Raw genomic sequence first — 51,580 nt, 5'->3', positions numbered from 1 at the left:
GTGACAAGAAGCACAATAAAAAAAAAAACAAAAATAATAAACCTGTTAATTAATTCTAAGAATGCTCATTAACAATCCTAACTTTATACCAATGGCCTGACCATTTTTTTCTGAATCACGTTACCCTGTCTCGACAGTCTTTGTCCCTTCAAGAGACAGATGTCATTTAGGTAGCGTTTGTTTTGAGATACTGAGTCACGAAGAGATTGAGATTCAGTATCATGTTTGTTAGTTCAGAGACTGGTACTAAAATTTTTGTCTCTATCTCTAAAATTTTAGTATTTCAGTACCACCAAAAAATAGGGACACAGGGAACTGAAACTTTTAGAGATGGAGACTGAAACTTTAATAACATTTTATACCTAAAATACTTTTATTTCAATTAATTAATTCTAATTTTACCTTTGTGCAAATTAAATTAGAGTTTTATTTCTGTTTTAATTTCTGTCTCCTATTTTGCACCAAACAGAATACTGAGATTTATTTCAATTTTTGTCTCTTAGTCTTTGTCTCTCAGTCTCAGTCTTTCCGTCTCTGTCTCTCCACCAAATACTACCATAAGAACTCATCTAACAAAATATATATATATATATATATATATATATATATATATATATATATATATAAAGTTTTACGTGTTTCATTTACTTTATTAAAATAGTAGTCTATCACATATGAATAGGTAGACAGTTTAAATTTTGTCTAATAGTATATAGCGCAATTCCTAAAACATTTCTAGTTTAATAATGAAATGACTGAAATAATAATGAACATGACCAAGCTAAAATGCAGGCGATTTCAGCTAAGGACGTAATAACTAATTTGAAGCTGATTGGATGTTTTTTTAATAGTCATGATAGACTATTAACAATGAGTGGTAGTTGACTAGTAAATTGGATTTGGATTTAGTATTTTTTTTTGTAGTTGGTTACATGGTAAAATAGGTTGTATGAGTCCCAACAAGGTGTATATATGTTGGAATAAATTATTTTATTAATTCAAATCATCTATACTAATTACAAAAAATTATATATATCATAGTGCCAAAACGTATACTACAAAAAAAGGCTATATTGTAAGAGTTTATTAACGGAAGTTTTAAAAAAATCCTACAAATTTAATTTTTAAAACAAAAAGTTATCTTTTATTTTGTTAAGAGTTTTATTAACAGCAGTTTTTATTTTGAATACTAGGATTTTTGAAACTCCCCCAAAACTAAATCAATTCCCCAAACAATTTGGCAATGCAAAAAGCTCTTTCTTTCCGCAAAATCCATTTTCCCACCTTGCTAACACCCTTTTCTGCTCCCACTCTCCTGATATAGTAACTGCTTCATTCTCCATTGTTCACATTTCTTTCATTGATTGCTGCTGCTATTCGCGATTGTGCCATTTGCAACTCCCGTTCGTAATCCTACTGCAATTAGCGTTCCAATTGCTGCTGTTGTTGGCGTTCCGGTTCCTGCTACTATTCGTGTTTGCGTTGTGTTGCTACTGATGTTCGTGTTTCACTGCTGCTGATGTTCACATTCTTAGTTGCAGTTGTTCTTCCATAAAAAAAGGTATGTATATGAACTAATTAGGGTTTATAAACTATTTATCCCCTTTCTGATTAGTGCTTTGTATGACAATATCATGAATTTACGGCTCTAAATTTAAGTTTAATTGTGTTTCTATAATCTTTAATTCCATTTCAGTGGGTAATTGATATTCCAATTTTTTTGTCTTCTATGTAATGGACACATTATTATTATTATTATTATTATCATAGTGCATTGCTGATTTTTTTTTCGGCTTTTGATTGTTGAAAAGGAACGAAAAAAGAAATCTACAAGCATCTTAATCAATTTTCCAGATCGAGCTCCTTAACGAGATTTCTTCAAATTTTGCCATTTCACATTTTTCCATTTGGCTTTTATTTTCATATTATTGATACTAACACAAAATCAGTTACCACTATTGGTTGAAAATTGTTTCTTATGGTTACCGTTTTATGAATTTTGGATTTTTTCTTAGTAATGACTATTGGTTTTTCTTATAGTTTATTCCTGTTTCTTTTTTTTTTCTGAATTTTGATGTATTATATGTTGCAGGTCATCATTGACAAATATACAAGGGCAGACATTCCTACATTGGACAAGAAAAAGTAAGCTCTACCTATATGGTTGATTTGTTTTTTAAGATTATTTGTGTACAACAATAATGATCGGAAGAAATAAAACCTGTGCACTTTGAATAGCTAATTAATTACTAGCTAGTTTCAAATTTTGAAAAACAGCTATAGAATATATTGCTGGTAATGTATACTTTTTCAAAAGGTGCTTCTTCTGCATCACTTTCATAATATATATATAATCCAAATTAGAGGGAGTTTACTAAGGAGAACCAGCTGCCTGAGCCAATAACTATTAATGATACTATAACTATTAATAAGGACGTAACTAGTTTTTCTTTGCAACTTTATTAACATATAAGGACGTAACTTGATTGATACTATAACTATTCATAATACTAGAACAGGGTAAAATTAATATATATATATATATATATATATATATATATATATATATATATATAATTGGAATTCTTATAATGTGATTAGTAATGAAAATTGGTACTGTAATAATTGGGCATAGCTTTAAAAAAAAACTTAGTAGAATATAATCAAATACATATGGCTTTTATGTTCTTATTTTTTTGCATCCACTTTACTGGTATTTAACTAATTGAAGTTGACAAGAGTGGTTGAAGGGTCTTGATAATTTAGTTAATTCAATCTATTTGAAATCAAAGTATTTGAAAGCACTGTATATAGAAGCATTGTTTAGTTTCATGCATGACTTGGTGTCCTGTTTCAAGATAACTGTGTTTGGTTTGTATCCTATGTTCTGGTCTAGTTGTTTTGTATCACAATATTATGATTTTTTGTTACCAAATTTATTTTTAATTTCATTAGTTTTGATATAGTAACTTTTGCAATTTTCAATCTCTTTCTGAATACAAGCAGGGACATTAATTAATTAAAAGCATAAACTATTTTAGTAACTTAGTTTGGTTATCTTGCCATAGCTGTTGTCAGTTCTTGCTGAATCAATTATTGTGACTGAACAATAAATACCAGAGTTGGTTATTCCTTACCATAGAAAACATAAAATATATTCACTACCTTTCCTACCCAACTCACTTGTCTTCTCACTTCTCACACTACCATCACCAAAATACAACTTTGCTATTTTCTCATTTTGATTAATTAATTAATTAAATGAGGAGAACCATAATTGCTAGCATTTCAATTTTAGTTAATACTTATATTAACTTGTTGCTATCACTTAATTAAGACACAATGACATTGAAAAAGCCTTGAACATCATTCAAGAGAAATAGAAAATAGTTTCAGTCACAAATAGCATAATCTATTTATATGAATATGATGCTAAACTACCAAAATTCTTTTAGAGATATGGATTTTCTTCCATCAACTTCTTGCTTCAGATTGTGTCCCTCAGCTTCACCATTAATACACTGTAAATTCAATAAAAGAACCCTTCCTTTAGCAGGACTAACACATGATAAACAATCTCTAATAATTGTGATTGGCACATTGCCCTCATTTTCTTCCTCCTCATCATCATAATCATCTTGTCTCTGAGCTCCATATAGAAATTCAGTTGACTTTTCCTCATTACATTGATCAGAACTACCCTGAATGTTTATAGTAACAATGTGCCTCTTCTTACACCTAGAACTATCCTTGTTGAAGCAAATACTTCCCCACTAAACTATCTCAGCGATAGATCTCCTCCCTATATCTTTTTAAACTAAAACTCTTCTTCAGCAACATCTTCACAAGCATAACTCCACTTATAGCTATTATGCCCGTGTAGTACTAGAAGGTCTTCTTTTTTCTTCCTTTTATTTTAGATTTGGTTTTGAACCATAGGATATAATTCATGCATTATGCTCATACTTCCTTTTTGATATACAAGGTCATTAGTAGTTTTTTTTTTCTTATAAGGTAGAAAGATAAAGCTCAATTGTATGCATTTTTTTAGGGTCTTTCGTAGTTTATCTAATTTGTTTTTTGTTTAGTTTATTATTTGCATGAAGTTAAGAGTAATAGTATCAAGTTTCTTAGAAATTGGCTTTTGTTCCTGTTGGTGCATTTCTGAATTATCATCAGATGCTGCTGCATTTTTTTTTGTTATTGTTCTGCATATAGCATTCAACAGCAGAAACTGTATGTATGTATACAGGTCAAGAAATTAAAGTTAGGTGTAACTGCAACTTGATTAAAAGAACAGTATTTCTAATTGTACTGAGAAATTAACCACTGAATTGTGGTAGGAGAAAACTGGGCGTAACAAATCCTCTTTTGAAAAACTTTTAATTGTATAAACGTTTTGTTCTATGAAGTAATAGTAACTTCTTTCTTCTTTAATTTGGTCCACAAGGTTGGCTTATTCATATATAGCCGCTAGCAAGGCTTATTCATATATAGCCGCTAGCAAGTGAAATTTATAAGAGTTGATATAAAATTAATTTAGTGGCTTAGATTAACTTTATGGGTTTCAATTTCAAAGCTTACGTTTCATCATATCCATATAAGATGAAAATAACACATGATAATATTATGTGCTTTTATGGACTAAGCTAATTAATATAGCCATATATATAGGTCTGATATGATAAAATTTTAAATTAATTTTCAATTATAGCTTATCAAAAGTCATAACAATTATGTTAGATAACGAGTAGTTTCTAATATTAATTATTGGCTCTTGTTTTGTGTGTAGACAACTCCTAAAATTGAAGACACACATATTGATTGATTGCTGCTGCTAATCGTGGTTGTGCCCCTACTACTCGTGTTCGTGTTTCTACCGCTGTTCGTGTTCGCGTTCGGGTTCGGATTTGTGTTGCTGCTACTGTTCGCGTTCCATTGCTACTGCTATTGGCGTTCATAGTTGCTGCTGTGCTTCTATGCAAAGGTAACAACTTAATAGCATATAATTGAGCTTAGTAATTTGTTAGTGTTATTGAATTTTTTCAATTTGATATTTAGCTTCTTGAAAGATGAAACTATATTTAGTGATTCCAAGTTCATTTGAAACAGAGAATGCTTCATGCTTCATTAACTTCGACCTTCCTCAGTTCTTAATTAAAATCTTATGAGAAAATTTGAAGCAAATCTAATCTTCAGGAATTAAAAGCTTTCAATTTTAAAAAATTATTTTTTTTCTTTTTTCCTCCTCTAGACCTATCATGATGTTCTAGACTGGTAGCAGTGATTTTTCTTACTATTCTTATACCAATAGATGAATTTTGCCATGACCTGTGAGGTAGAATTCGGTGTTGCAGATTTGATTTGTGGGAATAGATTAGGAAAAATTAGATGATAAATTCCTTTATAGAATAAAAAATGTAAAGAGTTAAATTGTGAATATAAAAAAAAAAAGATAGTCAATTTTAAATTATTTTGACAAGTCCATATGATAGAACTCTTCTTAAAAGCTGCATAGAATACCTTGCCATCTATATATACGAGTCAATGCCACAACCACTTACAATTATAATTATTAGCGGTAAGAATCATATTATAATGCCCTACTAATTATCAACAAAATATTAGTTACATGCTTAAGACGCAGTCTTTTTTATTTAACTAATAAGCATATTGTATAGATAATAATAGCAACCATTGATATTGATTTTCTCCTGTGATGCCTAAGATGTAACTATTGTCTCGCTGTCACATCTTTGTATTTAAATTGAGTTCAACCTCTCTTTGATAGTTGAAGTTAAAATAAAGAGAACATTTTTATTTGTGATAATTGTGCCTTTTGTTGCATTTTGTTATTTAAAATTAAAGTTTTCATTTGCTGATGTTCATACTAAACTATTTTTATCATTTTTTTAAAATTGTTTTTGCAGTATCTAAGTAGTTGATTTGGCATACCTGTTGCTCCTATTTCACTAATACATTCGGATCTAATCCAAACTATTCAGTTGATTCCTTTTACAAGGTAATTCTCTGCCTCAATAAAGTAGTTACATGTTCTTTATTCTGAATAAAATAGTTATAGTTTTGAAATTCTATGTATATCATTTTTGGGATTTTATTTTTGAAATATCTATCCTCCTTTTTATGTTCTAGTGATTTTTTTCTTTTTCTAGTTTTCAATTTATTTAGTTGATTGGCAATGACTGAGCTTCAAAAATATTTTTGAACAGCAAAAACTTTAACATAAAAAATATATAATAATATTCACATGAAAACAAAATGTATAAAATATAACTCATTTTACATATAAAATAATTATTCAAATCCTTAAATGTGATATAAAAAACTATATTTGTTTAGATTTTAGTTTAGAAGATTAAAACTTAAATAGTTGTAATCTGTTAAAATTTTCTATCACTCTACACCAATAAAATGACACCAATACTTAAAGAATAATTTAGTATTTCTGTGTAAAAAGTTAAAAAAAAATCAATGTGACATAAAATAGTATAAAAAAAATTAACAACTTATTATAATGATTACGATGACAAGATTTAATGTATTAATTACGTTACAGAAATAAATTACTTATTCCTTCTTTATGTTACAACTTTTTATACTTTTTGGTTGAATAAATTAGTTACAAATGGATAGAACTTGGATTGAAAAACCTCGAACAACAAAGGAATACATGGATGGCATAATTGGATTTCTTGATTTTGCTTTTGCGAGAGCGGCCGTTTCGGATAGAATATGTTGTCCATGTCCACGATGTGCATTTGGAAAATGGCATAAAAGAGACACAGTTCAGGATCACCTACTTTTAAAGCCATTTCCCAGAAACTATGTGATCTGGAATCGTCATGGTGAGATACAACCTGTTGAGCCAAGTAGTACAGAAGTGCAAGCGCCACCATCTCAAAAGAATCCGCTAAATACATTACTGCATGATGTATTCGGCCACCATGGGGATGAAGGTATAATGGGATTGAATGATGCAGTTATACCCGATGGAGATGAAGACATCGCAGATGGAAGATTACATGAGGGCTCCTTTGATGATGGTAGTGAGTTCAATGAATTTTTAAAAGACGGAAATGAAAAGTTGCACGAGGGCGGTAAATACACAAAGTTGGAGTTTATAATCAAATTGTATCACATAAAGGTCTTGTGTAGAATAAGCGATAAGGCCATGACTATGATATTGACTTTGTTGAGAGATACTTTTGATGGAATACAGCTGCCTTCTAGTTTTTATAAGGCCAAGCAAGTAATTTGCAAACTCGGCCTAGAATATACTAAGATTGATGCTTGCCCAAATGACTGTATGTTATATCTAGATGACACTCCAGATAACATACAAGATACATGCAAGTATTGCGGTATATCTAGATGGATCTCATAGAAATTAAAAATTAATTGAAAAGTTGTCTCAGTCTTATTCAATTAAAATCTTTTATATCCTTAATAGGACGGTTGAATTGTAGCTCTTCTGATGAAAAAAGAATTATTGAAGTCACTATTTATATTTGAGCATGACACTCGTTAAATCCTAAAACCCAAATAAAAGTAGTATCTAAACCCCATAAAAATAATATTTAGTTTCATTCTCATTTAAATCCAAATAAAAAATAATTGTGAACTTTTCAATTTAGCATTTATAAATTATAACAATAAATTAATTCACTGTTATATAAGTTATTTAATTTAAAATAGCATAATTTATGATTATAATTATAATTGTTCATAAACAAATGAAAAGATTAAGTAATTTCCTAAGAGTATGCAAGAAAATAATTAAATAATGTTTATAATGGCAAAGCCACAAAGGTGTCCAGATAGATATTTGGATGATCAGATAGGAAAAAAAAAGTATGGATAATAACGGATTCAGAAAATTTTGATAATAGGGCGAAATATATATAACATTATAATAATTTTTATAATAAAAGTATTACATTTACATAAAAAATTAATTATCAAATTATCTATTATAAATTTATTTATAAATATATATATTATTTAACTTATTTTTAATATGTATTTTGTATATCAAATTTATATTTTAAGATTTATTATGTACAAGTGATTATTTAATGTATACGTAGCATAATTATTATTATAATTATATTTTGTTATTATAAAATATGATTGGGTTTCAAAATATCTAATTACAATTAAAATACTAAAATAGAAATTTAAATAATAACATATAATTTAAAATTTAATTTTTTATATTTCATATTTTAAAATCCTCACAATATAATTAAAATGTCTTTTTTTTGTATGTCGTTAAACAATCATTTAAAACTAAACTTTCATACAAATTAGCTCTTAATGATATTCACAATTAAAAAGTTCATTCAATTAGTGTAGTTATTATGAAAAAAATTAAAACTAATTTTAAAAGAAGAAACACAAATAATGGATAGATAATATTTTTTCGAGTCGATTTCTAAAAAAGAACACCAATCTTATTTAAATTTAAAAATTGATCATTATAATGGACATCTAATATGAAATTCTCAAATTGTCTATCAAATATCGAAAGCTGAATAAAAATTTATTGTAGAGTCAAATTTAATAATTTAATGAAAAAAATAAATATTATTATTATATACTACTCAATAAAATTTCAAATTGTAGTGGGACTCTTGCCCCCACACCCACATGAGTGAATCCGTTCCTGGGTATGGATGTAATGAAAATAATTTTATAGAAAAAAAAGAATGAAATTAGCGAGACACTAAAACGTGGTTGAATGCTCGTTGGAGTGGAGAATAAAAATAATGTATATTAAATTTTAACGTTTGTGATATTTGCGGTTTGCGACGTTGTGAAGGAGGATAGTTAAAGAGGACGCTGTTTACTGTTTTTCTCCCTTGGACACTTGTATTTTTCTGTTTATGTGAAGAGGCATCAGACAATGCATCGGGGTTGTGGTAGGTGCGGTAGGGTAGACGTTGATGCTGCAAAGCTGGGAAGAGAAGGCTAGGTTCGTGGCTGGCAATTGAAGATTCACTGTAACGAAATTCCACCCACAGCTAAGCCGCACGGGATTGAGCTGCTTAGCCAACTTGTTCGTGGCCGTACACCAAAGGCACGCAGCAACACGTTGGAGTTACCTTTTTCGGATAACGGACTAATTGGTCACCCCCTCATCGTGCTCTACATATTCACATGATTGTGTCAAAATTAAGGTTTAAATTTGAGCCTTCCTTATTTTTAAATCAATATCTGGATACTTCATAATTTCTGAATACAGATGTACTAGTCAAGTACACTGGTACATGTGAAAGCTTTTCATATATATATAGAGAGATAAACGTCTCTATATAATCTATACTAAAAAATTAGCTTTAATTAATTTTTTAAATTTGCCGATAAGTTATATTTCAAATGGCATAGTCTCCTCATACTCATCTAAGAAGTCGTGCGTTCGAGTCTCCTATCTTTCCAATAAAAAAAATTTCTTAAGTTTTAGTAACCAAAGCATAGCATCTAACTTCGGAAAATCAACCATGACCGTAGAATCCTAGCATAGAATTTACCATAATCATACATATAGCATAGGTTCTTGCATTGTAACGACAGGACACCAAAACGTACAAAAGGAGCCGGAATATTTTTAGCTGTGGAAGCAGTTAGCAAAGTCCGACATAGCTATCATCTTATTGGTTATTATTAGCACTCATTGACTTATAAAAGTCATATAATTTCATATTCCAAAGTTCACACCATGCATTCACACACATTCAGTATTTCCCTTTATAAATCAACATCCTAAGACTAGTAGTGTTTGCAAGTGGAAATAAAACCCTTCTACTTATTCTCACATTGATCAATTCTTAAAATTTGTTCATATTCTTCAATATGGCAATTGATGAGGTGGTTCTGCTTGATTTTTGGTCGAGCCCTTTTGGTTTGAGGGCAAGGATTACACTTGCTGAAAAGGGTATTAAGTATGAGTACAAAGAAGAAGACCTGAGGAATAAGAGCACTCTTCTCCTTGAGATGAACCCGGTTCACAAGAAAATACCGGTTCTCATCCACAATGGGAAATCTATTTGTGAGTCTCTTAATATTGTTCAATATATTGATGAAGTGTGGAGTGATAGATCTCCTTTGTTGCCTTCTGATCCCTATCAAAGAGCTCAGGCTAGATTTTGGGCTGACTATGTTGACAAGAAGGTACTTTTTTTTTCATTATATTTGTTGCACTATGGCTAATTCGTAAATACTTTTATAAGTAAAAAGTATTGTATTCTTGGTTAATTAAACAAATTTTAGCTCTTTATTTATTATATTATTATTGGCTCGGATTTAGAGTTTGAAATTTAGAATTTAAAATTTAAGGTTTATCATTTAGGATTTAATATTTAAACTTTAGGATTTAAATTTAAATTTCAAAATTTAAAATTTTAATTTTAAGATTTAAATTTTAAAATTTAAAGAGTACTACGGTCTTTTTTTTTTCTAAACGGATTAACATTCTACACTATATATATAATATAATGATGATTTATCATCATTATTCATTTTGATTTTTGGTACTCATCATATTCAAATATCTAGACTAATTCAATTTAAATAAAAATTTGACTGAACTAAAATATCTGGCAATGACTAATTAAATCTTATTTTGTAAAAATTGCATTTAATTTGGATAATATTAAATAGGTAGAAACTTACATATAGTTATCCTGTGAAATTGATAGTTGAGAATTGTTAGATGATAATTTAGTCAAATCTATTGAATCATCTAACGACTTTCAACTTTACATGATTACAACTGCATGTGAGTGTTCGTCTATTAAATAATATATTGTTTTTATTTGTATGTTTATAATTATTTTTGTAATGATTTTAATCTTGCGTGATTGATCCATGATCTATCACTATGTAATTTGCAAATATCCTATCTATGTGAAAATAGGCAAAAAGTGTGTTAATACATATCATTTGCAATTTTTCTGTCATACAGATCTCTCGCATTTATATGATGTAATATATCAAGTGTGTTAATCCTCACAATGTCAAATAGGTTTTCCCTGCTCAGAAGAAGTTAGCTTTTGCGACAAAAGAAGAAAAAGAATCTGCAGAGAAAGAATTCTTGGATGCCCTTAAATTGTTGGAGGAGCAATTGGGTGACAAGGATTATTTTGGAGGAGACAAGTTTGATTTTGTGGACATAGCATTTGCTCCATACTATAGTTTTTTCAAAATTTACGAGATTGTTGGGAACTTCAAAATGGAAGAAAAGTTCCCTAAGATTTGTGCTTGGGCGAAGAGGTGCATGCAAAAGGAAAGTGTTTCCATGTCTCTCCCTGACTCGCAAAAGGTCCTTGAGTTTTTTATGGAGATGAGGAAGAACTTCTTAGGAACAGAGTAGGTTTGAGGACCTAATGGTCATAAAACAAGTTTGCTTGCTTCACTTTTCAATTGTTTCTGTAATAACAACCCATAAAAGGTAAATAAAAGTTTATCTAATAAAATGGCACTTAGATGGTTGGAGCCCTGGTTTAAGTGGCACATCATGTGTTTCCCAAACAACTATATTTGAGTTTGAACTTAGCTGAAGTCAGAACTGGAAAATAATCCATGTAGTATGTGTGTGTATAATGTGAGTGTGTTGTGTTGTATTTAAGAATTCATAATAACTTCTATTATAATAATACTATTTTTATAGATGTTTTTTTTTCTGTTATAATTTTACATAGATACGTAAAGGATTACCATGTGTTCATAACACGCAGCAGAAGAAAAATAAGGTAATTCTAAAGATCTATTTTGTGTTTAAACTTTATTCCAATAAACAATATATAATATAGATCACATCTAAATACTTTTAGACGCTTTAATAAAAAACTTTATTCTCCTTCAATGGTACGAAGGCGCTATGCGTATCCACACCGAGACCAACCTTTGCTGTCAACTCCTTGATCAATGGACATCTGATCTAAATTAAGAAACCTCTTGCAACTCTTTGAACGCCATAAAATTCTTCTCCAAAAATCAGGCTCACATACGTTTATGTGTATAGAAGTAAAGGAATAAAACCCTTGTGTTTTACTCTCACACATTTCCTCTACTCTTGATACACATATATATAGTATGCGATTTGTTACTAATTTTAAATTTAATTCTCAATTCAAATTTAAACCATATCTTAAAATTCTAAATCTGAATCCTTCAAATTTATGAATCATATCATAATTTAATTTGAAACAAAATCAGTTAGGATCTCATCCAAATTTAGAAATAGAATAACTAATTATTCTCAAATCTCATTTAATATTCTCAATTATCATACTATTATTATATTCTTGGTGCTAGTAAAAAATATAATAATATTTCATTTGAATTAATATAATTATGTATTTGATCAAATCAAAATAATAATTAAATAATTCTATAGCAAAGATTAGAACACTCGTTAGTGTGTGACCCCATAGGTTCAATACTAAGCGGGTAGTAAATTAGTCGTACTAAATTTACTAATCAAGGTTGGCGTCAAGTAACACTCTGCAATGATCCGATAGTATGAAGTAACATATTTTTACTAAGAACCTTAGAAGAACAAAGTATAATTCCTTCCATCTTTCTAGCTCTTAGTTAACCTTTAGAGTAAGGTTTAATTGTGAAACTCTAACTTGTTACCATTATTATAATGAACTGAATGATTTAAGAAACTCATTTCTTCATTCATTAAATCTCATAGACCAAGGTTTTATTCATCTCAGTCATTATAATCATAGAGTTCAAATTCTTTACCAAGAGTTGACGGATTTCTTATTGACTAATCATTAATTCTACAAGTATTTAAATTATACCCAATATCCATTCAACTAGCACTCTAGGGTATTAGGTGTCCGGAATCAAAGTATAATAAATACATTGTTAATTACTATGATAGTCACAGGACAAAGGAAACTCTATTACTATGTTCATCTTGAGAATATCCTATTGACAAATATGCGGTAATTATAACCATTAGGAATTCTCAAAGTGAGTCAGTTCAATGGTCATATATCTATATGCACCATATATATATAATTTAATAAATGAGATCTATTAATCTTCATCCAATGAAGATCATTATATATATATTGGTCTTTCCGGATTATTAATGTCCTTTTTAATAATCCTATGACCAAGAACAATTTAGATTAAATTATAAAAGATTTATCTCTCAATATTATGATCATTATCACAATGATAAATCTCTAAATTTAATCAAGGACCTTATTATATTAACATTTTAATATAATAACAATAACAAATTATTTGACACATGATTGATTGGATTGTGGTCATACTCCTTATTCCCAACAATCTCCCACTTGTACGAGAGCCAATCATGATAGATTGGATCTTGGACATATTATTATCTCAATAATCTCCCACTTGCACTAGAGCCAATCAATCATGTATATAATTTTTCAATGCACATTTGTGTTTGTCAAAATACCTTTGCTCTTGAGCATGTTTGTTTGACCTTTTGTAAAATACACCTAATGTATAATAAATATCACGTTTTCTCAAAACATGAAATCTCCCACTATAATAGTGCATAATTTTATTTTAAGGACAATCCTTATTAAACTTGATTATAAAAAATCTAAGTAACCATTAGATCTATCTTTATAGAATTGTATCATGATACAAACAGGCTACTTTTCAAAAAGTTAGTTTGACAATCAAACCTTTTATACTTTCAGGAGAAAGTATATCCTCTATTGAGTGGTATACAATTCTAATAAAAGTAATTGCACTCTCACTCTTTCTTTAAGATGTAATTCCTTTTTTAAAAGAGTTTAACCGCTTATCACAAATACTTTATCTTAAGAAGGGTGATAGAAATAATACTCATTATTTCTTTAGGGTAACCAATAAATCTCATTTATCAGACCTAATTTTCATTCTATTGTTGTGCAATCTCTTAACACATATAAGACATCTCCAAATTTTAATGTTTTTGAGTTTAGGCTTATGCCATTTCCATATCTCATATAAGTAAAAATATTGATTTAGTGAAAAATTTATTAATTTAGCAACATTTCTAAAATGTAGTCCGAATATTTAACAAACAATGATACTCAACTAAATCAAATTTCATATTTTTTAAACATTATAAGGTACATAAAGTACTAATATTTGTGCATTAAGAGAATCTTATTCTCTATTCAATAGAATATCAATTAGATAATTAGAGATTTTACTTTAAACTTTTATAATAAAAATACTCAATATCTTTATTATTGGTCAAACCAATCCTTAAAGAGCAATTTTGATACGCATTCTCAATACTCATATTGAGCTTTTCCAAAAAGACCACAAACCTTACTCATATTAGGGCCAATTATAAATTGTTTGTAACAAAATAAATCTCTAAAATTGCTTGTAAGAACAATTCTCGCTAAAGCCATTTGGCTAATGGCATTCCAACTTCTAAAGTTGTTTAATTCAAAATATATTGCCCAATACTCCCACTAGTTTAAATAAAATCTTTGATAGTCATACTATCTTACTTTGGGCACCATACATTTTCTCAAGATGTTCAATAATAAATAATAGGTATATGCTTTTAAAATTAGAACTCATGGTTGTTAAAACAACCTATATTATAGTAAAATAATATTTTAGATACTTCACAAGTGTTGACTATTCCATCACCAATTTTATTGGACAATATTTTTTCAATAGGATTATCATGTCCATGAAACCCTTTTATACATAAAAATAATTCTCAATGTATAGCCACTTTATTACTTTTAAGTATGCCATACGAAAGATGGACATATTTAAAAATTTAAAATATGAAAATAAATCAAGAAATCTATATTTCTAGCAAAATTATTTAGAATCGTGCATGAGTACCTTGGTTGTCAAGTATTTCAAATAAACATGATTAAATTGTATCACATACAATTATAATCCCAAATAATTATCTAGTTGTTAGACAATTATTTAACTGAATTATATTTTATACTCCTAGGTTGTCTAGGTTCAAGTATAAAATTAATTCTTCTTATATATCATCATATGCATAAATAAATTCTATCTTTGAGTACAAGTCTCCTGATTGTCAGGTTGCTCCTTGTAAATAAGAGATAAATTTATTTTTGGTAAACTCCTAACTTTTAGGATTCATCTCCATTGTTAGAGAATTTTTTTTATTAGTACTCATAGATAAAATTTTATACTCTCAGGTTGTCTAGGCAAATATAAAATTAAATTCCTAATACATCAAATGTATGTACTGATTATTATCTTGAAAATAAAATTCCTGGTTGTCAGGCCGCTCTTTATAAGCAAGAACATTAGAAAAACTAATTTCTAAAATTATAGTGTTCAAAACACATCAATCAAACCAAAGTTTGATTTTTCATGTACTAACATTTAGCCATAAAAAATTATCAAATCAAATTTGACCTTTATATATACACTTATATATATATATATATATATATATATATATAAACAAACAAGAGATACTTTACATCTTATTCCTTTTATTGTGATCAAAATCACAATAAAATTTAATAAATAAATAAAATCAAACAAAATATTTGATTATAAATATAACTTTTATATTAAAAAAGATAATTTAATCATAATTAAATAATTAAAATAAATTAACTATTAATTTATTAAAAAAAACCATCTCAATGAAAATAAATACATCATATGCTTAAAAACAATTTGAATTAATCCTATTAATTCACAAACTTTAAAAAAATAGGAATAAAAATTTAAACACAAAAAAGACCAAAGCTCTACTACCACTGAAGAATTACCATGTGTTCATAACACGCAGCGAAAGAAAAATAAGGTAATCCTAAAGATCTATTTTGTGCTTAAACTTTATTCCAATAAACAATATATAATATAGATCAGATCTAAATACCTTTAGACGTTTTAGTAAAAAACTTTATTCTCCTTCGATGGTAGGAAGGCGGCTATGCGTATCCACACCGAGACCAACCTTTGCTGTCAACTCCTTGACCAATGGATATCTGATCTAAATTGAGAAACCTCTTGCAACTCTTTGCACGCCATAAAATTCTTCTCCAAGAATCAGGCTCACATACATTTATGTGTATAGAGGTAAAGAAATAAAACCCTTGTGTTTTACTCTCACACATTTTCTCTACTCTTGATACACACATATATAGTATGAGATTTGTTACTAATTTTAAATTTGATTCTCAATTTAAATTTAAACCATATCTTGAAATTCTAAATCTGAATCCTTCAAATTTATGAATCATATCATAATTTAATTTGAAACAAAATCAGTTAGGATCTCATCCAAATTTAGAAATAGAATAACTAATTATTTTTAAATCTCATTTAATATTCTCAATTATCATACTATTATTATATTCTTGGTGCTACGAAAAAATATAATAATATTTTATTTGAATTAATATAATTATGTATTTGATCATATCAAAATAATAATTAAATAATTCTATAGCAAAGATTAGAACGCTTGTTAGTGTGTAACCCCATAGGTTCAATACTAAGCGGGTAGTAAATTAGTCGTACGGGATATGTCACAAGCATCAGGAATCTTAGGAATGAGGCAGATGTTAGTTGTAAAACCCAGTTAATTAACGGCTAATTAACTCATAAATGAGAATTTATTCTTGAAAGCCCTAAATGTGATTTTTATGGCTAAATGTGATAGAGGAGATTGAGACGAGAATTTTGGTACTAATTTTATAGAATTCGGACCAAGATTGGACCGAACGGTCCAAATCGGGCCAACCGAACCCAAAGTGGGCCCTTGGCCCAACTAAACTAAACCAAAACCCTAGTTTTCATCACTCTCTCTCCTCATTACACACACACACACACGCTGAAATTGGAGGCACAAGAGGGAAGAACACTCTCTCAAGTTCTCTCCCTTGGTTGATCTTCAAACCACCATAACTTTTGATCTAGAGCTCCGATTGCCGCATCGTTTGCGGCCACGCGTTCACCGCGGAGAGCTCTACAAAACCCATACAATTAATCTTGAGGTAATCCACGTTTTGCTCTTCAAATTTTTAGCTTTGATTTCGAGTTTCATAAGCAAAAATGTTGAGATTTTGGACTCTTTGATGTTATAGGACCCAACTCTCTTGAAGAAGAAGGTTAATCTTATCTCCTTGGACCTTGGGTGTGGTAAGATTCTCAACCCTAGTGTAATTTGTGGTTCTATGATGTTTGGATTTTGAGATGTTGTGTATGGGTGTGATGATTGTGGCTTAGGTTGTGTATATGTGAATTTTTGGAGCTTGATTGGTGATATTGAAAAGCTTAAAAAGGGTTTGGTGGTGAAAAATCTGTTCTTGGAGGTGTTGAGGCCTTGAGAGCTTGAGGAAAAAGTGGTTTGGAAGTGTTCCGGTTGAGCTTGGGAAATCAGCTAAGGTATGGTTTCGGTTTCCCGTATCTAATATGTAATGTGGTAGGAAATACTTAGGCTAGAGGCCCTAAGATAGGCATTGAATTTTTGATGTTGTTGGATGGTTGAAATATATGATGTGGTCATATATGTGATGATGATTATTGATGCCTTGATGGTATGATGTATGAGAAATATGCATGTTGTGATATATGCTTGATGATTGGTTATGGTTGAATTGTGGATTGAACCATGTTGATGGTGAGCATGATATTGATTGTGTACAATGATGATTTATTGGAATTGGTGTTGTTGAAAATTGGCATGAGGAAGAGTATATGATATGTCAATGTGTTTGGGTTTGAGCCACTTGGGTGAAGTGGGTTAAAATGATGGATAGTGATTTTGTAAATTGTGGTAAAGTGTCAATGTGTGAGTTGAGGAGGTTTGATGTTGAATTTGATATATTTTGATTGATTTCAAAGAAAAGGGATGAAATTAGCATGTTTTGATTGATTTTGAAAAGAGTTGAAAATGACTTGTTTTGAAAATGGCACTTTGTGGTCTTGTATGAAAATATGGTTTTTGGACATACTTTGACGGGACATAACTTGGACTACGGATCTCTGTTTTTGTGCCAAATCTGTTTAGAAATGAAATTGGATCCGGGATGTCCATGCCGTTCGAAGAACGGGTGAAAAATAATTTAAAATGAGGAAGTTATGTCCGTTGGAAGATTGGGGGTTGAATTTGTGAATTTTGCAGCTTTTAACTTAGAAAATTTTTAGCAGAATGACCCCCGCGCGTAGGCGCACTTGGCGCGTACGCGCCGTTCTTCCAGAAAGCGCCATCCACGCGTGCGCGTGATGTGCGCGGGCGCGCCGATGAGCTGCACGCAATGCCCAGCCATTTTCCAGAGGGTTGTGCCTGAACTGTGCCAGTTCTGTGCCTGGGGCACGAGAGTACCCACGCGTTCGCGTGGTTGACGCGTGCGCGTCGATTGGCTAATTTTCAATCCACGCGTTAGCGTGCATGACGCATACGCGTCGATGAGTTTTGTGGCCATCCACGCGTGCGCGTACGCGTGGCCCTGTTTTCATCCCAAAGTTGATTTTTGAGTTTTAAAAGCCAAATCTCATACTTCTAAGCCTCCGATCTCACCACTTATGTCTTAAATCATTATGATATGTCTAGCTATGAGAAGAAAGGCTAGTGAATGTGGTAACTTGCGAGTGAAGCAAGGGAAAAATGAATGATCAATGAGGATCAAGCATGATTATGTGAGAGGCGGAGGATGGTGGTGGAAGTGCTTGTTATGCCATGGGCCGAAAGGCCGTAATTGTTAATGAAACGGCTGGTTATGGATTTAAACGTGAGCCGAGTGGCTGGTTATGGATTTAACCGTGAGCCGGATGGCTAGATTATTGCCATGTTACGGCGGAGCCATGATTATGGCCAAGTATAATGCATATATATGCTGTTGAATGAATTGTGAATGTTGCACTTCCATTATCGGAGATGAGAGTTTCCCTGGGAGAAAGCAGTGGCTAGCCACCACGTGCTCCAGGTTGGGACTTGAAGCTCTTTTGACCCTATGTCGTCAGGGTGGCCGGGCACTGTGAAAGCCCCGGATGAGCTCACCCCCATAAATATTCACCAGTGAGGGTGATGGATATGGATCATGATTATGATCAAGTTTATATTGAGTATAACTCGAGTTGGGGAGACACGACAGAGGGACAGTCCAATGGTTAGCTACCAGGACTTGTCGGGTTGGCTATATAACCGACAGATGATATCATCAGCCACTAGGGACAGGCATTCATCATATACATACTATATGAATTGTTTGAGATTGCCTATTTGACTGCATATTACTTGCTAATTGTCTAAATGCCTTAATTGTTCCTATTTGTATATTTCTTGTTTGATATAACTGTGTTTGCTATAATATACTCCTGCTGGTAGATGGGAGGTCTGAAGGAATTGGAAGGGGAAGTATTAGTTAGACTGAAGAACCTTTAGTCAGTCGCCACATATGGTTTAGCTTGTTTATAAGCTTTGATATTATCTAGAGGAAGTTCTAGGATTGCCTTTGGCTTTCCTCTATTATTATGTATTATATATGTGGAAGCTGTTACCATGCTGGGGACCTCTGGTTCTTACCCATGCGGATTTTGTGGTTTTCAGATGCAGGACGTGAGGTTTTTCGCTGAGGCCTGCTGGAGACTTCTGGATTAGCGAAGATCACTTGTTCTTGGGGACTCTGTTTTAGTTTATATGTTTTGCTTAGATACTTTTATCTCCATTAAATAATACAAACTGTGATGACTCCTCTTATGGGAGATTTTGGAGAATAGGTTTCTGTATTTGTGTCCCTTTGGGTTTCCTTTGGGGTTTTCCTTATTTTATCATATGTATATATTGCTATGCTCGGACTGGTTATCTTCGCAGCCAGAGTTTGAGTCTTGATATTCCTGTTTTTGACACTCTTTTGTATATATATATAATCTCGCGTTGGTTTATCCTTGTTCGTTACGTTATCGATCGGAGTGTTGCGCTTTTGAGTTGCGATTTTTTTTGTTTATCCCTTTTTCTATAAAGGCTCCTAGTTATAATCAATCATTCATACTACTATACGTACTAAATTTTTATTTTAGAAGTCGTAATACCTTGCCATCTCTGAATTATGACTTAAGCATAAGACTCTGTATGGTGGGGTGTTACATTAGTGTGGTTGAAACTCCTTAAAATGCGCCCTCCTCGAAAGAAACTTCTAACTGCCTTGAATACATCCTTGCCCACAGTATCCTAGTAAAATTAAAAGAATTTAGCTGTTATCGCATCTTTCTCTGGAGCACTCTGCGCATGTACATTTAAGGTAGCTTTCTTTACTTCCTCAAAAGAGACCAGATGTTGTAACCTACAGTTCATGCTAGCTGTAACCTTAGCTCAAATTCTAAGAAAAAAGTCCTAGGATCCGCCTGATTGGTGAAAGTAAAGATGCCCTTGAAATACTCCTCTGTCACCCCTGCGATGGCTGCATTAGAAGTAGCCCACTCTCTATTCTCAGCCTTGAGTCTCTAAATCTTATTCCTCCTAGATCTAGCCTTACATTTTCGATGGAAGAAGCTAGTATTTTTGTCTTCTTCTTTTAGCCATTTAATTCTATATTTATCCTTCCAATAGAGTTCTTCATTCAAGTAGGTCCTCTCTAATTTTTGCTCAAGTTCCATGATTTCAGGACCTCCCATTAAATCTGATGCCCTCATTTCTTCTAGCTACCCTGTAATTTCATTAATCTATTTTTTAGAGTTTGAAAGACTACTCCTTTTCCATGACCAGTCGATGGTCGAACGAGTTTGAGCTTTTAAGCTAGTCGAAACATGGGGGAGACTTCAATTTCTGTGTTCCAAACCTCACTAATCAAAATTTGGACTGAATCCTCCTCAAACCATCGGGTCTGGAATTGAAATCTTTTTTTTGAACGTTCAGTTGGTGGATTAGTGTCAAAAAGGACAGAGGCATGGTCTAAACCCGTCTCGGACAATCTAAGAACTGCTGGATTAGGGAACAGTTACAGCCATGTTTCTCCCACTAAGATTCTATCCAATCGTTCTTGAATCAATTCTCCTGCTCTCCGCCTATTACTCCAAGTGAAAGGTCTACCAATCATTCCCAAGTCAAGTAAAGCATTATCACCAATAAAATAATTAAAATCTACTATAGAAGACTGTGATTTAAGACTACTTCTACTTTTTTCACTTTGATCAACAATAGTATTAAAGTATACATGAGTTATCTTGTTGTTGTTGTAAGATTGTTGACACCTCTTGAAATTGTCTTGAACAGATCTATTCATGGCTGCTGAAAGGAACACTAACAAGATTTCATTCCACATTAATGGATGTGTCTCTCACTAAAGCCACGATGAAAAAATCTGAACTATCAATTATTTGCACTACCACATTGTTCCTCCAAGCTAGTGCTAAGCCTCCGGCGCTACCCATCGGATCAATAATCTTTCAATTTGTAAAACCACATGACCTTAACTTCATTTTCACTTGTCTAGATTAGTTTTCACTTGTCGAGATTGGTTTTTAGTTTCATATAGAAAAATAATCTTGGGAGAGTGGGATTGTGACATCCCTTTGAGATTGTGAATTGTCAAGAGTCTCTACAAACCCTGACAATTCCATGTAATGAGCTTCATATCTCTTCGGGTGCCATTGAACGGTTGGCACCCTCCACCCTCGTTTTAGCAATCATATCATCAACCATATAGATCTTCTTAGCCTCATTTTCATTTTCCTTCCCTTGATTTCTTCTTTTTATTCCTCTGAACAGCTACTTGAATCAGTCCCTTATCTAACAAGTTATTTTCATTTAGAACCCCTGCTGGTCATTCCTTCATTACGTAAGTTCTGTGGGGCAAATCCATCAGTGTTCTTAGTACTGGTAATATCTTGCAGGACTAATGCCTCACTAGTCTTCTCAATTGACTGCCAAACCACTTCTGAAAAATTATCATCCTCTTTATTACCTCCAAATGTCTCCATAGAGTTATTTTTTGTCCCTTTAACACTCAAGTTGAAAAAATTATCTATCAACCAGTTTGGAGTTAGCTTTTTTCTCGGTTGGAGAGTGCTTGAGTTTGAGTTATTGAAGCTGGAGTTATCACCAGTTCCTCCACATTCGATTCTCTTGCCCACTTGATTTGCTTTAACCCACTTGCCAATACGATCCTGTTTAATAGCGCCCGCTAATGAATCCTCCATGAATTTAAAATAGTGTTTGGAATCATGTCCTAAATGAGCACATTAGGTATAGAAAATTTCAATCCTCTCATATCGCAATCCAATTTTCATCCCCTTACCATTCAATTCAGCCATACGAATGCTGTCTTTCACCCTTTTATTACCATCCAGCCAGACTTTGGTCTTGAGAATTCGAGATTCTCTTCCACGAACAGAGAAAAAATCAATGTCTATTACCTCTCTAATTTTCTCCCCAAATCTTTTTTCAACCTGAATAATTTTGAATTGCTCAGACAAATCCGAGAATTGGATCCAGATTGAAAAACAAGTAATACTTTTCTGATCCTGTTTATCCGATTCAACCTATTTTCTCTCATGCAAGATATAATTCTTAAAGAGTCAAAGAAATCTTTTTTCAATTCTAAAAATATCAAATTATTCTTAAAAAAAATTGAAATTGATTAGAACCTCTCTCAATCGATCGGAACTCCTCCATTTACCCCATACTCCAGTTACTCGTGAATTTAGCATGATCATCTCAATTACAGGTTCGGTTATAATATCCATGGAAATTCAACTTACTTGCTGACGCATGGGATTACGTACTAACTCACAAACATGAGCATAGCAAGAATCCAACAAAGTAGGGTTGGTATATACTTGCAGGCAAAACCCTCAAGCTTGGACCATTCCTACACTACAATTTTATTTTTCACCTACTCTTTTGTTTGTTGTTATTCTTTGTATTTCTGTCATCTGCTTTTGTTTGTCTTAATTTTAATTTGTTGCTTCATTTTTCTTTAATACTTTTAACTAAGTGATTTAAACAAAAGAATTAAAAAAGTTCACTACCGTACCCTAATTTCTTGATATATAAAAATTTATTCAATAATTCATAGTATAAAAATACTTTGTCCTAATACAATAAATCTCTTAGAAAAAGAAGTAAAACCAAAACGATTTTTGGCCGTTTTGAATCATGTGGCAGTAAGAAAAGACACAAAGTAGATTATGTCAAATGAAAAAAAAAATGCATAGAAAACATCATCGTCGTCACCAAGGACAATGCTATTTTTTGAAATGCTTATTAAATTTGGAATAGTTTATTTCTATAATAAGCTCCAAAATCAATTTATTTTATTTATATTATATAACAATTAAAATAATATTGTATTATATTAAGATTTTGGCATATAGCATTTCATACTATTGCCAGGTCATCCTAACAGCAAGATTAATAATTTCTTATTCACTCCTATGAAAGATATATATAATTCAATAGAACTTGACAATAAAAAGCACATTAATGATAAACATTAATTTTTATGTTATAACCAATTTATTTTGGATAAATAATTGAATTCGTTCCTAAAAAAAATCCGTTTTTTAATCATTCTCTAAATTTTTTTTAATTAAATTCGTCTTTTAAATATTTAAAATTAATTGTGTTAATTTTTCTGTCATTTTTTTTGTTGACAGTTTCAAAATTTGTTAATGTGTCACGTTAAGTGATACTATAATATATACATAGGAGTTTTAATTGACTATTAGCATGATAAATTTATAAAATTAGATCAAATCAAAACTTAATTTAGAGGAAAACTTGAAGTATTAAAATTTCTTATTTTTGGGTTTATTTAATCTAATTTCATAAACTTATCATGTTAATTTGCCAAGTAAGACTACTAGCTAGGTGTATGTTGTGATATTACTTAATATGTCACATCAACAAATTTTGACGCCGTTAGCAACGGAAGTGACGGAAAGACTAAGATAACTAATTTAAATTCTTTAAAAGACGAGTTTGATTATAAAAATCTTTCGAAAACTAATTTGGAGAATATAAATAACTTTTTGGAGACTAATTTAACTATTTACTCAATTTATTTTATAAACTAAAGTTAACAACACATAAATCTAATTAAAATGATGATTGTTACAAGGGTAATTATCATCTTGATTAAGAGATCGAGGTCATTGTTATATGTTATCTAATACCATATGAGTATATGATATTTCTGATCAAAATTAAAGTAATTGCACACACATAATTGAAATAGTTTCTTTTTATTCTGTGAGTTGAAATATAAGAGGAAATTGAAAAATTTTTAGTGGCAAGTGAGTATATAATTTTATTTATTGATAAAAATTACAATAATTCTTTTATTCCAGAAAAAAAATCAAGAAGTTATATAAAAACGCATGGAATTACTTTACAACTTAGAATTTCAAATTTATCCTAAGAGAACATAAATGTATGTAAAGTCTTTAGAAATGTGTATATTATCTGTTAGTCTGCTACACAAATATTCAAACTTGTAGCTTACAAAATGTGAATTCTTTTTTACATGGGATCATTTTTATTGCATACATACTTTTGCGTAAAGAAAGTCATTAGATTTTTCAAAGTTTGAATTGCTTAGTGCAAAAATTAGTATATTCTTTAATTTTTGGATTTCATAATTAGTTAGAAATTTTTAAAACATTAAACTACTAACACAATTAATATATCAATTAGTTTTAACTTTTAATAAAAATAATTTTAAATTAATACAAAGTAAAAGTAATTTATCAAAGAGAAATGCTAGGGACAGCAACTTTTGTGATTTGTAGCTATCAAATAGCCATCAATGATAGTTTTAATGGTGTGAGATTGGTGTGAGATTTCATCCAATGACTCACTTTTTTTTGCTGGTTACATGCTGGTTAGAATTTAATAAAGTTGCTGCCCCTAGACTTTTTCTTTATGTAAAATAGACTTTACATTAATTTCATAAAAAATTACACTATATCCAGTTGTCTATAAATTGAGTATCCCATCAAAATTCATCATCATCATTGAACAACAATGGCAGAAAATGATGAAGTAATAATGCTGGATTTCTGGCTAAGCCCATATGCGAGGAGGGTCCAAATAGCACTAGAGGAAAAGGGCATCAAGTATGAGATCAAAGAAGAGGACTTGCCTAATAATAAGAGCACCTTACTCCTGCAATTGAATCCTGTTTATAAGAAAGTTCCAGTTCTTATTCACAATGGAAAACCCATTTGTGAGTCACTTGTTGTTCTTGAGTACATTGATGAGGTTTGGAATCATAAGTCTCCTTCGTTGCTTCCTTCTGATCCTTATCACAGAGCTCAAGCTAGATTCTGGGCTGATTATGTCGACAAGAAGGTACCTCTTTTTTTATTTTTATTTTTTTCAATTATGTTATATGTACAACAAAAATATTCATTAATTAACCACTACATAAGCAAGGAATACGTATTTGGGGTTCATGAAAAAAAAAATTTGATTATGTTTTTCTAACGTTCTGGTAGTCGGATTATTTTATTCGACAAATATGTAAAGTATAATAATTAATTTAATAATTAATTTTTGTGTTTAGGAAATATTTTTGTAACTTTTTCCTTATATAAGCTTAACATTATATATGCAGTCAACTAATCATATCCTGATATAAAGGTGGTTAGATTCTACACATTCACTTTCTAACTGTTTTTACTTTAGAAGAATTTGATTCTGCAAATTTAATAGTGATAAACCATTTATTTTGTCATTTTATAACTTTTGTCACTTTAAAAACTTTTTTCCTTATCGAATAACCCTTAGTATGATGAAGCAGATATACGACAATGCTATGAAGTTTTTCAAAACAGAAGGAGAAGAGAAAGATGGAAAGAAAGGGTTGATCGAGGGTCTGAAAGTAATGGAAGAACAAGTTGGAGGAGACAGGACATATTTTGGTGGAGACAACATTGGATTTGTGGATGTGATACTTGTCCCATTGTTCAGTTGGTTCTACGTCTACAAATTCACTAACAACTTGAATTTTGTGAGCCAAGAAAGCTTCCCTAACCTCTTTGCTTGGGCCAAGAAGTGCACTGAGAGAGACAGTGTGTCCAAGTGTATTCCTAAGGAACAAAAGGTCTTTGAGCATTTTCAGCAGAGGAATCTCTTGAATTCTGATCAGTGAAATTCATGTATGCCATGCTTCTTTGTTGTGTGTTTTTTTTTTTGAATAATGGCATATATGACACTTTGGTGTGCTATGCTATTTGTTTGCTGCTTATTTGTGGCCTTTTAGTTAGTTTGTGTTTGAAACAAGAATAAACTATCATTTTTACCCACGAAAATTTTAAAGGCTGACAAATCTATTCACGAACAAAGATAAATTACAGTTGTATCCATGAAAGATGGGTTTCATATGATAAAATTATCCAGAAAAAATCACCTAAAATTTTCAAATTATCCTTTTCCTAACTCTAATCACAACATCCTTCTTCTAAATCTCAACCATCCTTTTACTCTTTTCATGGATTTTATCACTTCTATCACTAACATCACCACCACTGCTACCACCAACCATCAGTCTCACCTTCCTCCTTCTTTACTGTCGCGAAATAGAGAAAATCACAGTGACGCGTACGGATGGATTGGAGTTCGCGCAACGACGTGAGCGCGTGTCTGACGCGCACGCGTGGAGAGGAAAATCGTCAAACGACGCGTACGCGTGACATGCGCGATCTGCAGAAAATTCAGAAAACGCTGGGGGCGATTTCGAATCGCGTTTTGACTCAGTTTTTTGCCCAGAAACACAGAATAAAGCCAGGGAACATGTAGGGACTCAACATATACTTAACAATTCATAATTCACAATTTTAGGATTAGATGTAGTTTTTAGAGAGAGAGAGGCTCTCTCCTCTCTCTTAGGTTTTAGGATTTAGGATTTCTTTTAGGATTAGAATTTCTACTTCTCAATTTCCAGGTTCAATGTTCCTTTAATTTATTTTCTACTTTTACTTATTCTATTACTTTAATTTATGAACCCTTATGTCAGACTTGATTTCTCTTATTTATGTAATTTGAGGTAATTCATATTTATGACTTTAATTTAGCTTTTTACACCCTTTTGGCCTTGGTTGGGTAATTAGTAACACTTGAGTTATCAAACTCAGCTGTTGATTGAAATTGAAATTCTTTGCTGATTAATTTGTACTCCAATAACTCTAGTCTTTCCATAGCAGTTGACTAGGACTTGAGGATCAAATTAATTAGTCCGCTTGACTTTCCTTTATTTAGTAAGGGTTAACCAAAGTGGGAGCAGAATCCAATTCTCATCACACCTGATAAGGATAACTAGGATAGGACTTCAATTTCTTATATCTTGCCAAGAGATTTTATAATTATTAATTTATTTTCCTTGCCATTTAAATAACTTGTTCCTTACTTTAAAAACCCAAAATTATATTGTTTTCTTTAACCAATAACAAATCATACCTCCCTGCAATTCCTTGAGAGACGACCCGAGGTTTAAATACTTCGGTTATAAATTTTATTGAGTTTTGTTACTTGTGACAACCAAAACTTTTGTACGAAAGGATTTTTGTTGGTTTAGAAACTATACTTACAACGCGATTATTTATTTGTGAATTCTTTTCCGATAGAAAGTCCGTTCATCAAAATGGCGCCGTTGTCGGGGAATTACAAACGTGTGCCTTATTATTGGTTATTGTAAATATTTTTCCTTTGCTTGTTTATTTGTTTTTGTTTTTATTTTTTGTTTTTAATTTTTATTAGCTACTATGAATTCTCACCACTGTCGCTATGAGTTTGGTTCTAATTTTGTTGAAAGGAATGGAAGCTATTAGAGGAACATGCATCAAGGTCAAAGCAATCAAAGATGGAAGGAGTCACGAGGATCTGATCAACCCTTTCGGCAACAACACCTTCCAAAGTACCATGGACGACGACCATTCTACAATGCATGCCAAGACAATAGTTATGGTGGACCCCTTAGTGACAACCAACCTCCACCAATTTACCATGGTCAAGAGCCATTTTGAGGTGCGTACCAAGATGATAGATATGGTGGACCCCCTTGTAATTACCAACAAGCCCCACCCTATGATTATGAACCACCTCCACAATATGCCTTTGAACCACCAAACTCACAAGCCTCTTTCCGCCATTCACCTCCATATGACCCTAACCCTTATCCACCACACCAGCCACCATATGAGCCACACCTAGCACAACCACCTCAATATTCACCATCTCCATATCCTTATCAAGAAGAACCACCTCCATATTATGAGCCATCTCTCCCAACAAATGAACCCTCCTATCCACTCCAACCTCTATTGGATAACAACACACTCATCTCTAACATTATTGGTCTCACCTCTACACTCCAAAATCTTATATCCCGCATGAACCGATCCTCTACTTCCAATATTCAACCCTCAATCTCTAGTGCACTTCCTTTTCAACCACATAATGATCTTTTCATCCCATCACCACCCTCTATTGAAGAGCACCCACATCCATCAATCCAAAAGCAAGATTATCCTGGTTATGAGATTGACATAGAACAAGAGAGTAGGGATCATTTTCACGAATTCATACTTCATAAGGAGCTAGAGGAGGCCTTAAAGGTGAAGGTAGTAGAGACTCTTGAAGTCGAAGGAGTGGTTGAAGAATTAGTGAAGGAAGACATCAAGGAGAAGTATGATTTTGTCTTAGAGCAAGAGGAGGCCCAAAATGTGAAGGTAGAAGAGACCTTTGCAGATGAAAGAGTAGTTGAAGGGAGTTGTCATAAAAGGGAGATCATCAATGAGGAGTATGATTTTATACTTAAACAATTGGACAAAGAAGCAATTATTGAAAAGGAAGAAGTGGTTGCAGACTTAGGAGATGCTGAGCCTCCATTGGAAAGTCCATTCATAGAGCCTCCTTCCAAGGTGTTTGATGTTGATGTTGAGGAGGATGTACAACCTCCAAGGCATATCATAGTTGATGACTTTGAAGGGGACGATCAAGAGATGGATTCAATCATTAATGAATTCTTATCTACATTTGAATTCTCTCCCATTGGACTTGATATGGAGTTTAAAGAAGAAGAAGCACAACCTCCCATGCTCTTGGTGAACAATGAAGAAGAAATCAAATTGGAAGAAAGCTACCAAGAGGAAGAGGTTGATATTGAAGAAGCTTGCAAAGAGGTGGAAGATGTCAAAAAAGAGCACAAGGGAGTGGAGCTTGCAAGATCATTAGAAACACCTCCCCAAAGCCATTACTGTCCAATACAACATTCAAGTGGGTAAAATTTTTATCCTTAACCTTTACTTTCTCACTTGAATATGGGCTTCTAGAGACGGATGGTCAATTTAGAGCTCTTTGTGGCATTAAGAGCAAGAGGAAGATGGTTAGTGGTTGGAGTTGTCAAGCAAGGTTCAACATGGTTGTATGCTCCAAGTTGAAATGCAAGGTTTGGTGTAAAACTCAATTGAATAGGTCTAGGAAGCTGTTTGGATGCCTTAGTGAGAATTTTAATTGCGTCCCACCCGGATGGAATCACCATGGTCCACTTGAAGACGGGTGTAGAATCAAGATTTGGGATCTGGGAATATATGAGGATCAATTTTGGGAGATCAAAGCTTGTGAAAAACTCCATCAAAGCTTGAGGAATTTACGTGGTATTGATAGAGCTTATTGGAAGTCCAAGCATTAGTGGAAGTTTCAAGACAAGTTCAAGCACAAGCCACCATGACAAGGAGTTCACCAAATGTCCAACTTAAGGACTTTAACTAAAAGTGCTAGGTGGGAAACAACCCACCATGGTATGATCGTTCTTTTTCAGTTTAGTTTTATTTTATTTTGTTTTCTTCTTAGTTTTATTTCATTCTATTTTTCTTAGTGTTCATTCATAATGTCTGCATCAACATCTGTATTTTGCATTCTGCATACTGCATATTAAAAAAAAGGGGATCGACGCACACGCATCATATGTCTATGCGCCCTTGAACAGAGAGTTACGCGCGGGAGTGGTGCGTGGCGCAGAAACCATGCCACGCGTTCGCGTACCTCACGCGTACGCGTCCCCTGCGAAAAATTCAAACCACGCATACGCGCCATTGACGCGCACGCGTAACTATGTAAAATCGGCGTAAATGATGTTTGGCCAGAAAGTTGTGTTGGTGTGGGGCTGGAACTATGCTGGGAGCACAAGCTCCATCACGCGTACGCGTCCCTGACGCATGCGCGTTGCTTTTCCACAATGGCCATCCACGCGTACGCATCCCCGACGCGTACGCGTCACTTGAACTTTATGCGATCCACGCGTACGCGTGATGTACGCGTACGCGTCACATGCGATGCACGATTGAACCATCTCAGCGCCTGATTATCTTTACCCCAATCCTAATTCTTTTCATTCCTACTTCTTTCATTCTTCTTTCTTTCTTTTCTTCTCCCCCTCTACTCTTTTATCCTTTTAATTTGCTGCATTTATTTATGGTTTTATTATTTTGGTTTCTTTTCTTCTTTCTTTTTCATGCATTCTTATGTTGGTGTTAGAATTCTATTTGGGTCATACCTTACTATACTTGAGCTTGTAGATTTTCTGAGGAGTGATTTGATAATTGCACTTAATTTTGGCACTCATATACATTTGGATTATATTATTTTCATTTCTATTTTCACATTGCACACCAAGTGTTTGTGAAAAAGCTCCTATGGCATTTTGAATCATATTTTGTTTTACTCTTCTACTTTCATGCCTCTTTTTCACAATACTTGGATGCCATATGTATTTGGGATTATCATTAACGATTGTCATCATTACACATGCTCTTTAATTTGGCACATCTGATACTTGATACTTGAGCTATACTTCTCATGCCTATTCCTTGTATGCTTTTACCTCTTGCATCTATTTCATTATGAATTGCCTTTTCGCTCTTAAATGATGTCTTACCTACATGTTGTAGCTACCATGTATTTAAGCTATTATCCTCTTTTTGGCATTTATTATCACTTGGAATCTCTTCCTCCCGATTTTTTGATTCTCTATATTTAATATTCTTCCTTTTCTTTCATCTTTAGACATGGGTACCCAGAAAGAAAAAGAGAAAGCCACTACCAAACCACCAGCAAGGAAAGGAACCAAGAGACCTCCAGCTAAGGCGCCTCCATCTACAAGCGTCAGTGGAAGCTACCCGTCCACTTGCACATCTTAGCATGCACCGAGGACGGTGCAATCTTTAGGTGTGGGGAGGTCGATACCGACTTCCATGGGTTAGTTATTTTCTTCTCAACACCAATGTTTTATTTTCTTTGTTAATTCATTGTTGCATTTGCATGTTTGATTGCATGTTTGTTTGATTTTGTGCATATTTTACCACTTGGTTGAAGTAATATTTACTTTTTCAAGAAACTTTTTAAAGTATTTCACTAATTTGAGTAAAATTTTTTGAAAAACTTGTTTGAAGAAATTTTATTTTGGAACATGGTTTAGAGCTCGAACACACAAAACCTGTGAGATTTTTTAGCCTATTTGATTGGTTATATTTTATCAACCAATATTTTATTTTTAGTGTGTGTTGTTCTCTCTAAAATTATGATTTATATCTTACTTAATTCTATATTTCCATGGTTTAATGTATGCATATACTTATATGATTGAGGCCTTGTTTCACTCAGCTTACATACCCATATGGCCTTAACCATTCATTATCCCTTGCAAACCAATTTGAGCCTATTTTACCCCATTTGCTCTTTGTTTTAGCACATCATTAACTCTAAGTGAAAAACAATAATGTCCTTAATTTGAATCCTTGGTTAGCTTAGACTAGTGAAAGTGTTCATGATTTAAGTGTGGGGAAATTGGGGTTGAAAATATTTGGTTTGAGAATTGGGTGTTGTGTATTCTTGTGAAAATGTGTAAAATAATAATTGAGCATATATTCTTGCATTCAAGAATTTAATCATATGCATTGAAAAAAATTATTAAGAAAAGAAAAATAGAAAAAGAAAAAAAAGAGCAGAAAAATAAAAAGAGGACAAAATGCCCCAAAGTAAATGGCGATAGCAATGTATATGTACTGTACTCAAAACTTGGAATGCATAAATATGTAGCAAACACAGTTAATGGGTAGTTAGGCTTTATATTATGATTACATGGATTGTCTTAAGTTAGGTGAAAAGTTTAAGTTAATTAAGGATTCAGATTTCAGTCCACTTGACCAAATACAATCCTACCTTGACCTTGACCCCATTACAACCCTTAAAAGACCTCTTGATATGTGTATATGTGCATTAAATTTTTGTTGATTGTTAGATGAAGAGCAAGCCATAGAAAGCAAGATTAGTAGAAAATTGAGAGAATCGAACCTCAAACACCTGAGCGATTAGAGTATATACACTTCCAGTGAGGGTTCGATGTTCGGTTCCTTGTTCCATGCTTTCATGAGCTATTTTCTTCTTGCAATTTATTTGTACTTTATTTTGTGATTTGAATTAGTGAAGTCCAGTTCATATTTGTTCTTGAAGGATTTGTTTACTTTTAACTAAGTAGGTAGAAATATTTTGCATGTAGTTGCATTCACATAGATAGGTTACATTTCATAAGTCTTGCTCTTCCCTACTCATTTATTTTATCTCCTTAAGCTAAGCATGAGGACATGCTAATGTTTAAGTGTGGGGAGGTTGATAAACCATTATTTTATGATTTATATTGTGTTTAATTGAGTGGTTTTATCAAGTCTTTACCCACTTATTCATATGATTAGCATGTATTTACGATTCCTTCCCAAAATTGTTCCATGGTTGAAAACTTGCTTCCTAGAGATCTTTTTATTGTGTATTTTAATTCTCCTTTATACCATTCGATGCCGTGATCTGTGTGTTAAGTGTTTCAGGCATCATAGGGCAGGAATGGCTTAGAGAATGGAGATGAAGCTTGCAAAAATGGAAGAAATACAAGAAACCAAGGAGATGACCAGCGAACACCGACGCGGACGCATAGCTCACGCGACCGCGCAAAATAGAGAAAATCACAGCGACGCGTACGTGTGCCTGACGCGTACGCGTGGATTGGAGTTCGCGCAACGACGCGAGCGCGTGCCTGACGCGCACGCGTGGAGAGGAAAATCGTCAAACGATGCGTACGCGTGATCGACGCGTACGCGTGACATGCGCGATCTGCAGAAAATTCAGAAAACACTGGGGTGATTTCGGGCCACGTTTTGACTCAGTTTTCGGCCCAGAAATACAGAATAAAGCCAGGAAACATGCAGAGACTCAACATATACTTAACAATTCATAATTCACAATTTTAGGATTAGATGTAGTTTTTAGAGAGAGAGGCTCTCTCCTCTCTCTTAGGTTTTAGGATTTAGGATTTCTTTTAGGATTAGAATTTCTACTTCTCAATTTCCAGGTTCAACGTTCCTTTAATTTATTTTCTACTTTTACTTATTCTATTACTTTAATTTATGAACCCTTATGTCAGACTTGATTTCTCTTATTTATGCAATTTGAGGTAATTCATATTTATGACTTTAATTTAGCTTTTTACACCCTTTTAGCCTTGGTTGAGTGATTAGTAACACTTGAGTTATCAAACTCAGCTGTTGATTGAAATTGGAATTCTTTGCTAATTAATTTGTACTCCAATAACTCTAGTCTTTCCATAGGAGTTGACTAGGACTTTAGGATCAAATTAATTAGTCCGCTTGACTTTCCTTTATTTAGTAAGGGTTAACCAAAGTGGGAGCAGAATCCAATTCTCATCACACCTGATAAGGATAACTAGGATAGGACTTCAATTTCTTATACCTTACCAAGAGATTTTATAATTATTAATTTATTTTTCTTGTCATTTAAATAACCTGTTCCTTATTTTAAAAACCCAAAATTATACTGTTTTCTTTAACCAATAACAAATCATACCTCCCTGCAATTCCTTGAGAGACGACCCGAGGTTTAAATACTTCGGTTATAAATTTTATTGGGTTTTGTTACTTGTGACAACCAAAACTTTTGTACGAAAGGATTTTTGTTGGTTTAGAAACTATACTTACAACGCGATTATTTATTTGTGAATTCTTTACCGATAGAAAATCCGATCGTCAGGTACTGACGCAGCCAAGCTTCCTTTCCACCCCGTCCCGTTCTCTCTCTCGCTCGTTCTCTAAAACACTCAAACGGCGACCACTTCTCTCTCCAACTTCACTATCCTCTCTTTTTGTGATTTCTGGTTTACGTTCTCTCTTCGCTGTTGCTGCTGCTCTGTAATCTCTTTCCAGCATGGCTGCAATATCTATACTCAAGTCTTACTACTACCTTAAAGATCGACGGTGGAGAGATTGCGATTTTTCAGATGGTGGTAGATTTGGATTTTGACATGGTTAGTTTTGGAAAATCCTAACCCTCTACGTTTTAGGGAAGAAGATGATTGTAAAACAAGATAAAGAAGAAGAAGGTCAAGTGAAACAGATGCTGTTTTGCTGCTGCCATGCTCAATCATAATTGTCATTGGTGTTGTGACAGACTGACAGTGGAAAAGGAGGAAGGTGAGGCTAACAGTTGGTGACAGTAGTGGTGTTAGTGAAAGAGGTGGTGAAATTCATGAAAAGAATAAAGGAAGGGTTGAGATTTGGAAGAAAGATGTCGAGATTAGGGTTAGGAAAAGGATAATTCGGGGTTTTTAAGTGATTTTTCAATGTCTGGTTAATTTTGTCATACGAAACCCATCTTTCATAGATACAATTGTAATTTTCTTTTTTTCACGGATAAATTTATCAACGTTTAAAACCTTTGTGGATAAAAATGATATTTTACTCTTTATATAATTAAGTTGAATCTTTTCTTTTGTTTTGATACAATTTTCAATAATAATTCGTCATTTTGGTTAGAAAATTAAAACATATAAATTTATAATTATAATATGCACAAAACAACACACTATTTTTTGTGCGATATGTAAGTGTTATTTGTCAATTTTCATAAATAAAAATTTGTTCTAAAAAAAGGCACAAAATTGCAAGTTTATAGAAAAGAAAACTTTTTTTGTTAGTCCTTAAAAAAGAAAAATACCATCACTAGAATGTCTACTATGGCCATAAAATGAGTCTATATTCAAATTTCAAACTCCAAACATCAAAGGAACAGGTGATGAGCCACCATATATGCTATACACAAGTGAGTTCATATAGTTCAATATGTAAATAATACTTAACTATTATTACTAGCTATATAACCAATGCAATTTGGAAATTGGGGGACAGATATTGTGGGAAACAAATATTATTAGCTCTATCTACTTTGATACATGAGTTCACCAGAGCTTTCCCTTAGTCCATCAAAAACTTATTCTTGTAATCCAAAACAGACTCATAAACTTCCTTCCCATCTGCAAGAGTTATAGACACACTTTTTCTCTTCATGCATCTATTAGCCCATGAGATGATATTTGGACAAAATGTCTCAAGTTTGAAGTTTCCAAACATCTCATATGTATAAAACCAGCAATAGAAAGGGATGAGAGCAACATCAACAAACCCAAATTGCTCCCCTCCAAAATAAGGCTTGTCTCCGAGAAACTCCTCCAATTGTTTCAAGCTCTCAATGAAGCCCTTCTTAGCCAACTCTTGCTCATCTCCCTTGGAATTAGTCCATATTCTCCTAGAAAAATGATACACCTGCATTAATTTTGGAGAAAATTACATTGCTACATCGTCATTAGGTGATATGGTACACTAACATTTTCTAGAATCTAGATTATATATCATGGCACTTACTAATTTTATATTTTGTAAAAATACAATGCTAAATAATCAACAAAATTTATTATTTTCAGCAATACACTTAATTAAATTTATTTAAAGAGTAAATTCTAAACTTTAAACTCTAAATCCTAAATTTTAATAGTATATTAAAAAAAAGATTGGCTCAAAATATTGCTTAATATTTATAAATCGTATTCATTGTTTAACATTTTTTTTATTTTAACATAGATTTTGTAGCTTCACATATTAATTCAAAAAATGAATGTTATGTATGCACAAAAGAAAGCAGTTTTGGTAGGTAGATAATGATTTTTATAAATAATGTGAACAATTGGCTCTAGAATTGACTCAATAAAGTAAAAAAATACTCCACCTCCAAATTACCTCTTAAACCTTAACATTAGAATAATCATCTGCACACTTAGCAAGTTGAATATTCAACATCCATTGTTTATATTGTTTACTATTCTCATTGTCTACCTATACTTTTCAAAAAAAAATATGAAGAACTAACTAGTCATCAATTTACCTTCTGATCTACAAAATCAGCCCAGAATCTGGCTTGAGCTTTGTCATAGGGATCAAAAGGAAGCAACATTGGAGCATTATTATTGTTGTTGTTCCAAACCATATCAATATACTCAACAATTATGAGGGACTCACATATTGGTTTCCCATTATGTATAAGAACTGGGATTTTCTTTTGAACTGGATTCATTTCTAAGAGCAAGGAGCTCTTGTTGATAAGATCTTCCTCCTTGTACTCATACTTGATTTCTTTCTCTTCCAATGCTATTCTTGCTCTCATGCCAAACATGCTGAACCCTGAGCCTAACAAAACAACATTATTGTTGCTAATGTCCCCCATTGTAAGAAGACTCAACAAGTGAAGTGAGATAGGGACGTAGCAAGAGGACAAAGCCTATATAAACAATTAGATATTTTTTTGAGTTCTTAACTTGGACATAGGATAAGTATGAAAAAAGGTCAACAAGGGCGGCAACCAGATAGAAAAATAGACTATAGTCTAGAATATTATTTTGGTATTTGAGTTACGAAAAATGATATGATAATTAAATTCAACACTATCTTATCTGTACATAAAAAAATTAATAATTAAATTAGTTATTTATATAATATACATATTAAAATACATAATATATATTAAAAATAAATTAAATATACACAAATGTATAATAATTAATTTTGTGACTAATTTTTAGTATATATATTTTTTAATCATATTCAATTAAATTTATACTTTTAAGTCATCCATAAAATAAGAAAAAATTACAAAGCTGTGTTATTCTTTAGTTTCTTTACACCATTTTTATTTTTTTTCGCCCTAAGTTGGATTATATTTTTTTTAATTTGTGTTTATCATTAATTAGTGTGAAATTCTTGGATAGAAATGATTCCATCTCAACATAACACAACACATTCACAACCACTCACTAGAATATCTAACAAGGTATTATTAGCATAGTGATATTGTCGTCTAGATTGGCTCAAACAGATTAGAAAAGCTGAAATGATAATAAGTAAAGCAAGTGAAATATTACAAAGCAAATACTATATAAGCATTTTGTATTCCAATCAAATACAAAATGCATAATTATTGCACTAACACCTTTATTATACAAAATAGAAGTGTGCTTCTATTTTCCAAAGGCATTCTTTATGGCTTGTACAACATAATCATACACCTTCCTATCATCAACAAGTGACTTAGAAACAGTGTCTCTCTGCATGCACCTTTTGGCCCAAGCCATCAATTTAGGACACTCTGCTTCCATTTTGAAATTGCCGTAATTCTCAAAGGTATAAAACCAGCTATAAAATGTGATGAGACAAATATCAAGAAACCCAAAAGTGTCACCCCCATAAAATGCTTTTTCTCCCAAAATATCCTCTAGTTGCTTCAAATTGGAGATCAACTCCTTCTTACATGTTTCATGTTCTTCACCTTCCGAGAGCCATAGTTTCATCCACGTATTATTATACTGCATTGATAAAGATATCCAATATGGAAAAGTCTATTTATCAATTATCATGCAACAAAAAATGTTAAATTCAAATATTAAAAATTAATAAAATTGCAGAAAATAAATGAGCTGTCAATTTTCTTGTACTGCCTGATTTGGAGTGTATAGCAATTTTTTGAAAAAAAAATCTAAGAGATTACAATTAAAAAAAATTGTTTGTTTAGGATCCGAACCTATTTTTAATCTATAATTTTATCAACAATGTGAAGTAGACCTTTTTACCCTAGAAATAAAATTTCAAGACAAGTAGATAATCAAGGAAGAAAAGCAAATCTCTCCTATATCTGAAGAAATTAAAGATGCAGCTCGGTACACAAGCATCTTGTGTTAACGCAGGATTTAAGGAAGCGCCACACCCAAAGGATGTAGTATGTATGAAAGAATACTGAATGATAGACAAGAAAATCATAGTCTTTCTCTTAAATTAATGGAAACCACATACGTCAAAACAAGTGAAAGCAAGTACCTTTTGGTCAATGAAGTCAACCCAAAATCTGGCCTGAGCTCTCTCATAAGGATCCGAGGGTATGATTGGAAATTTGTCATTCCAAACCTCATCAATGTACTGAACTATAATTGCAGATTCACATATTGATCTACCATTATGGATCAGAACTGGAACCTTCTTGTGAATTGGATTCACCTGAAGAAGCAAAGAACTCTTGCTCCAAAGATCTTGCTCCTTGTACTCATAATTGGCACCCTTTTCAGCCAATGCAATCCTAGCCCTCATACCAAACATGCTTGGCCATGTATCCAACAGAACAACCTCGTTCTCCATATTTATTGTAGTTCCTAATTAAGGATCTAACAAAATTCAAGCTAAGGGATATAAGTTGTTCTGTGGCTCCACTCCTACTACTCACTCCAGTTGTTGACTACAAAAAACAGGGACAAAGTTTTATAACAGAAAAGAATGAAATAATGATGAGCGCGGTAGAAAACTTTTGGAATTTCAAAAGTTAGAGCTTGGGCTTACTAAGGAAGGTATAATTTCGACGCACGTGTAAAGTTACAAAGTTATCCATTCACATTCACATTTCGGACTAACTAGAGCGAAACAGATAAATTATTTATACTATATAATATATTTTAATAATTATTATATTAAAAAAATTTAAAAAATATATTATAAATAAATTTTAAATTTGTTTATTTTTAAAAAAGACATAAATTATTTATATTAAAGTTATACAAAATTATATTTTTATTTTTTATTTTTTTATTTACATTAATGGTTACACTTTATTTTTTTTTTTGCGATTTTTTTGTTTGTAAATAATTAAAAAAATAAATGAATGAGAATAAAAAATATATAAAAATGTTATATTAAATTTAAGAAATTTTTTATAATTAGTATAAGAAATTAAGAAATAAAGAGTAATAAAAGTCTTAATATATATAAGTTGTAGAATTTAAATATTTGTAACTGAAATTTTTTATAATTGTTACCTGAATGTATTAGCTATAGCAGATTGGCATACTTAGCTTAGTTAGCATTTATAATTGATAGTTAGTTACTAGTTAGCATATTCAATTAGTCTAAGATATTTATCATGTAAGTTGTTATATAAAGCAGGGTTTGCTAACTGATTCTGTTAGCTTCCATTTTATCCACATCACTTTCTCTCTCTACCAAAACAGATTTCAGAATCTTCTCTCTACCTTCCCTTCCTATTCTTCTTCACCATTCCAACTCTGCAACTCCCCTTTTCCAGCTTCCGTTTTCACATGGTATCATCGCCGGAAGTAATCCCGGGCATCTTCCATATTCTAAGCTTCTTCATCTACCTCCAGATCCAACATCTTTCCCAGACTCACACAGTAAAGACTGATGAGAGCTGTTCATGGAATCTCTAGGGTTTCGGTAACAGTGTTCCGATTAGCGAGTTAGGGAATCATGTCTTGGAATTGCTTTTGTCTTCGTTCTTTCCCTTTCTTTTGCACTCATTCGACAGAATTTGTTCATTAATCGTGATCTGTTTTTTGTACCGAATCACCTCCAATCTTCATCTCTTGGATTCTCCTCACATTCTTGCTTTTTCTCTTCAATGGATTCCACTCACAGTGACGTCAGCTCCACTACAGCTTCCAATGTCGATATTAACACTCTTTCGTAGCTTCTCCTCCAACTCACTCAACTGCAGAATCGCACGAGTTCAGGAACGGTGCATCCTCCTATTGATCAGAACAGTCCATACTTCTTGCACCCAGCTGAAAGTCCTGGTAATCCTTTAATTTCTCTCCGCCTCAATTCTCAAAATTACACCAATTGGTCCCGCTCGATTTCATTGGTGCTCGAGTCCAAGAACAAAATTTCCTTCATTGATGGCTCTCTCCCTCGACCGGAGGTTACCGATCCAATGTATGCGGCTTGGGGCCGTTGCAACACCTATGTCCTCTCTTGGCTACACTTATCTCTCTCACACGATATTCTTCAAAGTGTCATCTGGAGAAAGGTGGCTTCAGATCTGTGGAATGATTTAAAGAAACGCTATTACCAGGGAGATTTGTACTATGTCTCTGAACTGTATGAGGAGCTGTATAATGCAAAACAAGGTGATCTTTCAATTACTTCCTATTTTACCAAGATGCAAGCAATTTGGGAAGAAATTGATAACTTCAGGCCAATTCCCATGTGTCTTACCTGCACTAGCAAGTGTATCTGTGGTTTGGAAGAAATGCGACGGTACCGCAATGAAGACTACATTGCAAGATTTCTGCGTGGCCTCAATGATCAATTTGCAACTGCCAAAACCCAAATTATGCTCTTGAAACCCCTCCCTGACATGGATTATGTGTTTGTAATGCTAACCCAACAAGAATGCCAACTCAGCCCTTCAATTGACACTCCAGATTCACAAATTCTATACGTTGCTAATTCTGGTTACAATTCCACCAGAGGCAGAGGCAGAGGTAGAGGGGGTGTGAATGGTAGAGGAAGAAGTTCAGGCAGTTCTCATAGCATAAAGCATTGCTCCTTTTGTGGCAGAACGGGACACATTGTTGATACATGCTTCAAGAAGCATGGCCTTCCCCCGCATTTGCAGAAACGTGGAAGCATCAATAACACTTTCACTGATGAGAATGATGAAATCAGTGCATTACCTTCAACTGCTGTTAAAAATGGTGAGAATCCAAGTTATAGCTTGACCAATGATCAACGGATTGCTTTAATGTCTATCCTACAACAGTCAACCCAATCTAATCAAACTATCAACCAACTCACTACATCAACTGAGCCAAAAGACTTACAGATCACCAAAGGTACCCTTTTATTAGCTGCATCATTATCTGTCAATCAAAAATTTCTTAGATCAGATACTTGGGTAGTGGACACAGGTGCTACTGATCACGTTTGTTTTTCTCTAAATATTTTTTAATCTTTCAAAAATATTGAACCTGTTACTATGCACATGCCTGATGGCTCTATTGCTACTACTACCATTGCTGGTACAGTGATTTTTAATACAAATTTTTACTTAGAGAATGTTCTTTACATCCCTACTTTTAAATTAAATTTGGTGTCAGCTTCACGAGTTACAAAGGCATTGAACTGTCTATTTTTATTTTCACATACATGGTGCCAGGTTTGGGATCACCATCTATTGAAGATGATTGACACAGCTAAAAGCAACACTGGTTTATATGTACTGGGTCACTCAAATGATCAAACTGTAGCTCACTGCATTGCACAGCATTCATCACAAATACTACATCACACTTGTGAGAACACGGTCTCATCTACACAACAGTCACAACTATGGCACAACAGACTATGACACTTGAATAATTCAGCTTTGCAAACACTGCAAAAAGATTTTTCCTTCATCAAATGTAACAATAATGCTTTAGCTTGTGAACCTTGTCATTTTGCAAAACAGAAGAAAATTCCTTTTCCTATTAGTAGTTCAATAGCTGACTCGCCTTTCGATTTAATACATGTTGATATTTGGGGCCCTCTATCAATTGTGTCTACCTCTGGTTTTAAGTACTTTCTTACTATCATCGATGACAATAGCCGTTTTACTTGGATTAAGTTCATGAAAAATAAATCTGAGGTTTCATTAATTCTGCCCAACTTCATTAAAATGGTTGAAACCCAATTTTCAAAAACTGTCAAATGTGTCAGATCAGATAACGATCCAGAATTCAGCATGCATAATTTCTTAGCTTCTAAAGGTATTTTACAGCAAAAGTCTTGTGTGGAAACCCCTCAACAAAATGGGATAGCTGAGAGGAAGCACCAACACATTCTTATGGTGACTAGAACTCTACTTTTTCAATCAAATGTTCCAAAGATTTTTTGGGATCTAGCAGTGGCACACGCTGTGCATCTCATCAATAGAGTCCCTAGTCCCATTTTACAAAATCTTTCCCCCTTTCAAAAATTACATGGCAAATTACCTGATCTAAACCACATCAAAGTTTTTGGTTGTCTTGCCTTTGCATCCACTTTAACTCAAAATAGGAAGAAGTTAGATGCACGAGCTCAAAAATGTTGTTTTCTCGGCTATAAAGAAGGGATCAAAGGATTTTTTCTCTATGATCTAAAAACAAGGCAAACTTTCCTTTCTAGAAATGTCATATTTTATGAATTTGAGTTTCCATTCAAAACCAACCCTGCATCTTCAGATGTCAACCCTGCTGCTGTCACAACCACATCACATGTCCCATGGATAGACCCTTTTGCATATCATGATCATCTTTCGTTTTACCAACATGTGCATTCAACTCCAATTCTGCATCAGCATCAACCGACTTCCGTCACTGACTCTATTTCTCATAACACTGCAAGCTCAATTCCTAATGCACAAGCCTCATCCTTGTCTCATTCACATACTCACATGGACACTCATGCATCACCTCACCTTGCACCTCTTAGGAAGTCTAGTAGGACTAGGCGAACACCAGCATATCTAAATGACTTTCACTGTGCACATAATACCACTGCTCAACAAGTTATGCCAATTTCAAAATGCAAATATCCAATTTCAGATTCAATGTCTTACTCTTTTCTATCCACTAACCAATTGAATTTTTCTCTTGATGTTTTCACACATAATGAGCCAAAAACCTATGAAGAACCCATCCAAAAAGACTGTTGGAAAGATGCCATTAATGCAGAACTTCTAGCACTTGAGCAAACTAAAACTTGGACTCTCACCCCTTTACCACCAGGGAAGAAAACTATTGGCTGCCGTTGGGTGTTCAAAGTCAAATTCAATCCTGATGGATTAGTAGAGAGGCACAAAGCACGCCTGGTTGCAAAGGGCTATACACAACGATATGGTTTAGACTACATGGACACCTTCAGTCCAGTGGTTAAGATCACTACTGTGCGATTGGTACTTGCTCTCACTGCAATCAAGGGTTGGCACTGCCACCAATTGAACGTAAACACCGCATTCCTTCATGGTGAGTTGAAGGAAACAGTATATATGAAGCCTCCCCCGGGATTACCGCTCTCCTCTCCCAATTTGGTTTGCAAACTTGACAAGTCCCTCTATGGACTCAAGTAAGCTAGTAGGCAGTGGAATCTTAAGCTTTGCTCTGTTCTTCGTGCTCACGGGTACCAACAATCGAAGAATGATTATTCTTTGTTCACAAAACACAAATCCGAGACCTCCTTCACTGTGATACTTGCTTATGTTGATGATCTCATCCTTGCTGGAAATGATCTCGCTGAGATTCAATCCATCAAGACCATCCTTGATCACCAATTCAAGATTAAGGACTTAGGGAATTTGAAATATTTTCTTGGCTTTGAAGTTGCAAGAACTGCCAAAGGATTTGCTCTTTATCAGAGGAAGTATGCTCTAGATCTCTTGGATGAGTGTGGCCTATTAGGCACAAGACCAGCGAGCACGCCAATTGATTATAGTCTCAAGCTTTCTAAGGACTCAGGAACGCTACTCTCTGACGTATCATAATACCGCAGATTGGTTGGCAGATTAGTGTACCTCACTAACACGCGTCCAGATATAAGTTTTGCAGTGGGTAAACTTAGTGAATTTCTCAGCAAACCATCTAATATTCACCTCCAAGCAGCATATCGTGTCCTTCGCTATATCAAAACAGCTCCGGCCTCGGGGCTATTCTTTGCAGCAGATTCTGAGCTTGACATTTCTGGCTTTGCTGACTCAGATTGGGCACAATGTCCCGACACGCGACGCTCCATTACTGGTTTTTGTTTCTTCTTGGGCTCTTCACTTATTTCATGGAAGAGTAAGAAGCAATCTACTGTTTCCAGATCATCTTCTGAGGCTGAATATAGGTCACTAGCTGTGGCCACCTGTGAGGCTCAATGGCTCAACTACTTGTTGAAGGACCTCCGCATAGATCACAGACTCCCAATCTCCCTGTACTGTGATAGTCAATCAGCCAGACATATTGCGGCTAACCTTGTATTCCACGAACGCACCAAACATATCGATATTGACTGTCACGTTGTTCGAGATAAGCTTCTCAGCGGCCTGCTTCATCTCCTACCAATCACCACTACAGATCAAGTGGCGGACCTATTCACCAAACCTCTATCCCCTGCTCCTTTTGATTCTTGTGTGTCCAAGCTTGGCATACTTGATTTTCATCAACCAAGCACTGCCAGCTTGAGGGGGCATGTTACCTGAATGTATTAGCTATAGCAGATTGGCATACTTAGCTTAGTTAGCATTTATAATTGATAGTTAGTTACTAGTTAGCATATTCAATTAGTCTAAGATATTTATGATGTAAGTTGTTATATAAAGCAGGGTTTGCTAACTGATTCTGTTAGCTTTCATTTTATCCACATCACTTTCTCTCTCTACCAAAATAGATTTCAGAATCTTCTCTCTACCTTCCCTTCCTATTCTTCTTCACCATTTCAACTCTGCAACCCCCCTTTTCCAGCTTCCGTTTTCACAATAATTATTATTATTATTTTTATGACACTTTATTTTAATGTATGTTTATTGCATTTAATTAGTACTTGATGTTTCAATTGAATAATAATAGATAAGAGTTTTTTGTTTTAATTTTTTTAAAATATTTTACTAAATAGTGATTGGTTGATTTTCATCTTTTGCCAAGTCATTAGAATTGTTGACGTGGCATCATTAGAAAAAAAATGGCTTAAAATTATTGTGAAGAGAGTTAGTATCAACTTTTATATATTATAAATAGATAAATAGATAAATAGATGTTCACGTTATTAGGAGTGATAATCATGTAAGGTAGTTATATTTTGTGACATAAGTAATTAGATACACGTTTAAAATTAAATTTATATTTTATATCAATAAAAATATTTGAATAATAAATAAGTATTGTTCTACATAGTTTATAGACAAAATATTAGCAATATTATTGTCTACGGAAAAAATTGTTTACAGTGACGCTGATAAAGCTTTAAAGTTGCATATATAGTTGTGAGATACATTTGTATCTTTCAACACCTACGAGGCATTGACTTTTTGTTGAGTTAGAATTGATTTTGATATTAAGATATAATGACAAACATTTTTACTGAGTTAAAAGCTTAAATTTGTGCTAATAGATTTATGAGTGTTGGAGGTCCAAAGCCATAGATAGTTAGCAAGGTTTAGCCCACATTACTTATACCACGTTTCAGCCCACATGTAATGATTAGCAAATATATCAATTTTATGAAACAAAGAGAAAAGGTTCAGAAAATCATAGTTGACTAAAAACGAAAAAGAAAATAGAATAGTTAGCAACGTTAGAAAAGAAATAAGAGACAACAAAGACACAAGGACCGATAAGAATCAAACTGTAGAAAATCACTAGCTCAAAACAAAAATTGCATAACAATGGACAATAGTTATAATGGTGCAAAATGAAAAAATTATGCATGCTAAGAAAGACAACAATTCTAAACAACAACAACAAAATTTTGTTCCATTAAGTGAGGTCGGCTAAAAATGACAACTCTAAAAATAACAAAAAATCAAAATTTAGAGATTGGTAGGACAAAAATAAAATACAAGAACAATAAAGATAATTGAGCAGTTCGAAGGACAATAAAAATAGTGGAACACAATAAAAAAGTATTGCATGTCAAAGAAAACAGTTATAACGGGTAGAATCAATAAAAAAATTGGAGAAGTAATGATGGAATTTGAAGAATAAGTTTCATATTATAAAATTAAACTCTTAACAATATTTGAAGACAAAAAAAATAGAGTGATACTAGAACATCATCTCATACATTTGAGTTGAAATATTTTCTTTTAACTTTGTGCTTCATTTGAAATTTTAGTATTATGACTATCTGTACACTTTTTGCTTCAATTAAGAAAAAGATAAATATGGTGAGGTAAAAAAAAATATGAGAAAAAAGAGGCAAGAGACATACATTGAAAAAGTCAAAAGAAATTTTTGTACATTTGGTTATTGTTGAACTAGGATTAGTTTCCTTGCAAAGTTGTGTAAAGCCGGAAGTTATTAACCATTTAATTAAAATAAAACAATAAATTAATTTTCTGGAATAAGTTCAAAAATTCAGACATCTTAATTTAAAAATTTAAAGATGAGATTTGAATTCAGAAGATTTTTTCGAATGAAAAAATGTAATTTTCTACTGAAAATTGCGTAAAAATTCGTACCAGTAAATTAACCGGCAGTATCACCTTAAGTCTGTCCAGGACTGTATAAGAATACTAAAAACTGCAGAAAAGCTTAGAAAACATTTAGAATTGAAATTCGGACACCAATATTAAAGGTTTTGGCCAAAAATTAGGCCAAACAAACTAAAAATGCTAAACGGTTGGATCGGGTCTAAATTGGACCCAATCCCAACATATAAATACCCAATTAGAGAACCCATTCAGCTTAGGGGTGACAATGGGTAGAGTAGGGTTCGGATCCAACCCTAACCCTACCTGCGAGTTGAGAATATCCCAACCCTAACCCTACTTGCTCTTAACCCACAGGTACCCGACACTACCTGCGGGTTACAGAAAAGATATAACATTATTATATAACTTGATGATAATTTAAAATAGAACTGATTTTTATGTAAAAAATATATATTAAATTATCAATTAATAATTTTAAGAATCTTTTGCATTTAGTGAGAGGTTTTTGGTTCAACATTCACTTAAATATATTTTAAATAAGTATATAACATATACATATATAAAATGCGAGTTGGTCGGATTGGCAACTCTACATGACCCGCACGAGAACCCTACATGACCCGCACAAGAACCTTACCCCGCTGTGGATCGGGTTGGCAACTCTACCCGACCGGGTGGGGTCGGGTTAAATACCCACAGGTAGGGTATATATTGCCACCCCTAATTCAGCTCATAACACACCAAAAAGAGGGAGGAACCAAGTGAGATTGAAGAAGATAGTGAAACTCTATTAACACTATTCACTTTCTTCTTCATTTGCTCATATCTTGAGTTACGGTGCTCCAATTTATGTGTCATTTGTGGTCAGGCGAAGCTCTCGCCGTGCCTTTCATTTCTAGCCAAACAAAGTGGGAAAAAGTTTTCATTTTCTTGCCCTATTTTCTGCCCTAACAATTTAAAACTCTCATATTAGAACAATAATAAACAAACATCAATACCAAATCCAAAATTGGGGACACACACCATAATGCCATTATTGTTTTCTAAAGACATCCAAAATTGAACGAACAATATAAACACATTTAAAATTCAGAGGGGAAATAAAATTTAATACCTTATTTTATTATTAGTTGAATTTTTCATTATCTATTTGAACACTACCATTTTTTCGACCAGCACAAGTAACTTTTTTTATTCGCATTTTTTGGATGTAGGCTGCGTGTTGGATACAGAAAATTAGGCTCAAATAGACATCCAAATGATATATTTACACATCCAAAATGATAATAATGTACGCTAATTTTTCATCAACACATCTGAAATTCATATCTATATGATTTGTTTATAAATCTAAATTTATAAAATTACACATCCAAAATTATATGATTACACAACCAAAATCATAAGATTGTACACCGAATAATTGATAGACAACAAAAATTACCAATAAAAAATGAATAAATCCTTAATACAAATATGAGAATAGAACAACCGACATCAACATTAAAACATTGAAGCTCCTTTGTGATTAACAAACAATGTAAGAAAATTAATCTTTCCTACAAACAAATAAATAAAGAATAATGATAAACAAGCATCAGTATCTCAATGATTACCTACATAAATTGGGGAAACAAACTAGAATGCCATTATTCTTTCATGACACATATAAAATTCAGAATTTGCACATGCAAAATAAATTATTACAATATATATAGGAATATCTTTAGGCCATTTTATTTCATTATTGTTCACAAAGAAAAAAAATCTTGTACAAAATAATAGAAAAAGCAATGGTGACAGGAAATGCATAAAAGAAAATCGATGAACACTGACACATTCAAATACCTGAGATGCGTTTTCGGCGCGAAAGAATTGGCGACGTGGAGGAATGGCCACGGGGAGGATATGGGGATACGGACGAACAGCGAACGGCGCCGAGTAGGACGAAGTGAAGCTAATGAATGGTGACGAAGAGGATGCAGCAGCGACGAGGATAAGCGCTGAGGAGGAAGGCGGTGTGGAGAAATTGGTCATGCAGACAAATGGCGATTGTAACACCCTACCATGCAGAGTCTTATGCTTAAGTCATAATTTAGAGATGGCAAGGTATTACGACCTCTAAAATAAAAATTTAGTACGTATAGTAGTATGAATGATTGATTATAACTAGGAGCCTTTGTAGAAAAAGGGGTAAACAAAAATCGCAACTCAAAAGCACAACACTCCGATCGATAACGTAACGAACAAGAATAAACCAACGCGAGGTTATATATATACAAAGGAGTGTCAAAAACAGGAATATCAAGACTCAAAATCCGGCTGCGAAGATAACTGGTCCGAGCATAGCAATATATACATATGATAAAATAAGGAAAACCCCAAAGGAAACCCAAAGGGACACAAAAACAGAAACCTAATCTCCAAAATCTCCCATAAGAGGAGTCATCACAGTTTGTATTATTTAATGGAGATAAAAGTATCTAAGCAAAACATATAAACCAAGTCATAATCCCGAGAACAAAGGATCTTCGCAAATCTAGAAGTCTCCAGCATGCCTCAGCGGGAAACCTCACGTCCTGCATCTGAAAACCACAAAATCCGCATGGGTGAGAACCAGAGGTCCCCAGCATGGTAACAACTTCCACATATATAATACATAATAATAGAGGAAAGCCAAAGGCAATCCTAGAACTTCCACCAGATAATTCAAAGCTTATAAACAAGCTAAACCATATAAGGGCATATGATTAAGAATTCTTCAGTCTAAAATAATACTTCCCTTCCAATTCCTTCAAACCTCCCAACCACCAGCAGGAGTATAATGTAGCAAACACAGTTATATCAAACAAGAAATATACAAATAGGAACAAATAAGGCATTTAGACAATTAGCAAGTGATATACAATCAAATAGGCAATCTCAAACAATTCATATAATATGCATATGATGAATGCCTGTCCCTAGTGGCTGATGATATCATCTGTCGGTTATAGAGCCAACCCGACAAGTCCTGGTAGCTAACCGTTGGACTGTCCCTCTGTCACGCATCCCCAACTCGAGTTATACTCGTCATAAACTTGATCATAATCATGATCTATATCCATCACCTTCACTGGTGAATATTTACGAGGGCGAGCTCATCCGGGTCTTTCACAGTGCCCGGCCACACTTATGACATAGGGTTAAAAGAGCTTCGAGTCTCAACCTGGAGCACGTGGTGGCTAGCCACTGCTTCCTCCCAGGAAAACTCTCATCTCCAACAGTGGAAGTGCAACATTCACAATTCATTCAATAGCATATATGCATTTATACATGGCCATAATCATGGCTCTGCCGTAACACGGCAATAATCTAGCCATCCGGCTCACGGTTAAATCCATAACCAGCCATCTCATGAACAATTACGGCCTTTCGGCCTATGGCATAACAAGCACTTCCACCACCATCCTCCGCCTCTCACACAATCATCTTTGATCATTTATTTTTCCCTTGCTTCACTCGCAAGTTACCACATCCCCTAGATCTTTTTCTAATAGCTAGGCATATCATCATGATTTAAGACATAAATGGTGAGATCGGAGGCTTAGAAGTATGAGATTTGGCTTTTAAAACTCAAAAATAAACTTTGGGATGAAAATAGGGCCACGCGTACGCGCACTCCACGCGCACGCGCGGATGGCCACAAAAACTCATCGGCGCGTAGGCGCCCTTCACGCGGATGCACACATTCAAAAATTAGTCAACGGCGCGCACGCGTCAACCATGCGTACGCGTGGGTACTCTTGTGCCCCAGGCACAAAACTGGCACAACTCTCTGGAAAATAGCTGGGCATTGGGTGCAGCCCATCGGCGCGCCCGCGCACGCGTGGATGGCACTTTCTGGAAGAATGGTGCGTACGCGCCATGTGCGCCTTGTAAAACCCGGTTAATTAACGGCTAATTAACCCATAAATGAGAATTTATTTTAGAAATCCCAAAATGTGATTTTTTTGGCTAAATGTGATAGAGGAGATTGAGACGAGAATTTTGGTACCAATTTTATAGAATTCGGACCAAGATTGGACCAAACGGGCCAAACCGGGCCAAACGGACCCAAAGTGGGCCCTTGGCCCAACATAACTTAACCAAAACCCTAGTTTTCAGCACTCTCTCTCCTCATTTGTTACACACCCAAGCTGAAATTAGAGAGAAAGGGAGGAAGAACACTCTCTCAAGTTCTCTCCCTTGGTTGATCTTCAAACCACCATAACTTTTGATCTAGAGCTCCGATTGCCGCTCCGTTTGCGGCCGCGCGTTCAGCGCGGAGAGCTCTACAAAACCCATACAATCAATCTTGAGGTAAGCCACGTGTTGCTGTTCGAAATCTCAGCCCTTATTTTCGAGTTTCATGGGTGAAATGTTGAGATTTTGGGTTCTTTGATGTTATAGGACCCAACTCTCTTGAAGGAGAAGGTTAATCTTGTCTCCTTGGACCTTGGGTGTGGTAAGATTCTCAATCCTAGTATGATTTGTGATTTTATGATGTTTGGGTTTTGAGATGTTGTGTATGGGTATGATGGTTGTGGCTTAGGTTGTGTGTGTGTGGATATTGGAGCTTGATTGGTGATTTTGAAAAGCTTGGAAAGGGCTTGGTGGTGAAAAATCTGTTCTTGGAGGTGTTGAGGCCTTGAGAGCTTGTGGATAAGTGGTTTGGAAGTGCTCCGGTGGAGCTTGGGAAAATCGGCTAAGGTATAGTTTTGGTTTCCCGTATCTAATATGTAATGTGGTAGGAAATACTTAGGCTAGAGGCCCTAAGATAGGCATTGAAATGTTGATGTTGTTGAATGATTGAGATATATGATGTGGTCATATATGTGATGATGATTAATGATGCCTTGATGGTATGATGTATGAGAAATATGCATGTTGTGATATATGCTTGATGATTGGTTATGGTTGAATTGTGGGTTGGACCATGTTGATGGTGAGTATGATATTGATTGTGTACAATGATGATTTATTGGAATTGGTGTTGTTGAGAATTGGCATGAGTAAGAGTATATGATATGTCAATATGTTTGAGTTTGAGCCACTTGGGTGAAGTGGGTTAAAATGATGAAATAGTGATTTTGTAATTTGTGGTAAAGTGTCAATGTGTGAGTGAGGAGGCTTGATGTTGAAATTGATGTATTTTGATTGATTTCAAAGGAAAGGGATGAAAATGGCATGTTTTGATTGAATTTGAAA

General features: G+C 33.5%; 4 protein-coding genes across 4 annotated transcripts; 2 read left to right on the top strand and 2 right to left on the bottom strand.

Moving 5' to 3' along the window:
• Window positions 1–9,780: 9,780 nt before the first annotated feature.
• LOC112703444 (probable glutathione S-transferase) lies at window positions 9,781–11,690 on the top strand. The gene is made up of 2 exons (XM_025754892.3): window positions 9,781–10,191; window positions 11,045–11,690. Exons 1-2 carry the CDS (start codon window positions 9,874–9,876, stop codon window positions 11,390–11,392), a joined length of 666 nt encoding a protein of 221 aa, XP_025610677.1. The 5' UTR covers window positions 9,781–9,873; the 3' UTR covers window positions 11,393–11,690.
• Window positions 11,691–24,977: 13,287 nt separating this feature from the next.
• LOC112703443 (probable glutathione S-transferase parC) lies at window positions 24,978–26,289 on the top strand. Its single transcript, XM_025754891.2, has 2 exons — window positions 24,978–25,327; window positions 25,779–26,289. Exons 1-2 carry the CDS (start codon window positions 25,001–25,003, stop codon window positions 26,127–26,129), a joined length of 678 nt encoding a protein of 225 aa, XP_025610676.1. The 5' UTR covers window positions 24,978–25,000; the 3' UTR covers window positions 26,130–26,289.
• An 8,763-nt stretch (window positions 26,290–35,052) lies between these two features.
• LOC112703442 (probable glutathione S-transferase parC) lies at window positions 35,053–36,655 on the bottom strand. Its single transcript, XM_025754890.3, has 2 exons — window positions 36,254–36,655; window positions 35,053–35,637 (listed from the first exon to the last, which is right to left on the bottom strand). The coding sequence occupies exons 1-2, from the start codon at window positions 36,590–36,592 to the stop codon at window positions 35,290–35,292; spliced, it is 687 nt and encodes a 228-aa protein (XP_025610675.1). The 5' UTR covers window positions 36,593–36,655; the 3' UTR covers window positions 35,053–35,289.
• A 509-nt stretch (window positions 36,656–37,164) lies between these two features.
• Window positions 37,165–38,808, bottom strand: LOC112703441 (glutathione S-transferase 3). Its single transcript, XM_025754889.3, has 2 exons — window positions 38,236–38,808; window positions 37,165–37,727 (listed from the first exon to the last, which is right to left on the bottom strand). Exons 1-2 carry the CDS (start codon window positions 38,548–38,550, stop codon window positions 37,383–37,385), a joined length of 660 nt encoding a protein of 219 aa, XP_025610674.1. The 5' UTR covers window positions 38,551–38,808; the 3' UTR covers window positions 37,165–37,382.
• Window positions 38,809–51,580: the final 12,772 nt, after the last annotated feature.

The sequence above is a fragment of the Arachis hypogaea genome, chromosome 7 (genome assembly GCF_003086295.3).
Source record: "Arachis hypogaea cultivar Tifrunner chromosome 7, arahy.Tifrunner.gnm2.J5K5, whole genome shotgun sequence".
Lineage (NCBI taxonomy): Eukaryota > Viridiplantae > Streptophyta > Magnoliopsida > Fabales > Fabaceae > Arachis > Arachis hypogaea.
This window is presented reverse-complemented; position numbering and strand designations above follow the sequence as displayed.

Bases quoted from the DNA above. Each gene is read 5' to 3' on its own strand.
- LOC112703443 (XM_025754891.2), top strand. From the start codon at position 25,001: ATGGCAGAAAATGATGAAGTAATAATGCTGGATTTCTGGCTAAGCCCA. The intron at 25,328-25,778 runs GTACCTCTTTTT...ATGATGAAGCAG, and splicing joins CTGATTATGTCGACAAGAAG to ATATACGACAATGCTATGAA.
- LOC112703444 (XM_025754892.3), top strand. From the start codon at position 9,874: ATGGCAATTGATGAGGTGGTTCTGCTTGATTTTTGGTCGAGCCCTTTT. The intron at 10,192-11,044 runs GTACTTTTTTTT...AATGTCAAATAG, and splicing joins CTGACTATGTTGACAAGAAG to GTTTTCCCTGCTCAGAAGAA.
- LOC112703442 (XM_025754890.3), bottom strand. From the start codon at position 36,592: ATGGGGGACATTAGCAACAATAATGTTGTTTTGTTAGGCTCAGGGTTC. The intron at 35,638-36,253 runs GTAAATTGATGA...AAATTAATGCAG, and splicing joins CTGATTTTGTAGATCAGAAG to GTGTATCATTTTTCTAGGAG.
- LOC112703441 (XM_025754889.3), bottom strand. From the start codon at position 38,550: ATGGAGAACGAGGTTGTTCTGTTGGATACATGGCCAAGCATGTTTGGT. The intron at 37,728-38,235 runs GTACTTGCTTTC...TTATCAATGCAG, and splicing joins TTGACTTCATTGACCAAAAG to TATAATAATACGTGGATGAA.